At 46.0% G+C, this 72089-nt stretch overlaps 1 protein-coding gene, 1 long non-coding RNA gene and 3 pseudogenes across 3 annotated transcripts; 2 read left to right on the top strand and 3 right to left on the bottom strand.

Annotated features, from left to right (window-relative positions):
• Window positions 1-19033: 19033 nt before the first annotated feature.
• On the top strand, window positions 19034-29244 carry LOC149355881 (uncharacterized). Its single transcript, XM_089576212.1, has 9 exons — window positions 19034-19171; window positions 19485-19556; window positions 21552-21659; window positions 21894-22001; window positions 23721-23813; window positions 24740-24832; window positions 25572-25625; window positions 27723-27778; window positions 29014-29244. Exons 1-9 carry the CDS (start codon window positions 19147-19149, stop codon window positions 29242-29244), a joined length of 840 nt encoding a protein of 279 aa, XP_089432338.1. The 5' UTR covers window positions 19034-19146.
• A 9399-nt stretch (window positions 29245-38643) lies between these two features.
• LOC149355880 (uncharacterized) lies at window positions 38644-39599 on the bottom strand (annotated as a pseudogene).
• A 1678-nt stretch (window positions 39600-41277) lies between these two features.
• On the top strand, window positions 41278-48152 carry LOC149355879 (uncharacterized; annotated as a pseudogene).
• A 5371-nt stretch (window positions 48153-53523) lies between these two features.
• On the bottom strand, window positions 53524-61628 carry LOC149355877 (uncharacterized). Of its 2 annotated transcripts, XR_016289767.1 has the most exons (4): window positions 61466-61628; window positions 60848-60908; window positions 54084-54213; window positions 53524-53984 (listed from the first exon to the last, which is right to left on the bottom strand). It is a non-coding gene; the product is annotated as an uncharacterized LOC149355877 (long non-coding RNA). The 2 variants fall into 2 exon arrangements; XR_016289766.1 differs by having other exon boundaries at window positions 53524-54213.
• LOC149355878 (uncharacterized) lies at window positions 56636-58816 on the bottom strand (annotated as a pseudogene).
• Window positions 61629-72089: the final 10461 nt, after the last annotated feature.

Genomic DNA, 72089 nt, shown 5'->3' with positions numbered 1-72089 from the left:
ACAACACTTGCATACGCTTCAGTAAATCAAAACAGCTTGCAGATTATATACACGGTACACAAGAAGACGTGAATACAACTGTACAGCTATGTGACAGGTGGATGTCAGCCTCAAAGTTCGATGGTACGGCCCAGTGGGCCGGTCGGCGACTCACCGCTCGCAGACTTCAAGTTGAACGGGTTGGGAGGGCCGACGACTGATGGTGTTCTTTCCGTTGATGACGACGGGGCCGCGGCAGAGCACTAACATCGCGCCCTTGGACACGACGTCATGTTCGGCACAAGACAGTTAGTGCACCCCTTTCACGCCGGCTGAAACGGGCGAGGACGTTCGGCGGCGTCTGGATGTGTAAACTTGGCAGCAGCGAGGGGTCCTTCTCATCCCTGCGCACACGCAGACGCACACAACGGCACAACTCACAGGCGTCGCCTTGGCTCATGGTTACGCGCGCACACAGCCACAGCCACCAACACACATACACCGGCACCTGCGCGGACGCTGGTCGGCGACAACGATCCCCTCATCAGAAGCGTCCAGAGGCGCCGCGGCGAGGGTCAAAGGGTGCACTTTCCGTCCCCCATCGCCCCAAACGCCCCGCCAACTTCCCCTCCATATGGGCCACACAAAACTCGCACCGCGACACACGGCTCCTTAACGAGCCAACCACCCACAGTCGGGCCGGAAATGAGAAAAGGCGCGCCGTACAAACGACACCCATCTTTTGCTTCTAGAAGATAAAAGCAAGCACGAGCGGGCTGAAGTTTGCCTATGTACAAGTCTGGTAAAAAAACTGAACGCCACCACAAACGCATGTTACCTATGTACATCTCGGTACGTTAGAACAAAACCAGACGAACAAGCAGGAAACGAAAGTGGCTAGAAACTGACTCAAGCAAACAAATAAATAAACTGATAAACACACAAGGCTGGAACTGAGCATGCTGCAAAAACAACAAAAAAATAACACACCGTGCTTCACCTGGGTAGGGCCTGACGAGAAAGCTCGCCAGCTAGCTGAGGCTGCGTGCCTTCGGTTGCGGAAAAGTCCGCCGTCCGGCATCAATCACACCGGTGACCGTCGCCTCAGATTGTACCGGTGCTCCGTACGCTTGCGTTCCACAGCACCAGTTGTGCCTTTGCGCTTGCATTTGATACCACCCGATCGAAAAAGACGACAAGAATTTTTGTAGTGACAACAAGAATTTTTGTAGTAACTACAAGAAATTTTGCCGTAACGACAAACGTTTTTGTAGCACAACAAAATGTCTTTTCGTTACTACAAAAATTTCTGTTGTCACAACAACAGTTTTTTCTTGTCGTGACAAGAAGTTTGTTGTTACTACAAGATCGATCTTGTAGTTTTTTGTTGTCCTCGTGTCTGTTGTTGAAGTTCTTGTTGTGACAACAAATAATTTTGTAGTCGCAACAAACAGTCTTTTTAGCGACAAAAAAAACTTTGTCGTAGCGACAGACGCTTTTTTTCGCAACAAAATATGCCGATGAGAGAACCACAACAAGATCGTCACAGCACATTCTGAACGCGCGGAAGCGCGCTGAAGCAAAGTGAGAGAAATAGAAATAGTTTGATTGTGAAGGCACTGTCACCTATGCTATGCTGTAAGCACTATCAACTGAAGTGCATTCTGCACACGATGTTTGTTTTGCATGCGGGGTGTTCTCGATCGCAGCGAACGTAGCCTTGATCGTTTTGCGTGAAGTCCACACCGCAGCTCCATGCATGAAAGCGTCTCTGAAGATTTCGTATACTTGCTGTCAATGTTTTGGTGGTGCAGCGTAATATCGATGGTGTTGCGCAGCAAGGCATATCGGTACGTATATGCATGCCCGTAGTTTAATAATTTAAAGGCCCGCCGCGGTGGCTCAGTGACGCTTGGCTACTGACACGAAAGACGCGGGTTCGATCCCGGCCGCGGCGGCCGAATTTCGATGGGGGCGAAATTCTAGAGGCCCGTGTACTGTGCGATGTCAGTGCACGTTAAAGAACCCCAGGTGGTCGAAATTTTGGGAGTCCTTCTCTCCGGCGTCCCTCATAGCCTGAGTCGCTTTGGGACGTTAAACCCCATAAACCAACCTAAACGTAATTGTAGCCGCTCATATCTCACGAACTGTGCGCAGCGCGTAATCGCGTTGTAGTACCGTAGTACTTTACACGCAACAGCGGGGCGATCGATCGCCGAACGCGCACGCTCTTCGTCAGTGCATGAAGCTTGAAGTGTACTTTCGTGTGTGTACGTGCCATATGCATGGAAATTCACTGCCGCACTGCGATTTCGGTTGAAAGCGTTCTCACAGCGATAGCGCATTTTGTGTACTGTTGTTTTAATTGAGCGCGCCGGCTCGGAGGCATTGCGGCTGTTCTAAAATTTCGTAACTGCAATTAATTCAAGCCCTATTGCGCCACCAATAAATTTTGCAGTCATAATACCAGTTAACCAACAATTTTATCTTAGTCGTGCAGCAGGTATGTGCACTTTCGTTTCATGCACTGGGGAGCTTTTATGAATGCACTCGAGCTTTGAACTGTCTTGCAGAAAACTTGCAGCCTGTCATATATGGAAAGAAAAACGTACAATGTCATATTTAAGGGATTACTGAAAACGTAATTAAATGTTAGGAATTTGTTACAGGCAGCCAGCTAACCTGAAATGTGTTCTAAACAGCACAGCTGCCACAGCTTAGGCACCGCTTTCACAATTACTGTAATGTTTTCATTAGGACCTGGGCGTATGTTGTGACACTGAATAATAAAGTAAAAACTGTTCACAAAGAAATCTTGCATCACTCAAGTGAATTTATTATATGTCATAACATACGACACACAATCCACACAAAACATGATACGTACAACAAAGTGTATGCATTTTATTGATTACATGATAACTATAGCAAGACAAAAATCTCAAACTAAATAGAAATTTGTCATGCATAAATCATGTAGCAGCTAATTAAGGCATGAAAATATGCTACGATGGAATGATAAACCATAAAAAAAGTTATAAAAAGCTAGAGCACAAAACTGTACAACCCATATTGTACATATGACAAAGCTATAAAGCAGGTATGGTCCCTGCAAAACAATAGAGGGGCCTCCATAAGTGGTTGTCACAGGCATATGAACTAGGTTTGAAGCAAGGGAATGTTACTGCTATGCAAGCCAGGAGCAATACAAAATAGTGCATACAATATGCAGTGGAATGAGTACTCATGTTCATTTGAGTCATAGAAACAAAATGATGCTTTACGTGGCACAAATTGACACTTGCAGAGCTCGGCTTCCTTTTTTCCAGTTCAACATTGACGCTGAGAATGTGTCATAAATTATCTGTAAAATTGTTCGTCACACTGTTGGTCTTTATCACTCATGACAGCCCATTAGTAGTTTGTTTCATTACGAAAGCTGCTAAACCATCCAACTCAAAAAAGCTGCTTCCACCACTTTTTTTTGTTGTCAATTCAACTTTTCCACCTAGAAAATGTTTTCTATTGAAATCGCCGAAATTACAGCGAAAGCAGAGGAATACGCTACACAGCTGGCAAAACAAAATTGGCAACAATTCAGCGATTCTCTTAGTGGGACGCTAAGCACGACACGGACTTGGCGTATCCTTAGAGCGCTCCTCGATCCGACTAAGACAAAAGCTGAAAACAATAAATCCATATACCGGTTCATTCACCAGTTCGAGGGCACTGACTCGGAACTCCTCGACAGATTGCGCGCCAAATGCTTTGGCAGCACGAACCCGCCGACCTATACAGGGGAGTACCGGGGAGACGATAACGCTAATCTGGACAGACCCATCACACGAGAAGAGGTCTACGCGGCCATGCGAAACACCACCAGAAATACGGCCGCGGGAGCGGATAAAATAAACAACGCACTCATCCGCAACCTCAGCGATGCGCTGGTCGCTGAACTGACAGACTTCCTCAACAAACATTGGGAAGCTGAAACTGTCCCCGAGGAGTGGAAACATGCTGAAGTGGTGATGATACCCAAGCCAGGCAAGAAACTGCAGATAGAAAACCTCAGGCCGATCTCGCTTACGTCATGCCTGGGAAAACTATACGAGCGAGTGGTAACGCAGAGACTTCAAAACTACATGGAAGACAACGAACTGATCCCTCACAGCATGTTTGGCTTTAGAGCAAAATTATCAGCTCAAGACGTACTCCTTCAATTATATGAAGGTGTACTTCGGAACGTTCCTCGAGACGGAGAAAACGTGATAATGGCCCTAGACATCAGAGGGGCTTTTGACAATGTGAGCCACGAAGCAATCCTTACGGGCCTGGACAACCTGAACTGCGGGCGCAGGATTCACAGCTTTGTCAAAGCATTTCTATCCAACAGAACTGCAACCATCGGTATAGGAGAACTTCGGTCCGAGAAGTTTCGAACGCCTAACAAGGGAACACCTCAAGGGTCGGTCATTTCACCCACGCTATTCAACGTGGCCATGATCAGACTGGCGAAGCAACTAAAAGAAATTGACGACATCCACCATGCCATTTATGCCGACGACATCACAATATGGACTAACACTGGCTCACTCGGCGAGAAAGAGGATAGGCTACAAGAAGCGGCCACCTGCGTTCAAAACTACGTCAAAGCAAGAGGGCTAGCATGCTCGACCGAAAAATCTGAGCTCTTACGGGTTTGGAGAGGAAAACGGAACCGAACAGTCCCTACCAGTAAAGAACTTCGACTACAAGTTTACCTCGAAGGAGAACCAATACCAGAGAAGACACTCATACGGGTACTAGGGATGTGGATACAGTCAAATCAACGCTGTACTCACACCCTTGCGCTATTAAAGGCATCTACACTCCAAGTGGCCCGCATGATTACGCGCGTCTCACACAGATGTCATGGCATGCGAGAAGAAGACACACTCAAGCTGGTCAGGAGCCTAGTGGTCAGCCGGGCGACATACAGTCTCCTGTACTACAATCATATCAAAAGTGAAATACAACAGGCGGACGCGATTTTACACAAAGCGTATAAAACCACGCTTCGACTACCCCATAACACCTCAACTGAAAAGCTCTTAGCCTTGGGACTGCACAACACGTTCGAGGAATTACGGGAAGCGCAGCATGTTGCCCAAATGCGCAGACTACAGCAGACCCCCACAGGCAGAGTTCTTTTAAAGAAACTGGGCTACACCGAACAAATTCGAGAAATATTGAGAACTAAAACGATCCCCGATGAGTACCGCAGCATGCTCAGGGTGGCACCAATACCAATAAACATGGACCCGAACCTCCACAAAGACCGAAGAGAGGCAAGGGCCGACCGCTTACAGAAAACAAACACATCCCAGGATACAACAGTGTATGTAGACGCTGCCACATATGCCATGACTAGGGGACAAGGCACCAACAACGCAGTGGCAACTGTAGTCAACTCGGAATTACACGAGATTACCAGCGCCTCCCTGCAAGACTGCACGATAGCTGAGGCTGAAGAAGCGGCCGTCGCTCTAGCGGCAGCGGAGGGCTATCGGACTGGGCGGTCACCGACAATTCTTACTGATTCACAAGCAGCCTGCCGCAACTATCTTTGCGGCAGAGTCGGTCACAGAGCGCTCCGCATACTCCGTTCTGTAGACTGCAAGACGACACAAACACATGCAAAACCACACAAGCCGATCAAACATAAGATCATCTGGGTACCGGGGCACACGGGGGTGGCAGGAAACCAAGAGGCAGACAGGATAGCTCGAGGATATACTAACTACCGAGCATCCAACGTCAACGACCTTGAGGAATCCCTGCCAGTACCTCAGGAATACTCGGCCATACTCAACAACTACAAAGGCAGCAGGATGCGGTACCCACCACCGCACAAATCTTTAAACAAAGAAGAGGCTGTCACATGGAGACAACTTCAAACGGGGTCATATCCAAATCTAAACACACTAAGTAAAATTCACCCCACACTTTACGCACACAATTGTCCGTGGTGCCATGAAAAACCTACACTGTATCACATCACATGGGCATGTCAAAAAGTCGACATCGTCCCAGTTATACAAAACCCAAGAGTGGAGCAATGGGAGGGTCTGCTCTCCAGCGACTGCCGCGATGACCAGATCGGTTTGATACGGCGAGCTCAGCTGACGGCAGCATCCAGCGGAGCCCTGGAATAGGGGCAACCGACCGTTGCGGATGGACTCATCTGACCACATAAAAAACAAAAAGCACTTGTGCTAGAGCCAAATAAAGTTATCCTATCCTATCCTATCTATTCATCTCCTTGCGAAAAAGCATAGTAATGACGCTTTCAGGAGCCACAGGTGGCCAAATTCCTTTGTGATGTGCAGAAAGTATGCCATATCTGTTCGATCCACAGTGCAGTGCAGAATCCATTGTGATATAAAGAAGTTCCTCCCAAATTTTTCACGGTAAATTGCTTATTCATGCTAAATCCTAGCAACATGCTTCCATGTCCTTGGCTCAGAACGAACAATGATTTGCCCCTCCATAGCTCTCTGTATGAAGAACTTAAATTCAGGAGCTTATAATCAATCGTTTAGCAGAGGCAGATTCTGCTAGAACCCCTAATGACGTAATGCCACCACTTCCAGACTGACCAATCTAAGTTTGCTGTTTCTAGCACAGTTTGAAAAATCATTGGCTAACCCTGGGAGTCTGTTTACATTATTGCTTACAGGGTGTCACCAGGTCAAGTATCCATACTCGCTCTGCTCAATTCGGATAGTGACTGAAGTAGCTTGGAGGGCAGCAGCAGCAACGATGATGAAACCTAAGTATCCCACGAGACATTTATTAAAGAAACATTTCCTGAATCGTCTCACAAATGGCCAACAATCACTAGCTACTTTGACGACAGACCGCAAAAATATTCTTGCAAACACATATGAATATATATGCGCACGTGCATTCACTCCCAGGGTTGAGTTACTCGGTAGTGGATTCAGTCACTGTGGCACAGATTCAACATCTTGCTTGGATCCAGCAGTGCAATTCTCCACAACATATGCCTTTCTACACACATGCCCAGACACAAAAAGAAATGGTGGATGCGGATATTTTTTCACGGCTGCTTCAACAATCTGTAAAGACCCATGTGGACGACTTCCACTACAAAATCTGGCCAATGCCCGTTAAAGGTGTATATATACCTTCGATTTACCTTGCCCTATGCCAGGTGCGGCTGCCTTATCCCTGCAAACGTTTTAATCTCATTCGGCCAGCTGACTTTCTACTACCCCAGCTATGCTTGCCTTCTCTTTGAATCCATTCTGTTACTGTAAACAACCATTCGTTATCTCGCTTTCGCATTACATGTCCTGTCCACACCCATTTCATTTTTTCTCCTTGAATTAGCTAAGATATCATGAACTCAAATTTGTTTCCTGATCCTCCTGCTCTATTCCTGTCTCTCAGTGTTACACCTATGATTAGGGAAAAAAATGATGCACCCTTGAATGCACTATAAATTCAAGGGTTCCACGAACCCAACGGACCCACAGAAAATGCCAGGACTTTCAAGACCCTTGAAGCGTTTTCATATTCAAGGGTTTTCAAAGTTCTCAAGGACCTGCATGAACCTTGACACATCAATGTCCATTCCAATGAGCACCAACTACATACACACAACATGCCGCAACAAGTGACTAGAGTTTCTTTTAACCTGCATCACGTACTATATAGAGACATGCAGGGTTAAAGGCAAAAGTGGAAAGTAGAAAATGACAGTGTAGCAGTGTAGCAACAAAATAAGTAATTCAAGAACACTATACACTGTTGGCCAAGAAGCTTAAACAATAGTTACAGGCATTTAAAACACAAACAACAATTTTCAGTAAAAAAAAACTTCTTGAATTTACCATAACAAAAAGCAGAAAAAGCAAAATCAGCTTAAAGGGACACTGAGGAGAAATTGATGTTGGCTTGTATCGACAGAATGCCAGCTCCTGATTACAAAAACGCCACTCATACTGACAACAAAGCTCTTGTAACGTAGAAAAGAGCAAGAACCAAAATACAGGTATCGCCGCCACAGGCCAAACTCGCAAGTACAAGCGTGATGAGGTCATAGGACAAAACAGTGTTGCTAGAACCAATGGTTCTAGAAACACCAGAACACGAGGAGCCACAAATCACTGAGGCGCAGCCAATGCATGCGCAAATCTCCTTGACGGCGCCAGATGGCGCCACGTGCCCGGCAGCTACACGCGCCTGAAGCATCGGGACCAATCACCGCCTGCTCATCCGCAGTAGGCTGGCTCCCGGTATTCCGCTAGCGGTAACAAGGTACACGGCCATGGTACACGGTATGCTAAAGCTGTCTATTTGCGAGAACTTCGTTGGCGACTTCGAGAACGATATCCATCGTAACGCTGGCAAAACGCCAGTGCAAACGTAAGCGAAGCGACTGTAGCGACGGCCGCAATAGATGCCTTCAACGTGTGGCCGGCGGTAGCTTTCTTTTCGGCTGCTGCTAGGCCGCACTACTGGCCGCCAGAAATCACGGAGTCTGCGTTACGTCATGTGCACGTCATGTTCACGTCACTTAGTCCTGTGTCGTCATAGGAGAATCCCAAGTTTGAATCAGAGCGGCGGGAAAAACTTTTTCAACTTCGAATCCAAGTTTCTTAGAAATAAATGCATCTTTCGATGCCGGCCAAGTGGCAACAGCCATGACATGCCGAACTATCGAATTTTGCTATAAAAGAAATATTCATAGTGCTCTCCTCACTGTCCCTTTAATTTAGGACTAACTCAAAGTACAAAAGTACACAGTAAAAACCTGCTCTGAGCCACTACCACAGCGATCAGTTCAGTTTAGTTCAGTCATGTCCGGCTCTTCGTGATCCTATAAACCATATTACGGACAGCTTTCTGGTCTCCCACTATCTTTCGGATATCACATAGATTCATCTGCAATGCCACACATTCAATATTGCTGCGTGATATATCTCCACATGATTTGAGCATCCACCTCACAAGTGAGATGCGTGGGATTCAATCTCCAGTGCTACTGGACACCACCAGTAATACAATGGAAGCTTTCCCCTGGCCTAGTGCTCGGCTCTTCTGAGGTGGAATGCTTGGCAAATGCTAACTTCTCAAAGTATCTGAGACTACAGCAGAACTTTAGCTTTTAGCACGGTTGTTCAGTGGGCATGGCGCTTGGCCGCTGACCTGAAAGACGTGGGTTCGATCCCGGCCGCAGCGGTGAAATTTCGATGAAGGTGAAATTATAGAGACCCATGTACTGTGTGATGTCAGTGCACATTGAAGAACCTCAGGTAGCCTAATTTCCAGAAGCTTCACTACACGTCTCCACAGCCTGAGTCGCTTTGAGGCATTAAGCCCCGCATTAAGCCCCCTAAAAAGCGACTAGAATTTTCAGCTTCTGAGCTCACTTCTGAAGTAAACACTGTGATGCAATTAGTCTATTCTGTAGTTATTTGGCACATCAGATACATAGCTAACATCAACACCATCAATAAAAACACACTGGGCTGAAACATCATCACTTGAGTAAAGGCACAGATTTCTCCCCTGTGGAGGGCAGTAGCACTTGTGCATGTAAGTCACTGCTCTGAAATTGCTGTCAACTGTCATTCGCTCTTGACAAACTAACACTATCTTCCTTGTATCTAGCAATACCGAGCATATGTCAGTCACAAGGCAGTAGATACCATCACTCATTCTCACACAGGAAGAACAAGTCTTCATTGCCCGGGTGTATGAGGTGGTAGTAATTGTTAAATTATTAAGCTGAAAGCGTGAATAATGGGTCATGCTCGGTACTTCTCCATACTTCTGAATGAAAAGTTCTTCTACTGTGCTGTCTAGCTGCGCAGTCCGCAGTGGAGCTCCAAGAACAGAAACGTTCGACTTCACAAAATGGTGCTTGTTCATTAGCTTATTGCGCTTACTCTCTAGAAAAGTGGTGAGGCTGACATATTTGCTCGCTGTCCTTAACCAGTTCTTCATGGCACAGCGTTCTGCAATCTGGAGTGGGACTCCCTGTGCTGCTTTTACATGTTTAATAAGCTGGCCATTACCATTTTCGAATGGGAATGTAGATGTGCCCCAAAGTGGGCCCTGCATCTCAACGCTTTTGGAAAGATGGAGCAGTTGGTGCACATTAAATGTTGTGGCAGAGGCCCCATATAATGTATACACCCTGCTCACAAAAGATGACAAGAGATTATCCGCTTCCTGCAAATCAGCATCGCTAACAGAAGCTTGAAGGAGGAGGAACACACCCTGGCACAGCGTACTGAAGTGGTTGAGATATATAGATGGCAGTATGTCTCTCAAGCAGGGCAGTGAGTAATACAACAGCCAATAAAGCCACTCAGTGGCCTTCCAGTGCATTCGTTCAGAGACAAGCCGAGGGAGTCGACAAAATGCACTGGGAGGCTTCATTTCTCGAATACGGCTGTCAAGCTCCCTGATGCGCCGTCCAAGATAGTAGGCTTCTCCAGTTGCAGAGAGCCACAGGTCTAGCAGCTGTTTTGTGACACCTTCGAGGACACAGTGCATGACATCGGGCGGCATGCACCACACAAGATTAAAACCCTGCAACTGAATGAGAGGCGACGGCCCCTTCATTCCATGTACTGGCTCCTTGCGCAGGTGGGCTTCACGCATATCCTCAAGCATGCCGGTGTGTGTGCGTTCTGGCACTGCGGTTCGGCCGGGAACATAGCGAAGGACACCTGAGAAAACAAAATTGAGATTAGGTTTCTGCCCCAAACTGTTGCTGCTCTTCTGGTGAATCAGCTGGCAAAAACTGTGCAGCACCACAGATCCAAATTTTGCCACAAAGTGCATCAAGGCCTTGTTAAAAGCTAAGGCCTTCATTTTCAGGTATTATAGGTTTTGGTCACATGACAATGGGTAGCCAGATGACCAGTACACATGCACAAAAGACACAATAATCTACAAAACCAAAACAAAGAAGACATCTACATTCTTCTTTGCAAGTCAAAGCTGTGCAGTTGTCCAAACACTTATCCAGAGCGGCCAGACAGCGCAAATCACGTTCAGCACATATATGACAACAACCACTGGCTGGCACACCTGATACAGCTTTAAAAGGCAACATAATTTAAACACAATCCATGGGAATGTGCATGCATGATGCGGCCTGGTTTCGAGCCCTAGGTCATTCGAAAAGGCTACATATATTTTTTGGTGCACCATTCCAGTGCTCCAGACAGGTGTGTGGATGACTGTACATGAAAATGAAAAAAAATCATGTAAACAAATAAGCAGGATTATATACATAGTCAAACCTCATTAAAAAAACACAGATATAGCAAATTATAGGATAAAATGAAGTAACATCTCTTTCATTGATCTACGCTTTATTTCAATGGGAGTTCTATCTGCATAACGAAGGAAAAATACAAAATTTGACCCTCAATCGTTTAAAATGAAGTAGGATATTTGTATTCACATGGCTCAATATATGTAAACCAGCCGAAAAAAACTCCCAAGAAAAGCGAAATTAGATCATCTAAATTGCCCACAGCAAAAGTTGTGTTTGAATCGCCCGTGCATTCACACGCTGTGCTGCACTCTATTGATTTTGTCGAGAAGTTTATCCTGTCAAATATTGTGAAGTGACGCCAAATAGAGATCACATCACTGTTTAAATAAATATGTTCATGTCTATGACTAGAATCCCTAGCTGCATGCTCATTTCTGCTCTCTAGCATGAAATGAAAGGTTAGGTTTCACATGTTCAGATTCGCGGTCCTGATTTAACTTAAAAAGTTGTTGCATTCTTGCAATTTTGCGCTTTCCATCTTAGAGCGCCTCTTGCTTAGGTTTACTGGCGCAATTTTTTTGCTGGAGTTTCTGTGTGCACGTTTAAGAAGGATATCAGATATAATAAATGAATTTCTGCTCAAAATCCAACTTTGTTATAATGAGGTTTGACTTGGATTACGTCCTTACTTGACGTCCTTACCCACAGACAATTAACACCTGAAATAAAAGTACTGTGCGAATGGACAGAAGAAAGCACTACAGCTAGCTGCATCTGCTTTCAGTGATGGAAGTTTTAATTTCCATTAACCTCATAATATGAACTAGGATAAGAGGTACGCTGGGGTTATAGCTACACAGAGCTTAGATGATCCTATTTCTTCGGCTGACAGTATAATCAATATTTTCATTCCAGAGATACTCACTGAACAACAGTTTTACGAACTGCTGCTTCCAGGTTGGTAGCAGTGCACCATAATGAAGAAAAATTATGTGCCATATACTTACCATCTATAATGGTTCCTTCTTCAAGGCACCAGGGGCATCCAAAATAGCCATTAAATTGCTTCATGTTGAGCAAGGCCGCCCTTGCGGGCGAGTCCACACAGCAGCACGTTGCGTACACCCTTGATGTTATTGTTTCCTCGGCGTACTTCCAGGTGATTGCTCCCACTTTATTGAAAGCATCAACAAATGCTTTCATAAACAGCAGGGCTGGTGGGTGCCGTTTGGCGAACCATAAGGCTCCAATCAGGACATCCTGAAATCAAGTTGAAAGGGATCTCATTGATGAGGAGCTGAATGGGCCACACATTGGACCTATTGGATTTAAAAACCGGTGACCCATCAGTGTTCAGGCAAACTGTGATGTCACACCACTTCATCTTCAACTGGCGCCTGATGCTCCTGTACATGCGACCATGTATCATGTCACCATAGCTCCCATACGCTGCCGAAGAAAGTCTTTTCAAATTGCTGTACAGTTGCTCAGAATGAAGCATTATTCGGTTGTACAGCTCTCTCCGCAGATCAAAGATCAGGAAAAAGCTCCCTCTTCTTATGAGTTCTTGAACGCTGCAAGAACATCTGCATGATGAGCACACGAAATCTTGTGGGCTACCATTGGCATTTTTTAGGCCAAGGTACACAAGGCATGTGGTGCAATAAAAATGCATATTCACTGATTTCGTTCTTTCTTCCCACAGTTTGCGAAGCATGTACTTGCTCTTCGGCAAAACGTCAGTGCCACAGAGTGTGTTGATCAGAACCAGCAAGCCCTCCACTTGAGTCCACGACAGCCCGGAATGAACAACATAGGTGAGGACAAGTACCAATGCCTGTGCCTTCGTTAACGTTTGGTTGGGCAACGTTTCTGAGGAGCACTTCTCAAAATACGCCTTCACATCGTCCTCTTCGAGACCAGCGCTGTCTTCCGTCTCTGCCTCACTGTGCTCAGGGCTCTCGTCGCAGTCCAAGTACTCATCGTGGTCACTCTGCGGGCGATGAGGTGGCATTTGCTGATGAGGTCAGATGAGCTGGGTCGTGAAGATCTCGGTCGTGAAGAGCTCGGTCCTGAGGATCTCGCTCCTGAAAATCTCGCTCCTGAAAATCTCGCTCCGGAAGATCTCGCTCCTGAAGATCTCGGTCCTGAAAGTCCTGAAGATCGCAGTCCTGAAGAGCTGGTTCGTGAACAGCATTGGAGGTACTGTTTGGTGCGCTTTCGATTCCATTTCCTGATGAATCAGCGCTCCCGTCGCCTTCATCACGCTCTTGCCTCATGCGTTGATTGTGCGCAGTCTGCTTCGGGATGCGGCAATGCTCTCCCGGCTCCAGATAGCGACGGTACCTTTTTTTTGGTGGCATGCTGGAATCGTTGTAACGGTTGCAAGTCTGGAAAGCGGCGCGCACAAACTTCCCTGAAAACGCAGATAATAGGCGTAGGACGCAAGTCTGGAGAGCTAGCAAACCAACGACTTGCGCGAAAACATCGAAAGAGCAAAAAGGCCAAAATTCAGACCACGTTCAGACACGCACGCGCTAGGTACCTTGGGAACGCTGCCTGGTATTTGTGGATCGCAGTGATTATAGCGTGAGCTGACAGAATGCCGCTTACAAAATATATATATTACAGGTCTTTAAGGACCACTGTAGCACTTGTGGTTGCAAACATAATAAAATAAACAGTACGAGAACACCAGTGCATTGATTATATAACATTTATATACAATCTCGAGACCGTCGTTCTGTCGTGGACGAGCGGAACAATACTCGGTTACAAGTAGAACGGCCGCGGTTCAATTTCTGCGGTGGTGTTTTGATTTCGTTTTCTTTTTTGCTTTTTCTGTACTTTTTTTTTGTTTGCTGCGTACTGTACAGAAATGCCTCACACATTTGGAATATTTCGTTCTTTTTGGTGCTTTGTATCGATTCACGAAGATGTACGTATAACATCAGTAATCAATAATTTAAGTTAGAGAATATATATGCATGTACACAGGGTCCGCTGCTCGAAGTGCACGCCGACATGCATTGGCGAAACCATACACCTCGCGCAAAGAATGATAAAGCCCAAAGCGGATGTCAAGCAAATCAACAAGGACCGGAGAAGGGTGGCGGAGGTGTCTGACCACAGGATTGACTTCGAGGGTACAATATTGGTACCATATGTATATATAAATGGTACCATGTGCTGGACACCCCACCGTACCCGCGCAGAAGGCTTTGAGTCATGGCCCATTCAGCTGACGCGGGGCATCATTAACCGCTCGATCCCTAGCTTGGTACCCCAGCTCCCCCCTCTATGCATGCACGGTATACATTCGTGACCCGGTGGATGCATATGAACGAAGACTGCATGCCACACCTGATTAAAGAACTGAGCAGGTTCTGAAACATCGTGTTGTCCAGTTCTTGCATGGTTGGCGCCCAGGTGAAAAAAAAAGGAAGAGTTGGGGCGAAGGAAAGACATGATATTATCTATAGCGTTGGTTGCAGCCAGATCTGCGTTGAATCGAGATGATCGATGGCTGAGAAGAAAATCACGTACTCGATCCTGTGTCCCTCGATCTCCTAAGTTCGAGCAATTAACTAATTGGCTGCTGCGTAAAGGCCCGCCCCCATTGCGTGACACGCGAAAAGCCAAATGTTCGAGAACGTCTGTTTATAGGTAGGTATACGTACTAACACATTAATCGTCTACCTGCAAATCTGACTTTAGGAAATGTGTACGGTGCACTTGTTTTCCTTAGGTTACAGCTAGTTCCTTGATGTCATACGTACTGCTATTGAGTAAATTCGCGAAGAAGCAAACGGATCAGTATGTCTATATTTTTTTTTCTTGTGGCTACTGCACATGCATATTTTATACCGAACGTACGTTCGGTATAATCTGCCCACGTTGGGTTTACTTTACAAGGTATGGCTTTATTTAAGCCCATCCCATATGGTAATAAAAGTCTGCTTTCTGGGCGCAAATCGTGCATTCAGCTGAAAATGAATCTGGGCTAATTGCGTGCAGTCTAGCTGGGCTATTGTAGGACAGTGTTTGTAACCTCCTGAGGTTGCACTGCTCTGATTTTTCTAGTCATTTAGCGGGTCGGGAATATTTGTCTCGCTAAGCGGGTGTGTTGGAGTATATCGCGGTATGTGGTGATAGGATGGGGGTGGTCATCTAAAGGGATTAATTGATGAGGGATCCCGGGAGAGCAATGCTCAATTGGACTGCGGTGTGCATGCATGTACACTCGTTTCCCTATACCCCTTGATGACCAGGTACCCATATTAATTCTTTGTCTGAAGCCTAGCTGGTGTCTGGCTCGCATACAGTTTCTGTAGGAAGTTTACGAGTCGGGTAACATGGAGTCATGTGTGTGCGGCTAATATGCGGTCGCTGCCACCCCCATTTGTGCGACGTCTGAATTTCTAGCCGTCAAACCTGCTGTTGTATGGCCTAGGCGAGTGATGGCTGCTGATGGTGCCTGCACATCTCGCTGAATCTGAAAAAGCGCAGTTGACGTCTACGGCCTCAGAGCTTTGCATACAGCTTAGCTCTTTGGGCGGGATACATCCCTGCCACACATACACTTCTGTTTGAAGCTTTGTGCTCAAAATCAGAGGTCATTGATAGGTGATGAAATCGTTAAATGCTTGTTCAACAATGGAAACCTCTGGCCTGTCTACTGCTGCAGGGGGTGTTGCACAGCCAAAATCAAATGTGCAGTATGCAAGAAGGCATGGGCTCAATGCGTTGCTATTCTTTCATGAATATTAGTTCACTTTCAGCTGCATAATTCGAGCATCGTGCGATCATTTCACAACGCTTATCCTGCTTATTTTTTTAGCGCGTCAAAACATTCATTTTCTTTTAAATTAAAGTGCCCTCTACATTGTTTAGAAACCAGCGAGGCAGCTATCAGTGCTATCGGCCATGCCTAGTCAGTGCAGGACCGTACCATGCCTAGAATATACTACCTAGTGCGCTGACCGAGAGCGCCGAAGTGGTATAGGTAGCAATAGCTGCTGGCGGCTGCCGCATAGGGACGCTGCCGACGGTGAGTATGCTAAAGCCGATGCGCGCTGCGCCTTCCTCGCAAAAATACGTGGTCGCGGAGTTGTTTTATTTCTTTTTTTTAGTGCAAAACATAAATATCTTTAACTTACATTATGTACCCACAGCAATCAAACCGCAATATCCCAAGTGACGCGCAGTGCATAGAGAGAATATAGTGGCTCAGTGTAATGACTCATGGCCGTTCATTACAAGGCCGCTTTTCCTTGATTATTCTTGCAATGCGACAATCGGATTACGTCCGTAGCAAACAAATTGGACTAAAGAAATTACTGCTGCACACGTCAATGGCGTCTGCGCAAAGCGATATGGTCTGCTGAGCCGGCTAAGCCCACTTTCTGTGGGCAGCGCCCTCAATCGACGACTGTTGGTATTCGCTAAAAATGATACCTCCCCACTTCTCGTGGCGAGCTACGACCACTACTACCACGACTCTCTGTTGTGGGTTTGCTGCGAGCACGGTTGTGAGCGAGCACTGTCCGCAGATTTTTTTCTTTTGTGACCTGAAACGTTTTTTTATTGTCGTCATGTTTCTTCTCATAAGATATGAGAACGAAATAGAGAAACACATTGTGCGGCACGAAAGCGTTACAAACTTCAAGCCCAAAGACGTCGCCGATTTCGAGAAAGGCAAGTTGTACGAGGCCTTTTGGGAAGGCGACGACTCCACCCGCGCCGGGTACTACAACGCGCATATTCTTCACATGACAGGTGAGGAGTTTGGATGTCGGCGCTGTTCTTTTGCGCGGCAGCAGTGTTGTGATTGTCGTGATGTGCAAAAATTTCAGAAACCGAAGAAGAGATGGTGGAGTGGCGGAGGAGCCGCTGCAAGCGGCCCCGCAGGCGCGAAGACGAAGCGCCGTCGAAAAAGGTTAGCTGCTGGTCCTCGCAGTCAGTAGGCAGTGGTTGCATCTGCGAAATCGCATGTTGAATTGTTGCTGACCGCTTCGTGTCAGCTGTGTGTGAAGGGCTGTGTACATGTTTTGCGACCGTGCGTACGCGGAGTTAAGTGGTGTGCTGCGGATCGAAGAAAATGAAATATTATGCTGTACCTAGGTGAGCGCGCTTAACACGAGCGCTCGACAGAGTAGCTTGGACTGACGCCAATGCCACGAACCGTTGGCCGCTGTTGCCGATGTATGTTTTTCTCCGTATGCTTGCGGCGAATGACAATATCTGGAGCGAGAGTCCGATTTGAGTTGTCTTTCGCTTGAGTATTGTGTCTACATGGTTGTTTTTATTTCCAAGATTATGTTAGGTGAGTGGAACATTACAGTTGCTGATAGCTCTTTATGGCAACCCAGCTATTTTTTACAAGCATGAGGATGCAAATATGAGTGCCAGTCTCTGCTTTCATAGCATGTATGCAGCTCAAATGATCAATAATTCCTAGTATCCAAACAGGTGATAGTGACGATTTCCACCTGTTTGTTCAAAATAGATGTTACCTGTTGTTCGCTTCCAATACAGATAATGGTCTTAAAAATTGAAGTAATAGCCACGTGATGTGTAAATTAGGCACAAGAAGTGCATGCCACTGCTACATTTCCTGCACTTTTGGAAGCAAAAATTGAATGCGTGCACTTTGTTGCTTCAGGCATATGGTTGTCTGGCCCCGAGCAGCAAAGGGTTGCTTGCAACAGTCGGCTTTTTTATTCTCTGCAAGCTGTCTCAGCGGCTTAGTGTTTATGATGCTCGGATACTGGCCTGAAAAGCATGGGCATCGAAATTCTAGAGGCCCTTGTGTTATGTGATGTCAGTGCTTGATAAAGAACCCCGCTTGGCTAAAATTATCTGTAATCCTCCATTACAGCGTCCCTCATAACCAAAGTCGTTTTGGGAGTTTAAGCTCCATAAACTATTTTGTACTCTGTTCGACAGCATAAGGTGAGCTGACACCTGTAGCTTTGCGTTAACATATTCAGCACGAGCTGTTTCACACAGTGTGGCAAAACATTCGTGCTAACCTGTGGAGGAAGGAAAGAACCTGGAAGGGGCGGTTACGTTACGTATTTTGATTCCGGATGTGAAGGCTCTCTCCCCCCTTTACTTTGGCCACCATCTCAGCATGCTTGCGCATGCACAGCAGGCAGTGCAGCAGATGACGCTGCTGCAGCAAGCGTTACTAGTGGCTGTGCCGTCGGCCAAAGGCTCCCAGTAGTGCTTGCGAAAGCATGTGACTTCCTCCATATTTTTGGCATATAGCTAGGACAGAGAGGGCCTCTCCTGAGCTTTGCTTTTTATCATATCAAAAGAGCTACTTTAGGGGCTAGTTGGTGCATCACTGCGAAGTTTTGGGAAGCGCTAGCAACCACCAGAACAAGACGACACACATCATGCGCTTCATTGTGCGTGTGTCATCTTGTTGTGGTGTTTCCTAGCGCTTCCCAAAACTTTGCAGTTTTTTCTGTGTTAACCTGTTCGAGATATATAGATGAAACGGATGTTTAATGCTCATCTCTAAAGGCACTTACTTGGCTTCCTTTGGGAGATTTCAGATGATGCTTTTGGGTATTGTAATATGCACTGAACACTGTGATGTCCTGTTTCTATGTGGAGTGAAAAATGTGTGTCTGGTTGTGGTTTAGGCAAAGGCAGACAAGCAGGCTGCAGGCTTTGCTCATCGAGCGGTCGAGGAAGAGCTCCTCTTCCCTAAAGTCTCTCCTCAAGTCAGGGACCTAGAAGAAAAGGTTCGGCTTTTGGAGAGCAAGATCAAGTCCCTTGAGGAGAAACTTCGGCGGCAGAAAGTGGAGACGGACTCAGTTATGAAACTGAACCGGCAGCTGTAGGAAGCAATGCTGGTGAAAATATTCAGAGCTGGTATGCTTAACCATTTTTTTATTCTGGACTATCATTTGCCATTTGTTTGCATAGTCATCTTAGTGGTTGTGCTTTCTAAATAAATTAGCTCAGTAGCATGTCTTTCAAGGGTGTTGCTTGTTTTGTTATATTTTACCACTTGTAAACCAGTGTGTAATTTTAAGATGACACAGCACAATCAAAATGTGCATGCTGCCCAAATGATGTGACAGTAAGAACAAAAGCTGGAACCACTTTACTAATTGCCTAAGCAACTTCATTGGCACCTTTTGCTACTTCATTGTATGCAATAAATCTGTTGTTCTGTTTGCAGAAACGGTGCCTGCCACTGTAGAGGCGGCTGGTGTTGAAATCCAAGATCCCATGGGAACTGACTCGTTACTCTGTAAGACGACTGACTGCTTTTCAGTAATTTATACAGGCTGCTTATTCATCCGTCTGCTTAAACACGCAATGAAACAAGTCTTAAACGTAAACTTAGCATATTGAAACTTGGCTTACTGAACAGAACGTGCATTGTTCTTGTCATTGTTCTGTGTTAGAAAAGGCCAGTGTGATAGGATTGCTTATTTTGTTTTCACTGCTGCTGCATGATGTGGAATTCTTTTGTATTGTTTCTTAGATGCTAGGAGCCCATACTCCATTTCATATATAGCAGTCAAAGCTTCCAAAGGTGTGGAAGTAGTCTGCTGCAAAGAAAGAAAGGCAATGTATCACTCCACCTTGCGCCGTGGCTCAATGGTACGAAGCGCGGGCCTGTTTGTTCATTTTATGAGAGTGAGGTTTCACTCAGCCTGGCAGTTTTTTTTTCTTTTTTGTGTAAAGAATCACAAGATGGAAAGTCTAACTGCAAGCTATACATAACTGCCTGTTTTTCATCAAGCTGGAATGACTGCATTGAAAAACACAGTGCTGTTCACTTGTTTCTAAGTGTGTTGACAACAGAAGTGACTGAGAAGTGCGGTTCTTGAACAGTAACTTTTTTGCATGCTGCACATGATGGGTCATTAATTCTAGGGTGATAGATTTCAGTGTGGTGTTGATTATTTGGAGGAGCCACGGCTGGCACCTACGCGGCATTGATTGGGGTGTGTATGAGCTGATTGGCTTTGAAGTCAGGGGAGTCTGATTCGGGAAGTGATATTTTATTCCGCCAGAGACCTTTTTTGAACCTCGGAATTGTACGAGCGCTCAGTCATTTCACCCCACAATTGTGAGAACTTCACACACAGTCTTCTCAGGGAAGCGCTCCCCTGTGCTAGCGTGCACGTTGACAGTTACCAGCTCGCACATTTTCTAAATGTTTGGAGACTTCAGCTTGGAAAAGAGGTGGGCAGAAAATGTTTTTGGAGTGACTGTGGGCAAAGAAAACAAGTGAGTAAGAGTTAGCGCCACCAATTCAAGACTCAAAAACCAAAGCAAACAACTGACCGTCTGGCCTAGCTGCAAAAACCTAATACAGGAGGAGCCGAAGAAAACCAGGAAAATAAGGCGCTCGTTGTAGAGAACATGAAGGAAAAAGCAATCTTTTTGCAAAAGAAAACTAATGTCGGTCTACTACAATGCTGAAAAATCGTTCAATTTTCAATTGATTACTGTTTTTTTAGTGCACTACGTTACAATGTGGACAAGGAGCGCAAACAGGCACCGCAGCCATGGCTGCATTGACAGCTGTGTATGAAATGGAGTGCAGTGTGTGCAAAGCTATATTTCCTCAAAATATTTGGCTTCCTGTCAACACTTGTCATTGTGGTGCAAAGCTGCACTTTACGTTGTGTGAAAATATCAAGACTAGCAGTGCAAGTTATCACAAAAATGTTAACTTTCACTATTCTGCAGGGATGCATTTGTGCGTCAGAGGCCTTTATATCCAATTCAAATTGATGTTTATGAGACATTAAACATAAATGGCATGAACAACGAAATATGCATATGAGTGAGTGTAATCTTCCTGTGCACTCCGTCCTGTCTATTTTGTGTCATTTTCGTTTCTTCGTGTTCCATGTATTGCAACTGTGAGTTAGAACTAGATATGAGGTACAAACACCAGTTTGGGCGTAGCTTAAATCCAATTGCTCTTTTGGCTGTTGAGGCCGTTCATTCACAAATTTTTCAGGTGTAACAAAAAGCTTACTATTGTGTATATATGCTTATTTTGGTTTTATGGGCTTTAGACTGGCCGAAAAAATGAGGTCATTTTCGCATCTTGAGGTCTGAGTGAGGTTGGTAAAATTTGGCACTATAATCATGGTTTGTAAAAGAGCAAATATTAAAATTATGTCGTAGCACATGCCTCGCAAAGTTGTGAGCATTTTTAATGGCTCCAGGCTCCTGCAAGAGCTACTCTCACCCCTCCGTAAAAATGTTTCATGTCGATCAGTGGACACCAGCCCAGCCATTGCAAGCTTCCACCTGCCTGGTGAAATAAGCCTGGTGTCCAAGCAAGCAGTGTCCTTGGCCACGCCTGCGAACAGTGAGCCTCTGCACGGTGAGCCTGCTCAACTGCCATGCGTTGTCACAATTGTGTGTGGCATGTGGAGAGAATGATCCTTTATACGACTAAGCGGCAGTAGAAGCCGATTCGCAAGTTTAAAGCTGCCCGTTGGTATTTATGTCTGATGGGACTCCGACGAAGAATACCAAGTTAGGCTAGCCTGTACCATCTTGGGAATATTACCAATGCTTTTCTTGCATGTCAACGTTGCTGCTTCATGTCGATCAGTGGACACCAGCCCAGCCATTGCAAGCTTCCACCTGCCTGGTGAAATAAGCCTGGTGTCCAAGCAAGCAGTGTCCTTGGCCACGCCTGCGAACAGTGAGCCTCTGCACGGTGAGCCTGCTCAACTGCCATGCGTTGTCACAATTGTGTGTGGCATGTGGAGAGAATGATCCTTTATACGACTAAGTGGCAGTAGAAGCCGATTCGCAAGTTTAAAGCTGCCCGTTGGTATTTATGTCTGATGGGACTCCGACGAAGAATACCAAGTTAGGCTAGCCTGTACCATCTTGGGAATATTACCAATGCTTTTCTTGCATGTCAACGTTGCTGCTTTGCGAAGAGAATTGTTAATGAAATATTTCCACATTGAGTGACCCTTTAAATGATGTAGCTTGCCAACCGGAAATATACTTGTCACGTCGTCTTGAGTACAGGAATTCATCAGAACTCTTTGGCTAGTTGGAGATGCTGCTTCTGAAGGCCAGAAGTACCATTGCAGAGGTAGGAAAAAATGAAAAGAATGCGCTTTGTAAGCAAATGCTCTGCAACTCCATCACCAACTGAGGTGCTTTAGCGAAGGATTCCTCGCTCAAATGCATGGTGCAAGTATGACCAAAGAAATTGGTTTAGGCTTCACCGTTTTGAGTCTTACTGAATGCGAGATGCTTCTGAGAGCTCGTGCCATTGGTGTTGCTGTGTATGACAACGGCCTTCAGCTGACAGCCAGTAGGGTGTTGAGTTTGGCGCAGCCTGAATCTGGCCTCTGTTGCTGGCCCGTTTGCATGTTTACATTCAGTGAATGGAGAAAAAGCTTAATGGCATTGCAGACAAAGTTAGGAGTTGGCGCCCTGCTACTTAGCTTGTTTGTAACCGCATCTGCCGTGATCACACAGTCGACTCATTTACAATGTCTCTAAAGTCTGTGAGTCCCTTGTTCCTAATATGATGCACGAAGGGTGCATGCCTTGCAGCAGAGTCGAATTACCGTACCTCGAGGAAATCTTGGTGAAAATGTGTATTGGTGGGGAGCATTGCCTGCTAGGTCAGATTGTGTATTCCTTCAGGTGCATACATGCGTGTGAGTGGTTCACATAAATTCATAGTGCATTTCCTAACAAACGAGTATGCAACATGAGAGACAAGCAAAATTTGTTGTGTGTGTGGTTTCAGAAAGTACTGCAGATGACAACAGCCTTACACAGAAATTAGTGTCATGATGACAAGATGCCATCCATTGCTGAAACGGCACATGATCTGCAGAAGGCAGAGAAAGTACATGGCTGCAGCATGGCAAGAAAACCTCCTTTGACGTGGCTTCACCTGCTATATCGAGCAGGAACCTGAGTACACGATCATATATGTACTCAGGTTATGTACTCTAGGCACGATTTATGTGCACAAGAACAGATATATGCAAGACACTAATTTATCAGTTTAGCCGAACTTAGTATTTTCTTTTAGGGTCACTTTAAATGATCTTTCATTGAGCCTGTGGTGCTGGTGGCCAAATTTATTGCTGTTCACACGAAGGTTATGTCTGCTTAGCGTGCTTGTTAGCCACTTGTGTTCTGCTCGAGCTCTGGAGGCTTCCCCTTCGTGCATGCTGAAGCAGTGGCTCTGCAGCCATGTAGTTGTGGAGAAAGAGGTCATTCTCACTTCTGAAGACCTAGAATGTTCGCAATGTCTGACAGTATAACCATGACCTGTCAAAGAACATATATTAAAAGGAGGTCATAGCACATTCCTTGCAAAGTCATGAGCGGCTTTAGTGGCCACAGACCCTTGCAAGAGCTGGTCTCACCGCCTGCAAATATGCTTCTGCTCCATCAGTGGACACTGCCACTGCTGTGACAAGCTGCCATCTGCCAGTGGAAACAAGCCTAGGGACCAGCGAAGTCATGGCTCTGGATGCACCTGCACACGGTGAGCCTACTTGACTGCCATGTGCTGCCACACTTGTGTCTAGCCCTTGTGTTTAACATGTGCACTGCATGATGCTTTTACAGCACTACAAGCCTAGAAACCTTGGTAAAAATTTATAAGCTGCATGGTTGGCACCAGATATGACATACTGTAATTTCTCGTTAAAGGGGTGGAGACAGCAAATTTTTGGCTTGCGTGTTCTTTGTTGCAAACGATTCTTATTGCTCTCGGAAGCATCATACGTGCTCGAAGATTCACATACTATTCACAGTAAATAATTTATCACATTTAAACATTAACCATTTTCGGTTTCGGTTTCTGGGCACCAAGTAGGAATGTGACGTCGCAGGCACCCCTGTGTGGCTTTGTTAGGATAGCTGAGGTCCCACAGCATGTTCTAACACTGTCCAGCAAAATCCTGCACTTCGCAAATGGCCACACCATGAAATTTCTCAAGGCCAGCACCAAGAGGAGTGCGACGGCATGTTTCTGAGCCCTCAGTGGCACAGCGCAGCAACGCAGCTGCGCGAAATAGCATTGTAAACATTGCACGTGTACTGTTTTATCTTGCAGGATTCCTTGCTGATGTACCTTGTCTCAGATTTAATGGCTGGAGCAGCGTAGCGAAAATGCAAGCATTCTGTAGCATCCCTGGTTTCTCGTTTGTCGCCTTTATTTATTGTGCCATGCTTTGGTTCTGATTGTAAGTTGACCCCCTTCCCCCTTCCACTTTGTATTTTCAAATACTAGGTCGACCTACAATTGTGTAAATATGGTAGTCAGCAGTGTAGGTGGGGGGGGGGGGGAGGTTTATTTGCAAATATGGAAAAATGGGTGTTTGTGTTTAGACAACTTTTGAATTAGTAGTAATCTTTCCTTGCCTTTTCGCTACTGTAAGTGCTGCTCACTTATTTCTTTTCACCCAGTGGCCACAGCCACACCCGTGACAGGCTGTAGCATACCAGTGGTCTCAAACCTGCTGGTCAACCCAGTGATTGCTGCGGGCACTACTGCAGAAGGTAAGTCCATTTGACCATTGTTTTGCCAACACGTGTGTGTGTGCATGCATGTTGTTTACACTGATTGTGGACAAAGGATCCAGAGAGGCTAAATTCCCAGAAGCTGAATTGTGTACAGCCACAAATGCATTGCAAAGCAAGGTATTATCCCCATTTTTGGCACATTTTACCGGGGTTTGATAATTATGAGCACATTTTAAAGCCACAAGAAAATCCTGCGGCTTGTGTTAGTACATGTACTCACAGATTGTACAGAAAATCACTCGGACATTGGTGGGTTTAGTAGTAGTAGTAGTAGTAGTAGTAGTAGTAGTAGTAGTAGTAGTAGTAGTTGCAGTAGTAGCAGTAGTAGTAGTAGTAGTAGTAGTAGTAGTAGTAGTAGTAGTAGTTTATTTGGCCTGATTAGATACAATATGCCCTCGAGGTGAGGCTAAAGGAGGTAGTCAGTGCATACCTCCTGACAAGGCCCACACCCCGATTATCACAGCAGGGAGCGGTGGCCAAATGTAGTTTGTCTAATCAGCGTTGTTGGGAAACGCATCTCTCTTTCATTTCTGAGTGTGTTGGAGTCGAATGCTCATGATAACACACTGCTTTCACTTTCACTGCATGTGAGCACTCCTGAGGGCCCTTTGGTATTTTTTTTACAAGTTCTGCTTAGCTAGCCGATCAGCTAGACTATTCTGCTAGCTGCTATTGCTGCTTCTAAAGTTCTCATGGAAATACTTCTTTTTTCCAGCCCAACGTGTAGAAAGGAGGACACAAAAAAAGCCTGCTGCTCGTGTGTCTAAAAGTACGTACACCTTGAGCGCCTGAACAATGTCCCTGTTCAGTAGCTGAATCCTGCACGTAGCATTTGGCGGCAGTAGTCTTTCTGTTAACGCTGCCTCTGTCCCCGGGCACCGCACTGTCTACTTCCATTTGAGATGCCTTTGCCCAGCTTGCACACAGCTTACACTAATTGTCCTTGTAGGCCTGTAAGCTTCATTGGCACTGATGTAAAGTTTAAGTGCTGGATTTTTTATAATAGGGAAAACAACCGCACAGGGCAATAATTTGAACTGTCTAACAATGCTCGGAGTATGTAGATCGACTTCACAAGGTGAAAGGATGAGCTCAGAATCTTCTGAGTACACCTCACCTCTAAAGGGATACTGAATAAAAATTGGAAATATTGAAAAAGTGCTAAATTTTTATTAGGTATGATTACCCAAGTATGCTGTCAACATTCCAGTTATTTTGGAGTGGATGGCTCATTTTGGGTGTTTTTGTTGTGGAAGCAACACTATGCTAGTCAAGTCATTTTGCGTCGCACAGCGTGAGCCAAGCTGCGCATGCGCGAGGAGCCCGTGTGACATCAGAGGCAGCAGCTGGTGTGTCAGAGCTGCTGTTGCGGCTGCGCTCCGCTGGTGCCAGAGAAATGAAGTCATAACCATAGCCGGCGGCAGCTGCGCATCACTCTCTCCGTTGGTTGTGCGGAGAAAGGTGTGTGTGTGTGTGGTCTATATATAGTAGCTAGGAGCGCACAAACAGAATTGACCGACTATGGAGAAGGAGAGCCTTGCCGCTGCTCAGCGGCGCAGAAGGGCGGAGAAATTAAAACACCAAGCTAACAATATCCAATCACAATATCCAACAATCGTAAGCGTAGCCCATGCAGCTGTTGCTTTCGCAACATAACTAGGTTTAGCCGGAGCTAAACCATTGCCAATTTTTTGAGTGATCAGGCCACACCCGAGCACCGGCTTGCGATCTGGCGGACATGACGTCACACCTACCCTCAGCACTGCTGTAGGGAAGCTGGGTTGGCAGTTTGCACTTCAGGCAACCCCACCTGCTCGTTCCTCTGGTGGGCGTGAGATGGCGCAACTGGTACTCTCTGTAGTGCAGGTGAAAGCCTGCAGCGGGTAAATCTGAGGTCACATCCTGTATTGTGAGAGTTTTCCCAGGTTGCCACTGGGTGCATCTGTTTGAGAAATATTCATTTAAATAACTACATTCTGCTCATTTCTATTTCAAAAGAGTTGTTTTGGTTGCTGTCAGTGCCACAGCTATGATTTGGAACAGAAATTGCTGCGGTAGATTGTTTTTAAGTAAATTTTAAGTAAATGGGTATTGCATACAACTGGTTGTTTTAAGTGTTTTTGACTGCTTAAGTGTTCAAAACCTCGGTAGTGACAACTATTAATGATGGCAATGTGGTCAGGAAGGTCTGGAACAATGCTAAATGAGCAATTAATAATATAATAAATATGAATTATAGTGTGCTGCGAGGCAGGTGGGAGGAAGCTGTGGCAAGTGCTTACTAGGAGTAGCAGGGGAAAACTATTAGTTAGATTTGCTGGCAGGAATATTCAAAGAGTTGTTAAATCCTTTCATTGAGATGCAAAAATGAGAATATCATTACAAAATCTAGGATGAGACTTTATATAGTGCACTTATTCCAACAGTGTGCTGTAGAATTTTGAGCTGCGAGGCAAGGTGTGGTGTAGTGACAATATAATGGTGAGCTCTTACACAGATTTGGAAAGGCAGGACAGAGGAGCACATTTGAGAGGTAATGCACTGCTTTCACAAAGGAAGATGGATAGTATAGTGGCAGTGAATAGCAGTCTTAGCCATGATATCCCGTGGAAGGGTACCAAGTCGTTACGTATTAAGAAACAAAGGATGTTGCTTAGGAAACACAAATCTTGTCTTAAACCCTTCAAGATTGGCACTCAGAGCTGCAAGTTTCTGGCATCATAAAAGCAACACGAGTAAGCATAATATGGAGGAGCGGTCATGAGAGGACTGTTGACAGTTGTGTATGGGGCTTGCACTGTTTGCTTATGTTTGGTTGCCGTAAAATACCTTGTGTAAAGCAGGAATTTAACATTCTTTTCCTCAGCTCTTGGAGTACCTGTACTGGAAAGCAGCTTTGGGACCCCTGGTGAAGATGGTCAGGCTAGTGTGCAATTTTGTTTGCCACGTACTCTTATGTATAAGCCGATTCCAAATGTAAGCCAACCCCTGACGTGTATTGAGTATAACAGGTAGGAGGCAGTAATTGGGCAGCGTGGCTAGCAAACACTTCAGAAAAAATTACGTTTGAAGATGTGGTATTGAAGGGGGGCATGCAAGTTTGAATTGTTTTTATAGTGGAGCATGATATGCGTGCAGCTAATGCTTAAGGGGAGGACCCTGGTCTTAAACAAATTTTTTTATTTTCTGCAGGATTATGGTGAAAACTGCCTTGTTTGTGTAGTTTTTTTTGTGCTGATTTCAAATATGCATATATTTTCCATAAACCATCAATTTTTTAAGATATTCGGTATTTCATGTTCTTTGCTTGGAGGTGACTTTTCTCTCAAACTACAAGTGCTATACTGACAATTTATATATTACAATATTATAGAACAAACTGTGCAATCAGCAAAAATGAATGTTCTTGACTAATTTTAACTAAGTTACAGCAATTCATACTGTTGACAAAATTTTTTTGTGGTGTGTCCGAGTGACTGAAATTTTTTCTCCATAGTATGAACTGCTCTAACTTTAGTTAAAATTAGTCGAGAAAATTCATTTTTGCTGATTGGACTCTCTGTTCTAGGATATTGTAATAAATCTTCAGTATAGCACTTGTAGTTTGACAGAAAAATCACCTCCAAACAAAGAACGTGAAATCCCCAGTATTCTAAAAAAATTAATTGTTTACGGAAAATATAAACGCATATTTGAAATGAGCACAAAAAGCTACACAAACAAGGAAATTTTCATCATAATCCTGCAGTAAATAAAAAAATTTAAGACCAGGGTCCCTCCAAAAAGGTATGCTTCCTAACAAAATGTCGAATAGTATTTATGGTAAATTCTTAGTGAGATGGCAGATTGAGGTGGGGTATATCCGATTATGATTTTTAAAAATTGGTAACGTGCGAGTAACTCAAGCATTTCAATCCTCTGGCCTTGTTTTAACTCCCTCAAGCACATTAGCAAGGTGGATGGGATGTGTATTGTTGATGGGTATTCTAAATGAAACTGTGCAAGTAATTTTAAGCCTGTGATTTTGAATATTGTATGGTATGCAACAGTACTTGTGGCTTCTATAAAATTACTTCGACCAACTAAGTGCCGTTAGTGTTTAAGCAAATGTTTATTTTGTCCTTTTCGTTTTTGGTGTCATTTGAAACAATATGCAGGTGCAGCTTGGGAACGGCGTGCACGTAAATACAGATGTGTGGGCAGCACTCATGATGCAGACCACAGACGCTGCATTTTGCAAGCGCCTTGCTGTTGCCTTGTGGGGCGCAGAGGTGCTTGCAAAACGCAGCGTTTTTGGAAGGCAGAGCAATAGAGACATTTCCCAGGGCAAGACGACAGTGTTCCCGCCTCTTTCGCCCATGAAGCTGATGGGAATGTCGTGTGAGTAGATGCAGCAGTCTTTTATGCTTCTTTGTTTTTGTTACAATGCTGTAACGTGATGAACATTTTAGGCATAAAATGTGTAGCACAAAAGCAGTCAGTGTCAAACAACTCAAAACAGGAGTGCTGAGACTGGAGCAGTGAAATGATCACATTTCAGTTCATACCGCTGGGATACTAGTGCACTTTATTGTCACTTCTTTGGTATAATGACTGCTACGTGAAATTATTTCACCTCGTCTGTATTTTTTTTCCTTTTAGCTAATATTTCTATGATATCCTGCTCGCTTTTAATTTGTTGGCTGGTGTACATAATTATATTGAAGCTCAATTTTCTAGCCTATCAGGTGTAACAAATTTATTGCAGGTACTCTGGTTTGAACTTTTGTTTCACGTACATTCCTGGTCATTCTAAGTATGGAATATAAATGTATGTTTATTTCCACTCGTGGTGCAGCCACTACTGTCTAAATAACAAGTAGGCTAAATGCTGCCATAAATACTATGCCCATAGGCTGGAATGTGTCTTCAGCATTGAGGTTTGTCATTTACTTGCATTTTTTTTGTTTAGCTGCCTTTACTCACTTCCTCAAGGAAAAAGGGTGCCCAGACGAGGAAGTTGGGAAACGCCACAAGCAGCTTGTGAGATACTTGGCACAAAAGTGTGCTGATCTGCGGCGCTAATGAGGTAAGATTCATACCAGGGGTTTTCCAACTAGCTTCTGCAGTATTCCTCGGGCTCCAGAGCCCCTGTTGTTCCTGAAGAGGACAACAGGGGCTCTGTCCTGGTTGGTTTCCTCTCGTGTTTTCTGGTTTTGGCTGTTTCTGACCTTTACTATGTCCTTGGAGTGCTCTGTGGGGTTCTCCAAACATCTACGTCAATGCATACCTCACCCACCACCTTTTCATTACCCACTTAATATTGGAGCTGAACATACTGCGACTACTTTTGCCAACGCTTTTACTATACAACCCGATATTAATTGGTTTTAGCCATCTTTTTGGAGGCCTGCAGTGTGCACTGCATACCCCCTTTTTTTGTGGGCTTTGCGATGTCGCTCAGGTCAGGTACATATACTCCTGATTAATTCACATTTCAGAAGGCGTTTTATATGTGCCAGCATAAGCTGTCCCTGAATAAGTTGGGTTTGGTGTTAACCCTGACATGCTCAAAGGTAATGCAGTGGTCCAGCTCCTCAGAATGCTCTACGATTGCATTCGCTATCAGTCTTAGTTGCGAAAATTGTTTCTATGCTGATGTAGCTGGTAGGAGAGTCAGCACAGGGTTTTTTTTTTGTAGACGATGCCAGATGATTGTTCGGTGCACGGTCTTTTGGTTGAGGCATGAAACGCCTAAGGGTTGGCAATATGCGGTAAACCTGTATTTCTTGCTTGAGAAACAGGCGGGCCAGCATTTTACTTGTATCTTTGACATATAGGCTGGTGATTTGGGCTGTTTTGATAGCGTGCATGCTCTCCTGTGGTTTTTGTTTTATCTCTCAATTCACTATACACAACGTGGTTACAACGCGGTTTGACTTCACTTGCACCAGTATAGTATATATCTAGTAGCAATAGTTCTTATGTGTACTCAGAAACTGTATTTACTTATCAAATCTTATGCTCTGTGCAGGCTAAGTACACATAACAACTGTTGCTACTAGATATATACTATACTGGTGCAAGTGAAGTCAAACCGCGTTGTAACCACGTTGTGTATGGTGAATTGACAGATAAAACGAAAACCACATGGAAGTAAATACAGTTTTTTATGTGTACTCAGAAACTGTATTTACTTATCAAATCTTATGCTCTGTGCAGGCTGAGTCTTGTTCATGCCACCGACGGGTGCACACGTCGGCGGCCGGCGTCTCTCAACAGGCCCTTTGTCTGCGCTGACGGCGACGATGGAGGCCCTATTTCTACGACGCGCGCCCAACAGCGGCCCGCCACCCAGGATTACTCAACAGTCTTCCTTGGATATCATGGCTGCGCCTCCTTATCGGTGGTGTTTCAGCAGCAACAACTCTCTCCCCTGCTCAGCAGTGGTCTTCCTAGCAGACTTTCTCACCGCCCTCGAACGGATTACCTGTGTGTGTTGTTCGCGTGTGTCTGCTGCTCGGAAGGCGCGCCCTGGACTCTGGACGAACGGTGAACTCTCCCGCACGCACTTTGTGTGCCTGCTATACTCTTTCGCCCAATGGCCTCTCTTCACGATGCCGTCTTCCGCTTTCTCTCAGCGCGCCACCCTGGCCCGCTTCTATACCTCATGCCTTCCTGGCTTTCCTCGCGCTCGCGGCGCCCGTTCCGGCGCACCCTCCGCGTTGCTCTTGGGCTGCGCGCATGTCGCGGAGTTGGCCGCAGTCGTAGGTCCACATGGTGCGGGTCGGGCTCGTACATCGCTATCTGAGAGTGGTAGTCTGCGCTGTCATGTCCGTCGGGGTGGCCGCCCCGGACTCTTCCTCTTCTGCCGCCACCGCTTGCTCCGTCGTCACCGCACTGCCCCTGCGCCTCCCGGTCCTTGCGCCGGACCGCGCCGCCGCCCGCGCTCTTCTCACTCAGCGCGTCTATCGCTCCCGTGCGCTCTCTTCCTTTGGCTCGCCTTCTTGGCAGCCTAACTCCACTGTGCTCAATTCCATTGCCCGCTAACCGCACACGCGGTAAACCACATGCGAGGTCTCTACCCGCATGACTACCCTATTTGCGTGCCTCAGTGCTCGCTAACTACGCAGCGCGCTCTTATAGCCCGCTCATCTCTCCGGCCTCTCCAAAATTTTGAACGAGCCACCCCCTTCCTTTTTGACTCTCTTCGTCTGCGGGCGCTGCGCGTTTTGGCGATTCTGTGGGTGTCCTCGTGGCGGTGGGTGCACTCTGGGGTTGGCCGCAGTTGTCGGCAAACAGGGGGTAGGTTGGACACGTGCTTCGCTATCTAAGGGCGGTAGTCTGCGTTGTCGTGTTCACAGCGGGGCTGCCCCGGACTCCTCCGGCACTGCCGCCACCACCACACTCCGGCTTGTGTCTCGCTGCCCCTGCTATCCCACCCTGTCGCTGTGCCGCGCTAGCGCCCCACCACTCTTTTAGCGCGCATTTCGTGCCCGCAGCCGCTTCGCGGCATACCTCTGATCATCAAATAAACCATCAAATGCTAAGTAGCTCCTTCTATGCGTGTCGTGCTTTTCGCTCTAAGGCAATCTTGATGCTGCCTTTCGCATGCTTTTCACTAAAACATATGCCTGCTACAGCATAATGCACAAGCTGGAAGGTTCCACATAAATCTAGGGGGTTTTCTAATCACATTGTTATCAAAGAAAATGCGGTAGCGTTTAGGTTGCCTGCAACGGCGTCCTCATTATGTTTTTGCGATATTTCTGGGGGCTAAGCACCTGGTTGGAATCAGTTCCATTGCCCTTATATAGTATACATGAGTTGTCACTTTCTAGAATGTACAGCCCGCCGCGGTGGCTCAGTGGTTATGGTACTTGGCTGCTGACCCGAAAGACGCGGGTTCGATCCCGGCCGCGGCGGTTGAATTTCTTTGGAGGAGAAATTCTAGAGGCCCGTGTGCTGTGCGATGTCAGTGCACGTTAAAGAACCCCAGGTGGTCGAAATTTTCGGAGCCCTCCACTACGGCGTCTCTCATAGCCTTAGTTGCTTTGGGAAGTTAAAACCCCATAAACCAATAAACCAACCAATCTAGAATGTACGAATATCTGGATTACATGTGATTGTACTAATCCGATCCGCTTATCCACCATAATTCATTTTCTGGGCTGTGCCTACTTCCTAAATTTTGGAGTTTGAAAGTTTTAGTGGTCCTCAGATCTTCAAATCTTGGCAGTGTTCTATGATTAGTCAACTGGTGGTCACAAGGTGTTGATGACATCACAACCCTCCCAGTCGCATTCATAGATCCCTGGAGGTTCTCATACCACTGCTGGCACAGTGGTGCAGTGGTTGAGCGATACACCAGTGCCTAGGTAGGTAGCTCGGCCACCAGTGCAGCTTGCAGGACCCAGGTTGCTCTTGCCGAGCTCCTCTAAAGTTCATGTGTAACCCCGTGATGGATTAAAGTGGGAAATGCATTCCATTTATTTGAATCAGTTTCATTGCTAAGTAGCATGGGGGGCAGGTAGCTCACAACCCATGGTGGCCAGGTTGTGACGATGTCACAGTGTCATGTTACCTCTCGACCAGTCGAGGAATTTTGTGACAGAAACCGAAAATTTTTTCTGGGACAACCTAAATGCTACCGTATAAATATGCATGGCATAACAGCACTGGACACAAAGTGACAGACGAGTAAGAGCGTTAGCGAGTGTGTAACCGGATTTTGTGGGCTACATACTGCTACAAACGACACAATACTACAAACGACACATTACTACAAATGACACATTACTACAACAAACGACACAAGACTGCAGACGACAAGACTGCAGATGACAAGACTGCAGACGACAAGACTGCAGACGACAAGACTACAGACGACAAGACTACAGACGACAAGATACTACAAACTACAGAGCATTACAAGACGACAAGGTCCCATTATACGACAGGCTTGTTTCTTGTTGTATTTTTCTGTTGTTTTTTTCGACAGGGCAATGGGGACCGGCGCAAGCTCGTCAGACCGTGACGCATAGGCCTTCAGGTCTGCGATGTGGGCACGGCTGGTTTTCCCCGTAAGGGGATCCTCCAGCAGGTACGCGAGTGGCGACCAGACTCTGACCACTCGGTACGGACCAAGCCACTTAGGAGCGAGCGAGGCTGAGAACCCCTTGCTCGCATCGCTAAGGACGTGGTTGCGCTTCAGGACAAGATCACCCACCTGAAAAGTCAGGCGGCGGTGCTTGCGGTCATACTGAGCCTTCTATTGGGCTCTGGCTGCCGCCAAACTCTGCCTTGCTCTGTTGAGAGCCCGACCAAGCCGGTCCCGAAGCGTCGACGCATAAGCAGAGCAGTGTGCCCGCGTCTGCTCATCCCCGAGCTGGCTCTGCACGACGTTTGACATTGGATTCGACAGCTCCCTCCCGAAATTGAGGAAGGCGGGAGAGAAACCAGTTGAGCGATTCTCAGCTGTTCGGATGGCGAACGCAAACTCGCTCAAATGGTCTGCCCAATCCTTTTGGCACTCGGCAAAGGCTGCAAGCATTGGCTTGAGCGTTCGGTTGATTCGCTCGGTCAAATTGGACTGGGGGTGGTAGGGTGAAGTGGTGTAGTGCTCGATTCCGAGGGAACGGCACGTGTTACCGAACACCCGAGCGGTGAAATAGGACGCATTGTCCGTGATCAGTCTTTCCGGAAAGCCGCACTGACAGAACACTTCCTGGAGTTTATCCAGCACCGCTCGTGCTGACACTTTCCCAAGGGGGTACAACTCAACCCATTTGGAAAAGTGGTCAGCGACTACCATCAGGTAAATGAACCCCTGCTTGCTCCTGGGGAAAGGCCCCATCAAATCGCAGGTGGCCATCTGCCACGGACGCACACTGTCAATCGGTTTCATCATTCCAGGCGGCTTGCCGCCCCGAGACTTCACCGCTTGACAGACATGGCAGGAACGGCAATAGCGGAAAATGTCACGCTTCATGCCGGGCCACGTCACCGATTGACTCAGTTTTGCAAAAACTTTGGAGCCACTCAGATGACCGGCCAGTGGTTCGTCATGAGAGAATCTCAACAGTGCGCCTCTCAGACTTTTGGGGATAACCACTCGTCATCGGTGGCTATGTACTTCAGCACGAGCCCGTCATTGTCCAGCAAATATGAATCCCCGGGGTTCGCCGCGACACACGCTAGCTTCTGCCCCACTGCGCCCGCTACAATACCAGTAGCGTCACGGCGCTCCGTCTCCCTGAGACCGTCGCTCACCTCGCGACAAAAGGGGTCATTTTGCTGGGCTTTCAGTAGCTCTTTACGGCTGAAAACGATTCCAGTCATCCCAGAGGGGAGCCTGGTCTCGTCCCCACTCAGGTTTGCAGCCAAAATTGCCTCTCGTCCGCTTTGCGAAGCGCTGCTTGCCTGGTTAGCGGACTGGGTTAACCCGTTTGCGGGCTCCCCCTCCTTGCCGCCCGGCGGCTCGTCCGCTGTTTCGCCCCCTCCGCCTACAGGCGTCAAAGCGCCGCTGGCGAGTGGGGCACGGGATAGCGCGTCAGCTACCACGTTTGTGCTCCCCTTTCGATACTGCACGGAAAAATCGTAATGCTGTATCAGGAGAGCCCAGCGCGCCAGCCGACCCGCAGGCTCGCGGAGCCGCATCAGCCAACTGAGCGCACTGTGGTCTGTCTGCACCACGAATTGCGTTCCATCAAGGTAGACGTCGAATTTGCGCAGTGCAAACACGATGGCGAGGCACTCCTTCTCGGTCACGGAATAATTGCTCTCCGAGGGCAGCAAGGAGCGGCTGGCAAAGGCCAGCGGTTGCAACACGCCATCGAATTCCTGTAGGAGAACTGCTCCTAAACCCAGATCGCTCGCGTCAGTCTGGACTACGAACTGTCTGGTCAGGTCGGGTAGCCTGAGCTGCGCTGTCTCGGCAATGGCACTAGACAGGAGGCGAAAGGATCGCTCTTGCTCGGGCCCCCATCGCCACGCTGCAGTTTTTCCCAAGAGCTTGGTCAAGGGTGCCTGCACGCGGGCACAGGACGGGATGAACGACCGATAAAAATTGGCCATTCCCAGAAAACGGCAGAGGCCGCGTACGTCCTTGGGCGCGGGAAATTCGAGTATGGCTCGAAGTTTCTCCGCATCAGGCTCAATGGAGCCCTCACCCAGCGTGAACCCTAGTAACTGAACCCGGGTCCGCGCTATTTGGGCTTTCGCAGGATTCAAAGTCATCCCAGCAGCCCGTACCCTCTCGAGCACGTCGGCAATGTGGCCTAAGTGCTCATCGAAGGTTCGTGAATAAATCACGATATCGTCCAGGTAGCACATGGCGTGGGGCCATTTCGCTTCCCCCAGGACGCGGTCCATGAGCCTCTAAAAAGTCGCAGGACCATTGCAGAGACCAAAGGGCATACGAGTGAACTCAAACAGCCCTCTGTGGCACGTGAACGCAGTCTTAGACCGGTCAGTGTCAGCCATCTGGATCTGTAGGTAACCTTTGGAGGCATCTAGCGTGGAAAAGTACCGCGCACTGCCCAGGTTTCCTACGATTGAGCTGATCGTCGGGAGCGGATAGGCATCCTTGCGAGTCAGCGCATTTAGACGGCGATAATCCACACACAAACGGTGGCTGCCATCTTTCTTAGGCACCAACACCACCGGAGACGCCCAGGCGCTGGACGAGCGGCGAATAATGTCCGCCGACAGCATCTCATCCAGCAACCCATCAATCACCTGCCTTTTCGCAAGGCTGACGGGTCTAGGGTTGCACTTCAAAGGAAGCGCGTCTCCAGTGTGGATCTTGTGGCTCACTAAAGTGGTACACAGCCAGGCTGATCCGTGAAGAGCTTATCGTACTGACGCAATAGCGCTGTCAAACGAGCCTTCTGTGTGTCATCCAATGTTACCGCACAGGCGGCCAGCGGATGTGGTGCCTGGTCGTGCCGCGCCGCTCGGTCCCAAAGGGGAGGCTGAACGACGGAACGCTCGACACAAGGGCGTGGCCCTGTCCGCTGAGCGTGGCACTCCCCGAACGCCTTCACTGCGCAGGCAGATACTGACGCCGGTGGGCTAATGAACGGCTTAAGCTGGGAAAATGGTCCGTCGCGATAGCCGCCATTCGCAATGTCCACCCCGATCCCGGTTTTCAGGAGAAAGTCCCGTCCGAGAATCATGGGCACACTGAGCCCTGGGAGATGGATGAAACGCGTGCGTCTCGTCCGCTCTCCCCACCTGACAGTCAGCCTCGCGGCACCAGCCGAATGGGCCACGCCTTTCGCAAGGTTGAATGCCGTACGGCAGTCCCGCAAGCGCACAGAGTGCTTTTGCAAGTGGGACAACACCTCTTCACCGAACAATGAAGCGCTGGCTCCCGTATCCAGTAACGCCGAAAATTCGCGGCCAGCAATGGTGACCGGAATAAATGGCGCGTGCGCATTAGCAAGGCAGCTTGCTCTGTACGCAGAGGGAATTAGCAGAGATTGGGCCGGTGGTCCCTTTACAACCGACCCCCGCCGCCGTTTCCCTGCCTCGCAGGAGGCCTGGCTACGGTGCATTCTCTTGCTAAGTGGCCCCTCTCTTGGCAGCGGAAACAGCGCACACCGCCGCGAGCTTGGTCGCGGGACAATGGCGCCTCTTCCTGCCTGGGTCCGCCCGCTGCACGACCAAAGGGTCGGTCGAGTCGGGTTTCCCTCTCCGCTGTGCGTTGGAGTGCTTGGCGCCCATCAGCACGCGCTTCAGAAAACGGTGCAGCGCAGGCTGCCCGTCTCCCGTACGAGTAGGGATCGAGAGCTCTGTCGCTCAACTCCCATGCATCGTTTTGCCCGCTAACAGCTGCAAAGGCAGGTTGTGCGGGTGGTCGCCGGTTGGGTAAGGGCAAGGCCCCTCTCCATGCACAGCATGGCTCAAGGGCCTCGCTTGCCGGCGGTGGCGGACGATAGGCGCGCGCGGCGAGAATGTCGCCTTGAATGTGCTTTGCCTCGGTGGCCAGCTCCTCCAAATCTCGGAATCGGCCGCCGCGCAGGTAAGCCGAAAAGGTCGTATATGCCTGCCTGATCGTCCTTTCGACACGCTCCTTGTTCGAGGCTCTGGGCTCGGCGATTGAGAAAAGGTCTTCCATCACACGAACATACTCTTGCAGCGACTCATCCGGAGCCTGAGTACGGAGCTCCAGCTCTCGCCGCATCCTACGCTCGTAGTCAGCGGGCAGGAATTCGCGCAGGAATGCTGCACGGAACTCCTCGAGAGTCGCTGCCCGGTGGCCGGAAAGCCGATGCCACCGAGCTGCCGTGTCAGTCAGCGCTGCGGGGATGATGTGTGCAAGCACCACCTGCTCAGTGAGACCCATAGTTCTCTGATAATGGGTGAGGGACTCAAGGAAATCCCGGGCACTGAGTAGGTCATCATACCCGCGGTATGTTGGCATGGGCAACTTGACCGCAGGGTGAGACAACTTCGGCGTGGCCAAAAGTGTCCTTAGGTCTAGCAGGCAGACGTGATCGGAGATGTCTCAGCTGCTGCTGCCACATGAACTCGGTGGTTTGGTCTGCAAGGCGAAGGTATTGTGAAGTTGTCGTCTGGCTGTATCCGGTGGGGCTGCTTCTTGTATCTGTACTTCTAGTTGTTTCCGGTAGAACCGTGCTTGTCAATGGAAATCAGATTTCTGTATCTTGCAGACCCTTTTTCCATGACCGGCAGAAGACAAGAAGCCGCCAAAGAGGAGCTTGACGTCCTCCGGAACTACAACCAAACGTATGCAGAACGACAAGGATCTTGCTCTGCACAATGCTGTTGTGATGAGCGACACAGTGCGAATAGGACTGGTGGGAAAACACACAATTGGGCCCGATGAACTAGAAATGAACTTGATCAGGGTGGATGTTTTGGCAAGTGTCGCACACCACCAATTTCACAAGAGGATAAACAAAAATCGTTTAATGCATGTGGCCTGCAAAGCACTAACCATGAGCATGAGATGAGCCTTGCATAAAGTCTTGATGCTGAGCACCTTAAAACTTTGCTATATGGATCTATTTTGTAGCAGTTATGTTCCTAGCCTGTGAAAAACATGACATGGCAAAATACCAAACCAGAAGTTTTTCAGCAATGTTGTGTACTTGCCAGGAATGCTGAAGAGGCCTCGATACGGGCTCTTGTTGATGTGCTCCATGAGCTTCTCGTCTGTTTCAAACTGGCAGATCTGCCTTGTCGGCCTTGGCTATTCGATGTCTTCGTCGACAATCGACCTTTTCAACCTAAACTTCATATCTTTCAGTAAAGCCGGCTCTACATTTCGCTTGGTTCCTCTGTTCCACAGAGCTGATTTGTCAGTGCACGTGGTTCCAGTCAGCCCATGGTTTGATGCCATTTCTACCTTCCAAAGTATGGCGCCAACGTGGCTACACACTCCGGCTTGGACAGCCATACATGAACAGGCAGCCGTGACAACTTGCCCAGTTTGCCGCACACAGGCCCATGTTGTCCAGGGCTTTTTGTTCATAGCCTGCGATGGCTGCACCTCTGTCTTTATGTAGAGAAGTTCCTCATTCACTCTGGAAGTAAGGACCTTTCTGACCCACCCACTCTGGAGAAAGTTATACGACTCGAGGCTCTTACATGCTTCAGCTTCCTGTAAGTCACAGGCCTTTGATTTTAACAAGTAGCACACAATATGTGCGCTACTAATCTCGGGCCAGTGCTTGGCATTGTCTGTCCACTCGACGACTTGGTCGGGATGTTTGTATGTTGACCCATGTGGAAAATGAGAAATAACGGTTTATGCAAGTCAGAGACCAAGTTGTCTTAAGGCAGTACACACCAATGCTCCAAATCTGGCTTCCAAACCCAACATAACTTTTTGCCTCAGCTAAATGTCCGTTAAATGAGGAATTTGCTGTTGTAGCCACTCTGTACAAGGTCGCAACTTGAATTGTTATGGGATAGATAATTGGCTATCTAACTGCCTATCTGGAAAGGAAAGGGACACTATCGGTCACTATTCGCGGACATATGAACAGTGCCGTTGAGAAACAATTGCAGAAGGGAATGAAAGACGCGAGTGGAAACAAGGAATCGTAGCAAATGCATTGCTCAGCATCGTAATGAGTGGTTCACTCGTTTTCACGCATTAATTCATTATCTCACACTCATGACTACTCACTCGTTTTCAAAGTGAAGCAAAATCAGTGCACATATAAGTGAGTGTGCCGAGCTATGAGCGCAGGGCTCCTTTGCCTCCGTCGAAATGCAACCGCCATGGCCGGGATAGACACGCACGCTTTCGGGATCAGCAGAGCGAGGTGCAAAAGTGCGCATCAATGCACGTTCAATACCCCATGATGGGCCAAGCTAAACTGCGCCTCACTGCAATGTAATTCATCAGAGCGTAGGAGGTTAAAGCCCGACGTGGGGTTTCACGTACATGCTTTCAGAAGACGTGCCTTACAATGGTACACGATCCTCCACTTGTAGCGTGCCGCCTAATTGTAAAATAAAATTGTCCTGTGATGTAACGACAACACACTAATAAACCGTAGCATACATAACCGGGAGACAATACACTACATGAAATGGACCGCGTTGGGCCGTTTTCGGAGCGGCAACCGGAGACGCATCCCGCAGCACGCTGCAGCAAGATGTGATCGCATTTAGTAAAGCTGAGATCTGGGCGAGTTGGTATGCATTCATACTGGTGAACAGCGGAAAAAGGCGGGACAACGCTTGTCTTGTCGTTGTCCCGCCTTTTTCCGCTGTTCACCAGTATGAATTCGATTGCATGCAGCTATTCTGCTGTGTGCTCATGCCCAGTTACAATTCATAACTTCAAGTATATGCTCCTCAATAATAAAGCATTAACGTCTTAATAACAAACAACGACACTCACTGATAACCAGAGTTTGGCCAGTGGACACGGCGCGCAGCCCTTGGGCGTCGTGCTGGCGGCTACTGCTATTTGGAACTGCTTCCGCCATGCAGAACTGACGATTCGGATTGTTAACGCTGCAGGTGCAATCACTCAAGAGCAGTGCACAACCACAAACGCACAGAAACATAACACACCAGTCTGGTCTGCCCTTAGCTGCTGCTCTCCTACACCAGAAGTATGTACCACAAGCGTGATGACGACGGAACGCACAGCTCAGTATGGCGCACGGCAGTGCCGATGCGAGCTTTTCGCTTCCGCTCATACGGGGCGCCATCTTCATATCAAAATGGTGGTGCCCAGGTAACGAAACTAAAATTGTGTACAACAAGAGACACATTATTTGCAAGGATTAAAATTTTGGGCAGAAAAATGCGACATAAAATGTGTTTACACTTTGTCATTGAATACAGACTGTTTAACTGAACACTTACGTAAACTTTTGTACTTGGTTGTGGAGTTTTGGTTTTGGCGGTTTTCCTCACTAGCTTTTCTCCCGCGCTTTTCCCCACTCGAAATGGAGTGGCAACAGAAAATCGCAGCTCTGCAGTTGCTCTTGATTTTAAAAAGAAAGAAGGCTCTTGCCTGCAAGTGGTGGGTGCGACTAGTCTGGGAGTGGCACGCTGAGGAAAGCGAATTCTTCACAGCGGTAAGTTGTTCTTGGCGAAGAAATGAAAGCAGCGCAAGTGCATATGCTTCAATGCATTCTTGCAGATGAAGGTGATGCAAGAAGGTGATCCATCGCTTTTCTACCAGTTTTACAGGATGTCACCAGACATTTCACTTTCTGCATTCAATGGTTGAAAGACGCCTTACAAAAGAGTGGCTGAGCAGAGAGCCCATATCATCTGGCGAGCGCCTCACCCTGACGCTGCGGTAAGGACGTACTGTTTCTGAAGGGACGCTGTGTGGGTACTGCGGTTAACAATTTGGTGGCCAACGAGCGGCTCTGGGGACATTGTACAGGAGATTGCTTGGCTGTAATAATCCAGAGTAGCACACCGCGCAAGCGCGTGCGTTTTGGAACTTGATGAAATTCTTGTTATTGTCCATATTTTCAGGTACCTGCCATCAGGAATGCTGATTAATGATGCCGCAATGGCATTCAGGGTGGGGACCGAAACAGCCAGACGGGCAATCCATCTGACATGCGCGGTGCTCTGGGAGGTGCTCGCTCCAATTTATATGAAGGTGCGTCAGCTCTACCCTCTAGTACAGTACTGCTACGACATAGGCATTTCAGTTTTCATTAAGCACTAGCCCTCCGTATTGCAAGCTCCAACAGAGGATGAATGGAAGGAAATTGCTGCAGGCTTTTGGAGTCTGTGGCAATTCGCAAACTGCCTGGGTGTTCTGTATCAGCCAGTCGGTCTGATAAGATTGTACCAGCAATGACGTGTGCCTGACCGGCATGCAGCGTTATCTATAAAAGTACGCTGCTGCCTCGAATAAAGAGCTTTTTGCGTTGCTGCCACTGAAGCGTCTGTCTGCTGCTTAGAACAGAAGATCTGGCGACGAGGATGGGATCCGGCGCACAGTAAACTGCCGCCGGCCAGCAGCAGTCACGAGGCTGAACCGCCTACGGTGCAAGGCGACACGGAGCCCTTGCAGCCACGATTTCATCAGCGGCCAGGAGCAGCGCAAGAACGTCGCAAGGAAGCAAGGCATCACGGAGCCTTTGCATGGAATTCAGCTGCTGGCGGGAGCAAGCAAACAAGAACCGGCAACACGGACAAGGCACATCGAGGAAACCAGCTGGGCAGATAAGTGAAATTTGCTCATTATGGCAGAACCTGGACATGGTCCTAAGCTCGGCAGAATGCCCGAATTCAACCCGAAAATTGACAACATACGCTCGTATTTTGAACGCTTTGAGAATTTCGTAGACATAAATGATGTCTCTGCAGACAAGAAACCGAAGTTGTTTCTGAATGTACTCGGTGCGCAAGCATACGAAGAGCTAAAGAAGATAATTGTGCCTCATTTGCCTTCTCAGAAGACCTTCAAAGAAATTAAACAGCTTCTGGAAGCTCATTTCAGCCCAGTTCATTCAATTATCGCAGAGCGTTGTAAATTTAATCGCCGAATGCAGCAAGAAAATGAAAGCGTCAAAGATTTCATCACTAAACTGAAGCATCTTGCAAAAGATTGCAATTTCGGCACGTTTTTAAATGATGCCTTAAGGGACAGGCTTGTAGCTGGTTTGCGTGACGAGGAAACTCAACGGGCTCTTTTTGCACAGGCTGACTTGACGTTCGAGCTGGCGTGCAAAAAGGCGCTAGAAAAAGAGCTAGCGGCACAACAGGTGAAGCAAATGCATGAGTTTGACACAAAACCGTGCAGCGTCAACATCATTCAGGGCGAACGTCGCCGTGATAAGGAAAAGAAATCGAGGACGGTTGCATGGTCAGAAGATAAACGAGAGGAAGAGCGGCAAAGTGCTTGCAAGCATTGCGGAAAGCGTCATGCGGGAGAAAAATGTTGGTATCGCAACCACACCTGCAGAAATTGACAAAAAAGGACATTTGCAAGCCGTCTGCAAAAGCGAAGCCAAAGCAAAAACTGTCAGATACATCGACACCACGGACGACGAATCCGAAGACTTGAGTTGTCAAACTGTGTTCTTCTCGGGCAAAAGTTCAAGGGGCTACAGCGTCTACCTGAACATTGAAGGGAAGACTGTTTCGATGATAATTGACACGGGTGCAGCGGTCACGATCGTACCAGAGCAGTTCTATAAGCAGTATTTCCCGCATGTAAAATGTGGAATCCAATGTGTCGTTGCACACTTACACCGGAGAAAAGCTGAATGTACTTGAAAAAGCAAACGTCTTAGTCAAGCAGGACCCAAGCGAAATCTCTTTGCCCGTAGTGGTAGTGAAGGGAAACGGAACGCCGATGCCCGCTCTCATGGGAAGAGACTGACTGGAAAAACTGCAGATAAACTGGAAAGCAGTATACAGCCTGTCCACTTATAGGCCACTGGAGCAGAGGGTAGAAGCCTTACGGAAAAAGTATCCCGAGGTTTTCAAGAGCACCCTGGGAGTCGTCAAAAACTTCGAAGCTCGCATTTTTGTGAAGGAAGGGGCTCAACCAGTGTTCTCGAAAGCATGGCCAATACCATTTTCCATCAAAGAGGAAGTAGCAAATGAGCTGGAAAAGCTCGAGCAAGCCGGAATACTAAAGAGGGTCATGAAAAGTGACTGGGCAACGCATCTGCTAGTGGTCGCGAAGAAAGGCGACGCAGGATTAAGGTTATGCGGCGACTACAAAGTCACGGTTAATCCTGTTCTAAAAACTGACCATTACCCTTTGCCATTGCCGGAAGATTTGTATTCCATGCTCGCAGGAGGTAAAATCTTTTGCGTCCCGGATCTATCACAAGCCTATCAGCAAGTGCCGCTTGCTGAGGAAAGCAAAGCGCTGTTAACCGTAAACACTCATCTCGGATTATTCCAGTTTCAGCGCCTACCATTCGGCATCTCTAGCGCACCCACTATCTTTCAGTCGTTAATGGATGAAGTCTTAGAAGGGATTCCAAAAGTGGGTTGCTATATCGACGACGAGGTCGTAGGCAACAATATAGACGACTGTCAAGAAACTGTGGAAAAGGTACTTCAACAACTGACAAAGCACAATATCACTGTAAAAGAACACACGTGTGAATTTTTCAAGCAGTCCGTCGTTTATCTTGGACACAAAGTGACAGCTGATGGCATTTTTCCAACTTCAACAAAGATAAAAGCCATCACGGAAGCACCTCAGCCAAGCAACGTAACTGAGCTACGAGCCTTCTTGGGTCTGCTGAATTTCTACGCCAAATTCATCAAAGATTTAGCCACAGTAGCTGCACCAATGTATAATCTGCTAAAAAAAAGACATACGTTGGGCATGGACGGACGAATGTTCAAGATCATTCGTGGAAGCCAAGCAGCGCCTCATCGACAGCCAAGTCCTGACTTTTTACGACATGAAAAAGCCAATCGGTTTAAGCTGCGACGCGTCGGCCTACGGTCTTGGGGCAGTAATTTTTCACGTCATGCCTGATGGTTCAGAAAGACCCATTTCATCTGCCTCCAGAACATTAAGTGCAGTGGAGTGCAACTATGCGCAAGGCGAGAAGGAAGCCCTAGCCTTAATTTTTGGTCTGAGCAGGTTTCATAGATACCTGTACGGGCGCAAATTCATGCTGCATACAGACCACCAACCACTGTTGGGGATCTTGGCATCAGATAAACCAATTCCTTCTTTGGCTGCAGCTAGGATTCAGCGTTGGGCTATCACCTTAGCAGCTTATCAGTACACACTGCGCTACAGGAACGGCAAAAACATGGAAGTTGCCGACGCTCTTTCAAGGCTTCCACTTCTGGTCAAGCATAAAGACGACACTGAAGAATGTCTTGCAGTGTTTGAGTCAACGCCTCTCACTGCGAGCCAGGTTGCTGCTGCGACTAAAAGTGATCGCCTTCTTTCCAAAGTCGTGCAGTTCACCTTATCTGGCTGGCCCGCGCACCACGATGATAAATTTCAGCCCTTTTACGTTTGTCGAAACGAACTATCGTATGAGCAAGGCTGCATCACGTGGGGCCAGCGAGTGATCATTCCGGACGAACATAGAGAAGCAGTATTAACATTGCTACATGAAGAACACCCTGGAATGCAAAGAATGAAAATGCTTGCTAGGTCGTTTTTTTGGTGGCCGTTGATTGACAAGAACATTGAAGACACTGTCCGTCAATGTACAGTGTGCCAAACGACCATGCCTGCGAAGGCACCAGGGCCATTGCATCCATGGACTTATCCAAATCATGTTTGACAGAGTCCATGTCAATTTCGCCATGAAGGATGGCTCGAACTTGTTCCTTCTAGTAGACTCTTACTAAAAGTGGATAGAAGTAAAATGCCTCCGCACTACGGCGACGTCGAAACAATCGACTGTCTCAAGGAGATATTTGCAGCGTATGGCTACCCGGAGGAATTGATCAGTGATAATGGACCTCAGTTAACTCCGCAGGAGTTCTACAATTTCACCTCTTCTCACGGGATTCACCACACGCGTACGCCACCCTACCAAGCTTCATCGAACGGGGCAGCAGAAACGCTAGTTCAGACGACAAAGGCCACTCTACTCAAGCAAGTGCTTCACGATAACCTAACAGGGCAGAACAGAACTCTGCATCAACGACTTAACGACTTCTTGCTTGCTTACAGGAACACCCCGAACTCCGTAACAGGAAGAACGCCGGCCGAGCTGTTCCTGAAACGACAACCCCGAGTGAAGATTTCGCTCCTGAAGCCAAGTTTTGTGCAGGACATGTGCAGCCGCCAAGCCAGAGACACCACTCATCGCAACGAAGGCCGAGGAAGGAACCCGCAGATGGAAGCCAGTGATGCAGTTCTCGTCAAGACTACGAGAGGGGGAAACCCTGTCATGGGAGTAATGCAACGTGTAAGCGACTCTATGTTTGTAGTCAAAGTCGGTGACCAGTTTCGTTTTGTGCATATTGACCACCTGAGACCCAGCTGGATATCGGGTGCGAAGTCATCACTCTATCCGGACGTCGCAAAAGAAGTGCATCCGGAGTCCACTCCAAGTGCCGCTGTTCAGCGAGACTTGCCATCAGCTCCCTCGGAAAAAGATTCCCCTGCTGGCTCCATGATTAGCGGTCCCACTGCGGACAAGCTTGAGGATGTTCGCCTGGATGACGCCACTTCAAATGAGGAACTGGCATCGCAGCCTGAGGCAAGACACATGGCAGCGCAGCCTTCATTCCCACCGCATCAACCATGGCTACACCCAAAAAGGCCCATTTGCGAAGAAGTAATCACACAAGACGTCCTCCTGATCGCTATCAAGCCTCCAGTTATGAAAGCGGAAAGAAACGCGTGTAGCTTTGATTAAGGAGGAAGGAATGTTCTGTATCAGCCAGGCGGTCTGATAAGATTGTACCAGCAATTGTACCAGCATGCAGCGTTATCTATAAAAGTACGCTGCTGCCTCGAATAAAGAGCTTTTTGTGTTGCTGCCACTGAAGCATCTGTCTGCTGCTTAGAACAGAACACTGGGAGCGGTGGATAGGAAAAACATTGAAATAAAATGCCCAAAAAATACAAGCCTTTATTTCGACTATAAGGTATGAAAGCAAAGTATTTGTAAGTTGTGATGTAAAAAAGAGTAATCCATCTGTTGCACTGCTGTCAAGGCCCAACGAGCATTGTGGAAAGGGTCACAGTCACACTAAGCTAGTGCAAGAAAAAGCAGGACCTTAACAGCTAAGAAAACACCAGCATCAGTTATGGAAATGTGACATGAAGAATGTACTTGAACAGACAAGGGTAGGGAAATTAGGGGCTTGTTATGACATGCATTTTAAGGAAGCCTGCATAGCTGGAACCACGGATAGCATAAGCAAATAGCAGAATATTGAGCTGGGCGGGGTGATAAAGGTTCATAATGATTGAAGAGGACAAAAAAAAACTAGACACAAAGAAAGGTCGACACAGGACAAGTGCTCTTCTGTTTTCAATATATTTTCAATATGTGCTCTTGATAAGTGGGAAATTAGTAGTGTAATCATGTTATGGCACAAAGATAATTGTTTTGGAAGGGGTTGAAACCTTCAGGAGGGAAGGCAGTTGTGCTTTTTTTGTGTGTTTAGACGAGAAGCTTACAGCCCCTCAAACTGTTAAATAAAAGCTTTACAATCGAAATCAGTGTGTGAAAAAAGAAAAAAAAATAATTTTGTGCAGTAGTGTGAAACGCCAAATTCCACACTTAACATACAGTGTAAAGAATTTGTGAGTGGTCTGAACTGGTGTTTTGTGTGGCCTTTTGCAAAAACCACTAGATTACAATAATTGTAACACACTGCAAGAAACAAAGTTCATGACACTCCAGCAGTAAACTCACTACGGGGAGAGGGTTGTCAACTGCTTTGGGTGCAGAGTGAGCATCAGGACGTGGTAGAGGGTGGGATCACATGCCAGGTCATCGTACTGGGTACTGTTCACTCTAGTGACACCTGTGGACCCCAGCCTTCGGAGTTTGTATTCGCACTTATTTCCAGGGTACCCATTCCATTGTTCTGCTGGCCATAGTGTACAGCAGGTATCTTTTTTGGCTGGTGGACATGGGTGCACCTGTGAGACTCAGTGATGGGGCATTTTTAAGGATTCCCCCATTGGTCAACGTCTGCATCAGGGCAAGCTCACTCTGCCTCATGCAGCTCGACTGCCAAAGTCAGAGAAGGTGTGCCCTCATGCTTTCGTTGGCGATAAGGCCTTCCAGTTGCACCCGATTTCATGCGGCCACTGCTAGCGAGCCGCACAGATGCCAAAGAGGTGGTCTTCAACTACCGCCTCAGCCGTGCATGGTATGTATCACTCAAGTGAGAACCTAACAGTAAATTTAACTGTTTCTGGCCTCACGCATTTGGCAGTTAGCATTATAGACTAGCAGGCGTGCGATATATTATAAGTGCTAGAACCAGTGTATTGAGTCACAAAAGGGCTTTGCTTGTTGTGAAAAAAGTGAGACACATATCAGTTTTGCAAGCAAAATTGTGATTGTTTCTTTTACAGAAGATGTGCTGAAAATGCTTTTGGCATCTTGGCATCACGGTGGCACATCTTTGAGAGGTGTATCAACCGTGAGCCAAAAAATGTGGACAAATGTAGTGAAGGCAACATGCGTGCTGCATAATTTTCTTTGTAAGGAGAGCAGTTCAGCTAGCCACTACTGCCCTCCTGCCTAGGCTGACTGCACCGACACATTTGGAAATGTTCGTAAGGGCTCCTGGCGAGAGGCAGCATCTAGCTCTGCAATGTTTCAGCTGCAGAGGGTGAGGGCACGCAACTGTGCACAGGGTGCCACTGTTATGCGAAGCACATTTTTGGAATTTTTTAGTGCTGAAGGCCAAGTCCACTGGCAGTGGAGCCTGCCTGACGTCAGCATGCCATAAGGTTCGAGTAGCGGCTCAACCATGTGTGCGTAGAGTACAGACCACTAATTGTAGTTGCATGTTTCATTCTCATCCATTATATTAGATGACAGCCTATCATCATCTTGCATTAGGTTTTATGGTTTTATTGGGGTTTAACATCCCAAAGCAACTCACAGGCTATAAGGGATGCCGTAATGAAGGGCTGCAGATAATTTCGACCACCTGGGGTTCTTTAACGTGCACTGACATTGCACAGCACACGGGCCTCTAGAATTTCGTCTTCATCGAAATTCAGCCGCCGCAGCCGGAATCAAACTCGCGTCTTTCGGGTCAGCAGCCGAGTGCCATAACCACTGAGCAACCACGGCAGCCTTTCTTGCATCAGGTGATGATGAGGATTACAATGTTAGATTATAATATTTTGCACTAATTGTAGGAATGTATTGGTTTTTCAGGTTCACTAATGTGTTTGTAAACAAATCCCTGTTGCCATTAACCATGCGAAAAAAATAAGAACCTTGGAAACTTGCGAAAAATTGTGCAAGTTTGCCATTAATGCTTGAAAATTTGAAAATTGGTTTTCAGAAAAAGAAATGATGCAGTAACTATCTCATAAGTCTCAGTGGAGATCCGAACTGTGCTGTAAGGGAAGGGATAAAGGAGGGAGCAGAAGAAGAAAGGAAGGAAGAGGTGCAGTAGTGGAGGTCTCCGGAATAAATTCCACCACCTGGGGATCTTTAATGTGCACCGACATCACACGGGCGCCTTTTACATTTTGCCTCCATTGAAACACAGCTGCTGAGGTCAGGTTTGAACCCGGGTACTCCGGCTCAGTAGATGAATACCTTAACCACTAAGCCACTGCGAAGGGTATCACTAGTACTTTCAGTGTTTGATCTGCCATAATCTGCAATTATTTTTGTAGAGGGTGGTCTGCTTTTCATTGATAATGAAATAGTGATGTGGAGGAGGTCGTGATCGCTGATGCCAGTTATCAGATTTATACTTATTACATTATCAGGGGTTGATGTCAACAGGACGGCCATATCATTATTCCTCAAAGGTAGTGATCCTGTACTAGGCTCAGAAATTGCCTGGATTCCAAATCCAAATCCACTTTATTTCCAACCTACAAGTTGGGGGTCCCCCAGGCAAAAAGCTGCCACAGACAGCTTGACTGGGCCCTGGGGGCCTACAGGCAGCATCACGCAGTGGACCTCACAGCACTATAAAAAAGAATATGAACATGAAACTACAGTGCTTACATTTCCTAAAGAATTACACACACAACAGATATCAAGATGGATATGAACATGAAACTTACGAACAGCAAATGCAGTGTTTACACTTCCTGAAGAGGTATACACTAATATTTCAATATAATATATTTGGTTTCAATACATTTAAAAAGAAACAAACTAATACATGCTAGCACGTTATGATGCAAACAAAAGTTAATCGATCAAGAACCAATCAGTTTTCCGTCGGTCGAGTAGTGGTGTCAGTTCTTATTGGTCAGTGTCATTTATTTGGATTGCATTAATATTCATTGCCTCATCAGAAAAATTTGTTAATTCGTATCTAAATGAGCTAAGTGGGGCAGTAAAAGCAATGTGGGTTTTAAGTTTATTATAAAGTGATGGTATGCGGAAGTCAAGTGTGGACCGGCCAAAATTCGTTCGTGTATGCGGCACTGGTTTTAGTTCCCTACGTAAGCTGTAAGCATGCATGGGACGGTGTGCATCGTTTGGAAGGTTATGCTTATGCATATATAGAGACAGTTTGTAGTCATATAACTTAGCTGCTTTAAGCATAGTGTGTTTAGTAAACAAGGGATCAGTAGATAGCTGGCTAGGGTTTCCATAAAAGTTCTCAAGAATTCATAGCACCTTTTTTTGTAGTCGCTCCAGTTTCTTGTAATTATGGATGGTTGTAACTCCCCAAACTAAGATGCAATATGAAAGACGAGAGTAGAAGTTAGCAAAATATATTGCTTTTTTGAGCCTCAGTGGAAGTAGTTCTCTCAGCTTATAGAGACAGCCAACTGTTTTGCTTAGTTCTATCACCAGCTTGCTAACATGCGTGTTCCACGACATGGTTTCTTCGAACCACACACCTGAAAATTTTTCTGACGTCACGCGCTGCAAAGTTGTATCTTGAAAATTTAGGACTAGCTCAGTGTCACAGGCTTTGTTATGTGGCTTAAAAATAATATACTTAGTCTTTTAAACCTTCAAGGTTAATCTGTTTTTATGCAACCACTCTTCAAGTTTGACCAAATAACTATTTATGACAGTGTTCAATTGGGTTACGGTTTGTGTGGAGAAAAAAATATTTGTGTCATCAGCGTACATGACCAGTTTCGGTGAAAGAGGCAAATTGCACATGTCATTAATATACAAGATGAACAACAAAGGCCCCAGGATCGACCCCTGAGGTACACCATGTTTTACTGTTGTAATCGAAGACGTCAGGTCACCAACTTTTACACACTGTTTTCTGTCTGAAAGATAACTTCTAATAAGGTCAAGGGGAACGCCACGTATGCCATAATCTTGCAACTTTGAGAGTAATATATTATGGTTTACACAGTCAAATGCTTTCCTCAGGTCAATGAATAAGCCTACAGTGAATTGTTTGTTATCCATGTTTTTAAGTATTTCATCCTTGATTTGTAGTAAGGCCATTTCAACTGTTTTTCCTTTCTGGACGCCGTACTGCGAATCACTGATAACACGGTATTTAGTAAGAAAATTTGTAAGTTGAGCATTCATAACGTTCTCAAAAACCTTAGAGAATATGGGCAAAACGTGTATCGGGCAATAGTTTGATATATCACTAATACTTCCACCTTTGTGGACCGGGGTTATACGCGCTTGTTTAAGGCCAGAAGGAAAGATACCAGTTGCAATCATTTGATTGATTATAAATGCGAGTGGGATGGCTATAATCGGTGCTACATGTTTAATAGGGACACTGCTCAGGCCATCTAGTCCAGTGGCGACATTCTTTCGAATTCTGGCAATGAAGCTGATGACTTCTTCGGAAGTAACTGGGGAGAATATAACTGAATTTCCAAGCCTTGGGCGAAGCACAGAAAACGAATTAGCACAGTCTCTGTTTGGAGGAATGTATTCGCCAACGTTAGAAAAGAACTCATTCACTGCATCTAACGCCTCGATATCAGCTTTCCCATCAGCAAAAGCTGCAATAAAGAGGACACTTAGCTTTAAGGTTACCGGATAAATTATTAATTTCTTGCCATAGCTTTCTTGGGGTGTTGTATATTTCAGCAAATAGACATTGATAGTAGTACATTTTTGCCTTCCTTAAATGGGCATTTAATTTATTGCGAAATGCCTTGAATTGCTTTAGTAGAATAGTATCACGTGATTGGAGGAAAGTGTGGTACATTTTGTTTTTTACTTTTATTCTCTAGTGCAAGGTGGTCGTAATCCAAAGTTTGCGTATTTTTTTTTCGGTTAGAATTGTGCACCAAGAGAAAGTGTTTCTCATAGCAGGTCTTAAATTTGCTTAGGAAAAGACAATACGCTTGACTAGGATCGCATTCGGCGTAGATACTATCCCAGTGAATATTTTCCATCGCGGCATAAAATTTCTCGAGCGAAGCAGAACATACGTCACGATAAGAAGAGCTGTAAGTGACTTTCTGTTTGGCAATCGCCGTCGGCAAACATGTAAAAACCGGGAGGTGGTCACTGATATCAAGGGAAAGCACACCTGATAAGCACTGGTCAAAAGGTACATTGGTAATGCAGATATCTAGAAGTGTGGCACTGGTATCGGTAACACGGGTGGGCAAGGAAATTATATTTGAACAAGCGAAAGTTCGAAGTATAGTTTCTAGGTGCTCAGAAAATGAATCTTCGCCGAGCATATTGATGTTCACATCACCCATAACTAAGAAGGCTCCTTGCATTGAATGGAGGCTTGACAGTAAAGTTTCCATGAATTCAAAAAATTGGGACTTGTATCCTAATGGTGGCTTATAGACAGCTGCTATAAGAATATTTTTCAGACGTACCACAAGGCACTCAACACTGGTTGTAATGCATGTTAATTCGTTCACAACTTCACAAGTAATTGAGGCTTTGATGAACATAGCAATTCCACCGCCTCGATTTGCGGGCCGCACGATGACGTGATAAATATAATCTGGTATTGTCGGTGGACTATCAGTTACAGAAAGCCAGGATTCTGTGAATAATATAGCATCAAATTTATCCCGTAAGTCATCGAAGAACATGCGCAGATCATGCATTTTATTTTTAATGCTAAGAGCATTTAGGTGAAATGCCCTGAAGTAGTGAGACGGCGCTTTAAATGCTTAGTTGAAATTGTCAGGTTCATAGTATTTACACTCCGGTGTGGCAGCCATATCGCTGTTAGTGCGAAAGTTAGTTTGCAAAACCATTGCAAGTCCTACTATTGCATTTTGTTCAAGTCTTCTTGGCAGGTGATTCTTACCATATCTGATAAATCTGTCCTCCTAGCACAAATTTTTCTGCCCTGTGTCCAAACAAATTTCCATCCGACCTTTCGTTTCTGTGCTACTGCGGCTCCCAAAAGCTGTTTGACCTGCCTAGTCAGATGTTCATTGACAAATACAGAAGCATCTGTTTCGAAACCAATGTCGTTAGTGGAAATACGTGCCTTCCTGGCTTTATCCAAAACAGCATTTCGCTTGTCACGGCGCACAAAGCGTACGACAATGTTCTTTACATCAGACTTGCTGGTTGGCACTCTGTGGCAAATGTCAACATCGTCCTGAGTTACCGGCTCCCTACCTTTTCACAAATCTTCTGCACAGTGTCAAAAACATCTCCACTATCAGGCACACCCTTAATTTCAAGGTTATTGGCCCCTGAGTACTGTTCCAATTCTGTGATTCGCATGTGCAGTTTCTGATTTTCTGCAGCGAGTTCTTGGTTGCAGTTGCACGTTGCGGCCAGTTCATCACGTAGAGCCTTTATTTCTGCGAAGAGTGCGTTGACACTGTCACAAAATTCACTACAATATTCTACACTCTGTTTGAAGGAGCGAAGTTCAGCACGAATTTCCCGCTTGAAACCCTCAGGCGTCTTCTAAGCTCCTTCGTGTTTGACATGACAGATAACTGATTTTCTGAAAACACAAGGACTGTTCTTTGGCAGCAGTACGCGCAACAACAGCAAAGTAATAAAAATGAGGAAAACGGTCCTCACCTGTACGAGAAAGAACTTGAATGAGCGTTGTGAAATCCGCACGCACTGCTGCCAAACTGAGGAGAGCATGCGAAAGCGGCCCGTATATGTAGGCGTAGTCTGTGGCTTGGTAGGACACGGCGCAGGCGCGGCAACGTCGATGTTCACCAACTTACCCCAGAGAATAACGGCGCAGCAATGTTCGCCGCAATCGACGCCTTAGCTTGTCAGACACCTTCTTTCCCAGCGCAGCTTGTACCCACGCAGAATCCAACGGATCGTGCCGAAAAAGTATGCACTCCGCATCTGTACGAGAAAGAACTTGAATGAGCGTGGTGAAATCCGCACGCACTGCTGCCAAACTGCATTTTGCTCATGTACTGCACAGACAAAAGGGAGAAGGTAATAGGGTAACTGAAGTCACCAAAGAAGATGGGTACCAGCACCATGCACCAATGCACCTCCATTCTCTGTATTACACATCTTTCTTTTTTCCCTAGCGAACTTGTTGCATATCAATCACTTACAGCCTCAAGTGCGTGTTTCTGTAAAAGTCTCAAATTTATTTCGTTGCCTTTTTTTCAGCCAATTCTGCCAATTATCATCAGCCATTATGTTTTCCAACCTCTTCAGTAGTCAGGGGATTTGAAAGCAGTAACTTGCTAGACACCATGACTAGTCAAGCTGCTGTTGCAGCTTTTTGCTTCGCCCCGTATTTCTGATGGAAATAAATGAATTTGTAAGCATACTGTCCTCTTTGTGATTGTGACAGGTCACTGTATTCACAGACTAAAGTAAGAAACTTTAAAGACGCCTTCTATTTCACAAAAATGTAGACATGTAAGCATTGAAAACGATCACTGCAGCTGCAATGTGTACAGTGGCAAGGCTGACTGTAAATAAAAAAAGCATAAAAGAATGTAACCTTGATTATTGCACAAAAGTGTAAGAGCTGCTGCATTCAGAGTTATCACAGCAGTACTATAGTGGAATATCACTAATCACAGACTATAATGAGAAAACTTAGACACCTCTTATTTCACAAAAAAGCAGACACCTGAGTATTCACAACAAGCACTGCAGCTTCAATGTCAAAGTTGACTGTAAAATAAAAAATACATTCAGGAACATAACATTGATTATTGCACAAAATTGTAAAAGCTGCTGCATTCAGAGTTATCACAGCAGCACTATAGTGGGATATCACTAATCACAGACTATAATGAGAAAACTTAGACACCTCTTATTTCACAAAAAAGCAGACACCTGAGTATTCAAAACAATAACTGCAGCTGCAATGTTGACTGTAAAATAAAAAATGCAAGGATACAACTCAAGAATATAGCGGCAAATGCCTTTTGGCATCAGTGGCTGGGGAGGCCTCCTTTCAGCGGCACCTGCCGCTTAGTTTTTGAGTTGTATCTGACTATAATGTCAAAGATGACGAAATGGGAAACCTGAAACAATGAGTATTGCTCAGAAATGCAACAGCTTCATTGCAGAGTTATCACAATTGACGCACAAAGCACTGCTGGCTTCATTGTATAATGATGTGTTTGACTATAATGCCTTGTGAAAATACAAAATGACATCTTGATTACTGCACAAAATTTTGTGTGATAGTACAGGGTATACTAAGTAGTTCACAACGAGCGACGCCAATAGTCACCGAAAGCAAGGAAAGCATAGGGAGTTTGTATACATGTACATTTCTCCATTTCTTTGTATCGTGGTATTGCTCACTTGGAAATTAACACTTTAATCTTGTTATTTAGTAGAACGTTAAGTTGGGCGAGTTGGTATAGGTTCATGGTTAAAAAACAGCGCACAAAAGACTAGACACAAGAGTAAAGGCGACGACAGGACAAGCGCTGTCCTGTCAGCGCTTGTCCTGTCGTCGCCTTTACTCTTGTGTCTAGTCTTTTGTGCGCTGTTTTTTAACCATTAATCTTGTTATGTCTGAAAAAGTAATTGATTACAAATCGGAACAAAAACATGCATATGCCACCAATGGGAACCAAACTCGCGACCGTACACAACATGGAGGTTGTGGGTTCGGATTCCACTGGTGGCAATTGCTTGTCTTTGTTCCAATTTGTAATATCTTTCAGGCATAACAATATCACAGTAATAATTTCCGAATTAGCAATACCACACTATGAAGAAATGAAGAAATATATATGTACCAAGTTCCCCACGCTTTCCTTGTTTTCGGTGGCTATTGGCTTCCTTCATATGATATTCCATGCATGACGTACAGTCTTTGCCAAAAGTAACCAGGCTGTGTGCTTTGCTTCGCATTCGTATAGTAGAGCCCCCATCGCTTCCCTGAACATCAAAAAGTTTTCGGAGGGTGAGGACAGGGGTTCTTCTTACCACACAGACATTTTGAGCTTGAAGGCTGACATAATAGCTTCAACATACGACCGAGAAGCAAACCGTGCAGCCTGGTTACTTTTGGCAAAGACTGTACAGCTAGAAGCAATATAAGAGGGAACATGGGAGCATGCAGCCTCCTCACTTCGCAAAGAGCTGCCACGGACAGAAGACGAGAATCGTCAGTGTAAGGCGCATCAAAGTAAGCATGGCCGACTACTCTTCCTGAGCATGACCCTGATGCCACCTGTTCTCGTCTATTGGTGGCCGCACTTTGCGAAGCATGGAGACCCCACGCTCCTGTGTTCTCTCTCATATTGCTTCCAGCAGTTCACAGGATGTACCAAATAAATCACTTTTCTGGTATGAATGCTACAACAGTCTGCAGCACTTTCATTTGCATCTCATTTTGGAGCCTCTCTGGCACTTGCCTCATTTTGTCGACAAGGTATGCCCCAAAATGATCAACGCCATAAGGCCATCTGGTTTTTAAGGCGGAAGCCTTTAATGCCTCATCGTTGTAAGCAGAAGTTGTCGACAGAAATGTCACGCTTTTCAATTGGTCGAAATGGTCGTGACGTCACAGTGCTTTGGCTTGTAACCATGCAACCAATTAAAGGGATGATATAGTGATGCTCCAAATAAGTGGGACTGAGTTTAGTTAATTAACTGATGAGCCTAATTAACCTTTCAAGTGGGACCAGACAAATAAATAAAATCGAGTAAGAAATTGGTCGAGTTGGGGAATCAAACCTGGGTCGCCAGAGTGCAAAACGAGCACGCTACCACTCCGCCATGCCAGCTCGATGGTTTAGAATGAACAAAGGCACGTCTAGTGAATACGGTGTCTTCGTTCACTTCCATCTTCCTCCCTTCCCTTACAGCGAGGTTCAGGTGTCCACCGATATACGTGAGACAGATGCATTTCCTTTCTTCAAAAAACAATTTACCGACGAGCAAGGTGTACAGCCGAACGGGCGATGGCGTTCTGTGGACTCCCTGGCAGCGTTGCAAGACGCTGTCGCGTTCCACTCAGAGGCGCAGCTTAACACCTTAACCAAACATCAGTGACACAAGCAGCAACCCCACGCCTAACGCTTCCGCCTCACTGCAGTTTAGGTCAACAAAGTGCTCCCTTGAATTTTTTTTCTGGAGGATTTCTCCAAGCATGCCTATTTGATTGTCATATTTATCTATTTTACTTTTTTTTTATGTAAACCTCCGCTGGGCATTTCAGGCACAAGCTCAACTGTGCCATTTGGGGCTGGAGCTGAGCATGGCGCAGGACTGGACGGGAACGAGGCACACTCGTTGGTGTATATTTGCTCGACAATCTGCTCCGCACTTCCTCCTGGCGTGTCGCATTGTATTCGGGCACAATATACACAGGTTCCGCATGGTTGTGCGGCAGTGCTTCCATGTTGCCCGAAGTCCTACAGTAAGGTAAAAGATAAGTAAGTACGTCCAGTTTCAATCAGGGAAATGAGGCCTTTGAAAGTTTAAATGCTTTTGAAGACAATGGTCTGCTCAAATTATTTAAAACCCAGCAAATACAAATAATTTGCCACAATAATTTTCAACGCGGCAGACACGAAATAACATTGGGCCTTGGTTTTCTTGTTCTGTGAAAAAAATCTGTAAATCATGGAGGACTGCTGAAACCGCACATGGTTTGATTTATGGGGTTTAATATCCCAAAGTGACTCAGCTGCTATGAGGTACGCCATAATGAAGGGCTCCTGAAAGTTCGACCACCTGGGGTTTTAATGTGCGTGCACTGACATCACACAGTACACAGGCCTCTAGCATTTCGCTTCCAGCGACATGCAACCGCTGCGGCCGCAATCATCTCTTGCGGGTCAGCAGCCAAGGGCCATAACCACTGAGCCTCCGCAGCAGCGCGAAACTGCACGACAACATACATTTAGTGAAATGTAATAACCTCCAGATGGACTTACGGTCTACTGCGCATTGTGTCTCGCAGGAAGAGCAGCCTTTTGAAGAAAGGCCAGGTTGCTGTCTCTTCAACTTCGTCCGCCCCAGCCCCTCTATTTCGCCTGGATGCGCCCTTTAAAAACCCTCCTGAAGGTGTCGCATGGATTTTTCCACCGATTCTTCACATCAGGAAATGCGTAGGCATGAAAAGTGCAGTAAATTGGCTATCAGGTGAAAGCCTGTATCAAAATTAGTCGTGGATTTGGCATGCAAATCTGCTGCCCGGCGGAACACATATTGTAGTGAACGATAACGATTGCTCGACGTTGCATAGCTTGCCACGTCCTAAAACACAGCACTTGCGAAACACCGCACTCAGTGTACGGTAAGCATTTCGTATAGTCATTGGCACCAACTAAGTGCTTTGTTTACAAAACCACCCACCTATTGCACCGACGGCTGCGGCTACTAGGCATCACACCACTTCTGAAACATTGCGCGCCTTACAATCTTTTTGCTGCAGGTCCCAAAGAACCCGCTCACACTCCATGGCATTGATGAGCCTCTCATTGAAGCCTTGGGCTTGGGTGTGTGCCATGGTAGTGCAAGTGTAGTACCTACGGGCACTCAAAGAAACTTGCCAGCGCAAAATTACTGGCAGTGACGTAGGCTGCCGGATTGGCTGCTATTGGCTAATCACGTAAGCAACTTCCGGGCGATGAGCGAAATTTCCTGCGAATGCAGATCCCAGGGACACGGCAAGCGACACAGGCACTTCACTTCATGCGACGGCGTCGCTCGTTGCTTGCCGCCGTCACCTTCGTGTTGACGTGAGTTTTCGCGTACATAGAGTTCAGCCTTCACTGAACGCCGGTTTCGCTATGCCATTGATTGATTGATTACAAACATCTTTATTTGTTCAATATTCTCAGGACATGTGGGTGGGCCGCCTAGTCCGGTAGTCCACTGGCTGCTGCTCCTGCGCTGGCCCTCCCCACCAGCCAGTGCTGACGGTCAGGATCATCGCTGAGCAGAATAGCCTCCCACTGCTCCTCCGAGGGGTTTGGAATGGGGTCAACTAAGGGATTATATTGGCATGCCCACACCATATGGTAGAGGTTAGCTACCGCTCCACAATGTGGACACTCCGGAGAGTATAGTGTAGGGTACCACTAGTGTAATTTAGCTGGTGTTGGGTATGTGTTGGTTTGTAGTCTCCTAAGGGTGTTCTCTTCTAACTTGTTGAGGGATTTGTGTGGTGTTGGGTACTCCTTTCTGGCTGTTCTGTATGGCGCAAGATTGTCAGCATACACTGCTAAACCTATTAGGTCGCGGCACCCTTCATGGTCATCAGGGGGAGACGCCCGGTATAGAAGAGCTCGGGCATGCCTGTGGGCAGCTTCATTTCCTCCTGGTAGTTCCAGGTGACCGGGGAACCAGATGACTGAGACTTGGTTGGGTGGATGCTTAGTCAGCAATGACAACCCTGACTTGTGAATTAATCCGTTATTGAAGTTGCGACAGGCATTCTGGGAATCAGTGAGCACAACGGCGTTGGGGTTAGAGACTAAATGCAAACTTCCTACAGTGCTGCGCGCCGTCGGTGGCTCTCTTTGGAGCATGCGCAGAACAATCGCAGACACGTGCACCGATCGCCGACCAGCGGGCCGTCTGCACTACGCTCACACCTTTTTCTTCGCAGCCTTATCCGTTTCGCTGTATCCACGGCATCGTGGGAGACGCAGCATTTCCCCTGCAGCCTTACTTAATGTGCCCTTACCACGGCAGACAACTGAATGACACGAAAAGGATGTTTAACTATAGGCTGTCAAGGGCACACCGTTGCGTTCAGAATGTGTTTGGAATTTTGGTTTCCCGTTGGTGCTGCTTCCTAGGAACCGATGTGGAGTTGCTAACAGACATGGTTAGTGCAGCAGTGTGCCTGCATAATTTTCTGCTCTCTTACAGTGCCTATGGTCTTAACTGTTTATGGGGGTTTAACATCCCAAAGCGACTCGGCTATGAGGCTCGCCGTAGCGAAGGGCTCCGGAAATTTCGACAACCTGGGGTTCTTTAACGTGCACTGACATTGTGCACTGCACAGGCCTCTAGAAATTCGACTCCATCAAAATTCGATATTGCCCTAATGATTATAGTGACCAGGTCAGTGGTGACATAATCCAAGAAGGTGGCTGAAGGCAGACCATAGTGCACATACAATCAGAGTACTGGCAACGGCAGCCGCTCAGCTTCAGATGCCATGAGAATTCGAGACGCCACTGCAGAGAACTTCATGTCCCCAAAGGGTTCCTTGCCAGGGTAACTGAGGGTAATCACCTGTCTATGCTGCGAGACCCCACACAGCAGCTCGGTCTCTTCGAGGGCGCCTAATAAACGCACCCCTACACTTTATTTAGCAATCTTGTGACCACTCAGTTCCGGAGTTATACATTGATTGCACTAGTGACCTATCATATATGTGTTGCAATGGTTCTTGTAGCATTTGTGTTACACAACTTGTGGCATTCTCCAGCTACAAAAGGAAACGAGGGGAAAAAAACTGATAAAACATTACGGTGCATGCAGCAAGTGGTATGCTCAGGCCAAAAACAGCAGTCAAACAGCTCACCTGTGGAGAGGCCGCTGCCCTGCCGTTCTGTTCCCATGCACTCTCTTTGCGCTGTTGGTCCCTGAAAACGAGTCGCTTGGTGTCATACACACAGGGGTGTCGTTTTATGGCTTTGATAAACCCCTCAACCATGCTATCCGACACAAGTGCAACGTTTCAGCCGCCGGCGCCACTCATGTTCGCGCAGGCGTCAGCCATTTTTCTCGCCGCGATGCATTGTGGGTCGACGCAGGCGGATTGCGCCAGTGTGCGCGCTGACAGCCGGCCGTGAATTGACAAGAAGGACCGAATCGCAGATGTCGCGGAACGAATCAGTGACGTCACGTCATATCAGAGGGCCGTCCGCGCGCTAAAAGCATTCACATGACGGACGTGAAGAGCAGTTGAGAGAGCGGACGGAAACAGGAGCAGCCAAGCCCTCAACACACCAGGTTGGCGGCGAAAGGCAGCCGAGACATTGTTTCTCGAGTAGTCAAAATGGCGGTGCAGTGGAAGCGCCGGTTGACAGTGATCGCGACAGCGGCAAATCGAATTTGATCAGTTAGATGATGACTTTAACGATTACCACGCAAAACACAGTTGCTGGCAAAGGGACTGGATTGCCAGGAAGGAGCTTACCTTACAAAACTAGTTGAATGAGCAGCTTTTTGATGTAGATCCAGCTGTAGATCCGGAATACCACCGGCTGCTCCGCGTAAACGAAGAGCAATTCCTGCTGCTGTTGTGACGCGAGCAATGTCCCACAGTGATGGGAACTGCGCGACAAGATTAATTAAAAAAGCGCTGCGTCGTCACACAGTCATGTGAGGGCAGCAGTACGACAACGGCGAACGACCACAAGTACACGACCACGCATGCACACGCATGCACACGGTTCGCTAGTAAACAGTGATACTTACTGCCATGCAGCTGTCGCAAAAAATTGCACAAAAAGTAGCAGGGTGGCCAGACAATGCAGTGTTCAACACTGCACCCAACTCATAAAATCGGACTGTGAGGCAAACTAGCATTTCACCCTCAGCTTGGCAATGCATCTACTGAAGCGCAGAGTGAAACAAGATCTGCAGTTTCCTAAGGCTGCTTATTTATCGCGTGTTGCGTAAATCAGAGAAAATCGAAAAAAAACTTCTCTCGGCTTAACCGCGCGTTTGTTCGGGCTCAAATTTCGCGCAGAGCTTGCATTTGGTGATCAGTTTTGTTTTATACTACATTTAGGTAGGGTACTTGCCTGATCCAGCAGAATTATTTGGAAATCCCCATCGTATGTGGCGACGACGATCCAAAACTGAAAGATATCGCAGCAATGGTACCCGTGGCGCCATCTCGCACCCACCGGAGAAACCCAACTGCGCTAAGTTGGTGAGCAAATTATCTTTGCTTGGTGCTCTCTGCTGCGAAGCAGCGCGAGACATCCCCGAAAATGCGAGCGTACAGCGATCAACAGAAGGCCATGGCCGTGACTTGGCTATGCACATGGCTATGCGAGTCCAACTCCTCCCCACCGCCCTCCCCGGTGGAGAGCTCGTTTCTCCGATGGCGGCGAGATGGCGCCACGCGTACCATTGCTGTGAAGTCTTTCGATTTTGGTTCTCCGCGCCACAGACCATGGGGATTTCCAAATAATTCTGCCCGAATCAGGCAAGTACCCCACCTAAATGTAGTATAAAACAAAACTGACCACTAAATGCAACCTCTGTGCCAAATTTGAGCCCGAACAAACGCGCGGTTAAGCCGAGAGAATTTTTTTTCGATTTTCTCTGATTTGTGCAACAGTTGGTAGAAGGTGGCCAGCTTACCAGAAAAATTGTAATGCAAAGGACTTGGCTGCAGCTTTCCAAGCTCAGAGTAGTCACAGCATCAGCCAGGTGGCATTAAGAACGGAGAGCCTACAGCTGCTCCAAGTCATGAGTGAACAAGAGCACTATACGAGGCAGAGTGGCACAGTAATGCATCCAAATACCTTTCCATGGGCCACTGTTTCAGGAAGTCACACGCTTTTCAGAAAGATTCCTGCTCGCACGAGAGATGCATTTTGAAAGTTTTCATTACTGAAGCTGACGGACAGTTCACGCAGTCAGCATCTCGTCACAGAGCAAATGCACCAACCAACTTTACCAGCCACAAGTGCCACTCTATACAGCTCTGAGCTTTCTGTTAGCATAGTGCAGTTGCCAGTGGAAAGGGGGCGGGAGATGTCCGCCACCAGTGGCACTTACTCACAGGTCTTTCGGATAGAAGAGGACAGAGACGAGGCACCTGAAGAGTTCACCGCACCCGCAGAACAGAAAAGTTAGACAGCAAAAGAGAGGGTGCAAAGGAAGAGCACAGTGAAGACAACAGCCTAGAAAGAGCCAATGAAAACACAGTCCAGAGCTTGCACCGGCTGCTCAGTTTGACTGATGCCTCCAAAGGGCAATGAAGATTGCTCTAGTGACCCGGCTACCTAAACCTGTCCAATCAGCCCTTGATCACGTTGTTTGCATTTGCTGACAATTTAGAGCTAATGGATGCACAACACGTGTGTTGCTGTGTTGTGTTGGGTTTAATGGCTTATAGGCAGCTAAGGCGATCATGCACCAACACAAGGTATAGGAAAGGTTTTCAGAATTTTATAAAAATGTGAAAACCGATCGGTGGTGTAGAGGGCCTAAAACTAGTTCATACTTGTTAGTAATGAGAAAGGAAAGGAACTTTAAAAATGACTCTCAGTGGAAACTTTAAAGAGGGTCAGGTCACCTCAGCGACCATCTTTGCCATGGCGAGGATCTCGAGGCTCCCAACACATCAAATAAAACATCTCAGCCTTCTTCTCAGGAACGAGAACGTGGCTGAGGTGTATTGCCATATACAGCAAGGCGTAGGGTGAGGATTAGAGTTTTTCATGGAGACGTGCTTCCCTTAAAAAGCTAAAAACAGTTGGGATATCAATAAGTGCATCTTGACCTAAAATCAATGCTGGGTGAAGAGCAATTTGTTCTTTGTAGCATGTAGTAAAATACTTTTTCCTCGATGATTGAAATTCTGTGCATGAGAATAAGATGTGGTTTACTGTAATTTCATCTCCACATTTCCCACAAATAGGTTTGTCCTCTTTTGTTAGTCGGCAGTAGTGTGTAAGGTGTGTAAGTAAAAGACGGAGACGGCATAAAATTACCTCTATAAAATGTTCCTGGTGAGTGCAAGTTTTCCATTCACCCAGTAAAGGCCTTGCCAAATGGAGTTTGTTATTTACTTCCCTGTCCCAGGTTTCCTGCCATTTAGCCTTGAACTTACAGTATTAATTTCATGCAGTCTGTATGGGGTATGTTGACTTTCTTGACTTCATGCCTGCGAGCTTGTACACCACATTTGTCGGCTCTTTCATTACTGTATATTCCAACATGGCTCGGTATTCAGAAGAATTTTATTTTATGTCCCTGCGTTGTGCCTTTTTCTAGGTTGTGTAATATTTTTGTTACTAATTGTTTGACTGCATTTCTGCAATCTAATGCTGTGGGCACCCTAAGTAAATCTGCGTAGATTATGCTGTCTTGAATGCTGTTACTTATTATTCTGCCTACAGCTCTAGAGATTGCATAACATTTGGCAGCAAAAATGGATGCACAGTTAGGAATCCTTATTATTTTGTGACACTTTCATTGTACAACCGTGCTTCAGATATATTCAGCTCTTTTTGAGCCATCAGTGTAAAATTCTATGTAGTTCGCTCAGACATATTAAGCTCTTTTTGAGCCATCAGTGTAAAATTCTATGTAGTTCGCAATTTTTTTTTGAAGTCCCAGTATTTGTGTGCTAATATGTGCTGCTGTGTTTTTTTTTGTTTTTTTGGAAGTTTGTTAACATGAAGTCACACACAGTGGGAAGGCTGTACCACAGGGGCAGTGGGTTGTGTCTTTAGGAGACATCAGGAAGGCTGTCCAGTATTTCCAAAGTTCGGCAACTATCCTCAAACAAAGAAGCACAGGTCTGACCGATTGCGGTTTACTGTTGACTAGTGTTCGGCAGGTGCACTTCATAACAACTGGAAAACAAATATGTTTTAGTAGAGATATATTCAGTACAAAAGTGCTCATGAGCAGTGTTCTTCTGTCTCCTAGGGGTGGTTGATTTGTTTCTACATACAGGCTACTAATGGGAGATGTCCTCTATGCTTCGGTTGAAAGACGAAGACCAAAGTTGTGAACTGGGTCCAGTAGTTTCAAGTATGACGGCCTGACTGAACCATACACTACGGTTCCATAATCTATCTAAACAGGAGTGCACCAGACAGCGACAAATGTGCAAAAGGCAAGTTCTTTCGGAAACCCAGCGTTTTCGTGTAAGTACCTTGAGTACGTCGAAGCTTCGAGATGCTTTCTTCTTTAGTTGTTTATGTGACGTTGAAATGCAAGCTTTTTGTCAAATGATACGCCCAAGAACTTGTTTTCCTGTTTTACTGGTGACACGACTTTATTCAGGAATAGGTTGGGGTCCGTGTGTAAGCCTCGCTTGAGCGAGAACAGCACAGTTACCGGTTTTCGTGGGGAAAACAAATCCATTTCTATCTGCCCAATTAGCTAATTTATTTATGGTCATTTGTATCTGTATTTCACTTGTTGATACACTGAAGGACATACATGCTATTTACAGGTCATCTGCATAGACTGAATACATGATCGACTTTTCGATTGTTTTTGCTAAGGACTTCATTTTAACTATCAAAAGTGTATACTTAGAATACATCCCTGAGGTACACCGTTCTCATGGATGAAAGTAAGTGATAGGGTAGTACCTAGACGTACTTGGTATAAACAGCCTGCTAGAAAGTCGCTGAAACACTTCAGCATCCTGCCACGTGTGCCTAGACCTGCTAGATAGTGGTGTATGCCAAACCTCCAGGTAGTGTCGTATGCCTTCTCCATGTCAGAGAAGACCGCAAGACAATGTTGTTTGTGTATGAACGCCTCCCAAACTGTGTTTTCAAGATAGAAAAGATGATCTATGGTCAAGCACGTCTTTTTGAAACCATACTGATGTATGTCGAGAAGCTGATGAGATGGAAGGACAAAGATTAGGCGGATGTTCAAAACACTTTCAAATGATTTTGCTAGGTAGCTAGTAAGTGCTATAGGTCTATAACTACTGGGACTTGATGATGATTTTCCAGGTTCCAAGAAAGGTACTATGACTGCTTTTTTCCATGCTTTATGTATCTTCCCTGAAAGCCAGATTTTGTAAAAGAATTTTCGGCGAGCCCCTACGGCAGCCTAGGAAAGATGTACTAGCATAGTGTAGTGTATATTATCTGGGCCTGCAGCTGTCTGTTTACCTGCATAAAGTGCCCTATTTAGTTCTTGTTTTGTAATTTGTCTGCTACAGTCTTCATTCAAGTCTTCTTCTGTAGGAAGTTTTTGCTTTTCTGCTATGAGTTTGTATTTTTGGAATGTATCTGTGTAGTTGAAGGAACTAGAAAGAGCAGCGAAATATTCACCTAATATACATCGGCTTGTTCTTCTAAGGTTGTTTACGTACCTAGGGTTGACAGTGGTAGGAAACTGGAGGGCGAGTAGTCGCAATTAAATTTGCAAACCTGCTCCCACAACTTCTTTGAACAGACCGAGCTGTTGATTGAAGAAGCATACTTCTTCCATGAACTTTTCTCCATGTTTTGATGGATGCAGTGTGCTTTGACTCCAGCTTTCTTAAAATTGAGTAGGTTCTCTGTCGTGGGGTACCTACGAAAAACACCCCATGATTTGTTTTGTTTCTTTTTTGCAGCTGTACATTCCTGAGTCCACCATATCTTGTTTTATCCGTACCAGCCCTGAAGTTTGAGGAATAGATATTGCTGCGACAGAGATTATGTAAGAATCTTTATTCATTTCATCTGTGCTGAGTTCATCACAGAACTCTCCCTCTAAAGTGGCATGGGTCACAAACAGCGACCAGTCGGCTGGGTGGAATTTCCAGCGGTGTGGTCTGGTTGGGATGATACGTGCTGAGGATGATAACTTTATGACCACAGGCAGATGATCACTTCCCCAGGGGTCATCTAAATTATCCCATATAAAATCAGTAAAACTGAAAGTGATGTCAATGCTAAATCAAGACAGTTCATTTTTCACGAGCTTCGGTTACAGTAAGTGGCTTTCCCCGTGTTCAGTAAGCATGTGTTATTGGAAACTGTAAAATCTTATATTTTTTGTCCTCTGCTGTCAGTTCGCTCTCTTCGCAAGAATATGAGTGAGCATTGTGTTATGTTGTGTTGGGTTTAATGGCGTAAAAGCGGCTAAGGCTATCATGCGCTAAGCACAAGGTTTAGAAAAGTCTTCTGCAGAATCTTATAAGGAAGTGAAAAGCGATCGGTGGTGTAAAGGGCCTAAAATGTTACTTATTACTGCTCAGTGATGATGAAGGAAGGAAACTTTAAATGTATCCGCTAGTAAAAGCTTTAAAAGGGGTTGGGTAACCTCTGTGACCATCCTTGGTTGGGCAAGGATCTCGAGGCTCCCAGCCAATAAAGTAAAGACCTCAGCCTTTTTCTCAGGAGTGATAAATTGGCTGAGGTGTGTTGTAAAATCAAGTGGAGCACTCACAATTTCTTAAGAAAGCCTGTTTCTCTTAGAAAACTAAAAACATAAGATGCGTCAACAATTGAATTATCACTTAAGAGCAGGGCTGGATGAATAGGTATGTATTCATTGTAAAGTTTAATAAAATACTTTTTTCTTAGTTTTTCTACTTTTGATCATGTGAATAAAATATGGTTTAGTGTGAGTTCCTCTCCACATCTTTGACAAACTGGTTTTTCATGTTTTGTGAGTAAGCTGTGAGTCAAGTTTGTGTGTCCTATGCAAAGACGACACAAGATTACTTCAATGAAATGTTGCTGGTGTGTGCATTACTTCCATTCCCCCAAGGTGGCCTTTATGAAGTGTAGTTTGTTTTTAAGTTCATTATACCACTCTTTCTGCCATTTATTCTTAAATTTACTATGTATAAACTTCATGTAGTCTTTATAAGGCATGTTAACATTTTTTATTTCACCACTCTGAGCTCGTACAGCAGCTGAGTCGGCTCTCTCGTAACCCTTTATGCCGACGTGCCTCGGGACCCAGCAGAACCGTACCATATGTCTCCGCGTTGTGGCTTTTTTGATGCTGTGAGTGACGCTGACTACTAGGGGTTCAACTGCGTTTTCTGACTGTAGCGCTGTGAGTAGGCTGAGGAAGGATGCCAAACGCTCGGCGTCGGCTCAACCGCCAGGATCCCCTTTTCTCCAGACATGGTGATGCCATGTGCGGCCAGGTGCGGGTGCTCGGGTCCACGGTAACGCACTGCTCACCATCATCCCCCTGTGGGGATCTCCCTACAGATGCTCGGGAAACCCCGTGGTGTCGCCACTCACCAACGTCCACATGCTGCAGACGCCCCCCTGCGGGGTGAAGAGTGAGTATTAAAATCCCCAACTACCAGGTATAGTTCTGGTAGTTGTTCAAAGAGGTCTGCTAGATCTTGAATTTGTAATTTGTATTGTGATATTTGGTGGAATATACACAGATCATATTGTTATTGTTATGTGACTGATGACTCTGACTGCAACAGCCTCGAATTTTGTTTTTAGTTGTATTTCTTGCGCTGGGACATTGCTTTGTGTAATAACCCAGACAACACACCTACATCCTAAGGACGTCCTTGGGAAGTCCGCGGCAGGACTTTACGCACATCCCGCGGATGTCCCGAAAAAATCCTGAAAACATCCGAAGTGAAACGCCGAAAGAAGTCCTTCGGATGTCTGACGAGTACATTTTTAGGACCTTCGCAGGACTGCAATAGGACGTTACTATTTTTATTTTTTCCTTCGCCAGGACCCAATATAACCTCGTGTCCTTTTCAAAAGTGTCGCTACTGGTCACGCATGACTGACCAAAATACCAGAAGCAGAAGCAGTGCCTCATAACCGCAACAGAACCAGCTTCAGCTTCTGTCATTTCAGCCAGTTGCATATGGCCGAGAGCGATGCTATAGTATAATCAACACAGTTAGAACACAGGCCTGGATTATGCTGCACAGTGATTTAAAACACAAAGCTTTGGCTAAAATAGTTTTATTCAAATATATGGGGCATGCTGATGATCAGGCCGAATGCTGATTCACAGCTGAATTTTATTTTTTAATAACAGCACATGAAACAGAACAACTGACATAAAGGAAGCACTAACACAGCTTTAACAGCTCCTCTCAGGCATTTCTCGTTATTGAGAGCAAGGTCATGGATGGTGTGCACATAGACCTTCCTTCGCAATGTGTGTAATAGGCTTCATTAATTTTGTTTAGCTTGTCTGGTTAGTATAATCCAAAATTATCACGTTTTCAAACTTGAAGCAGTAGGATTCCAATACGATAAGTAACGAAGCGAACCCCAGATGCAGAGTTGCAAAATAGAGATCCAAAATAACTATACGGCTAAAACAGCAGGTATATACATATAAGTCATGTAAGGTCTAAACAGGCTTCGGGATGATTATCTTGGTCACAACAATAAATATTAATTGCACTGCAAAGGGCATGACATTGAAACAAACAGTAGCGGCATACTGTAAGGCATAAATATTCTATGACTGTCTTATAAATAATGAACGCAACAAAACACAAATATGCCACTCAGTGCCTCATTGGTCATATGGTGCTCGGCTGCTGACCCAAAAGACGCGGGTTCGATCCCAGCCATGGCAGTCCCATTTCGAAGGAGGCGAAAAGTTAAGAGGCCAGTGTACTGTGCGATGTCAGTGCACGCTAGAGAACCCCAGGTAGTCGAAATTATCTGGAGCCCTCCACTGTGGCATCCCTTATAGCCTGGGTCACTTTGGGATGTAAAACGCCAAAAAACAAAACTAAAAACACAAGCGCAACTTTTTTTTTACTGAAACAACAATACAAGCATACGCAGCAGAGGTGAAAAAATCTCGATCACACTGCACATAGACTAGCTAAAATGAGGCAAATTATGTGACTGCAATAAGGCATAGGAACTATTGTCTTATTTAGAATAATCAATGTTCTTCAAACACAAATGACCCTTTCTTGCTATAACAGCAATACAACCCAACTACACAGATTAGAGATAAAAATAATAACATAAGCACTATCTGTCAGGATCAAATTTCAGCAAGCATGCAACTAGAGATAAAAGCAGGTATATAGCTGTGCATAAGTAGTAGGTGGCCTTCAAGGCAATTAGCATGGTCAGAAGATAAACACTTCAGTCAAGCTGCATGTGGAATGACTAAAATAAGACAGGTTGTCTGACTGCTACAAGGTACAGGAACTGTGCTTGTCTCACTCAAAGCAATAAAGATTATTAAATCACAAATTAGCCCTTTTTTTGCTATAACAGCAATACATGCACACAGATCAGAGGTTAAAATATTGACGCAAGCACTAATACAGAATCACATTTCAGCAAGCACAGGACTAGAAATAAAAAGCACGTATAAGTGTGCATAAGGAGTAGAGGGGCTTTAAGGCAACTAGCACGGCCAGAAGATAAAAATCTAAAACATGCTGCATATAGTATGATATTAACATTAACAAGTTATAAGGCTGCTACAAGCCACAGGAACTATGGTCATCTCTTACATAGACCATAAAAGTCATTAAAATCCACATATCCTCTTTCTTTTGCTGGAACAGCAATACAAACGCACTATGGGGGTGAAAAATAACTTTAGTGGTAGCAGTCAGGAACAAACTTACACAAGCATAGTGGGACTAGAGACCAAAACAGCAAGTATAGTTCGATACAAGCAAATTTCAGATGGGCAACAAAATGCCCAGCTTGGTCAGAGAAAAAAAATTGTTCATGCACAAAGCATCGCATTTCTAGACACTTAAGTATATTACAACTGCTAGGTATCAATAAAGTGACACGTTTTCAAGATATTGCTTGGCTTCTCATTCTAGGCAGTCTTCTTTTCGGTTCTACTATAGTGTCATCGAAAAGAAGAGTCATGTATACATGTAAAGCAGAAATCCTGCCACCTGGGCCAATGCTGAAATAGGCTGCCCTGCTGGAAGGAAGACAAAAAAGACCCAATACATATAGACACTTCTTTCAGTTCACCTTTTTTTTTCAATCACTGACTGCATTTGAAAAAAAAAAAACTTGCAGCACAATATACAAACTGCAGCACCTACACATGGTGTTGGCACCAAATGGTACTTGCAGCAAAGAATTAATTCTTGCACAAGTAAATGTACATACTTCCAGGAGTAAAATCACCACAAACAGACAACCAAGTAGAGAGGTGCATGAGGACTTAGCAGGCTAAGAATACCCAAGTTAACTAAAAGATACATTTCATGATTCTACCTAACTACGCAGGCTGATGTGCAGAAGTTTTCACAGTATCTATTCAAATAACCTACTAAATTCTGTGCTCTCTCAAAATCAATCATCTCTCAGCACAGTTTCACAGGAAAAATATCAACAGTTTGGAATGAAAAATCCTCAACCCAAGATGTTATATCGACAAAAAAATGCAGCACACTAGCAACACACTCACCATTCAGTTTTGCTCAGGAGCAAAGCTTTCTTCGTCAGTTTTCTTGCGCATTACCCGTTCAGTTGCATGCCGAAACCATGACATGGCTACCTTTTCGATTTCTTTCAGCGTAGTTTGCTGTGCCTGAGTTGAGGTCTGCTGGTCGGTTAGGCAACCTGTATACAAATGAGTGGGTATATGTTATGTATTTTTATAGGAAAATATATCTCACCCCTAACAATTTTTGTAGCCAAACTTTACTGCATTTCCTTAATTTTGAACTAGCAGGCAAAGGGCATGGGCTTGAGTAACAAAGGATGGCATATTTCTACATATATTACCAATTCCATTGCTGGACCATGCCTTCTGTGCAGGCAGTATGAAAACAATACCAAATGCACACTATGAAAGCTGTAATTCTAGCTTGTTCTAACCTGTGGTAACATTCATGGCACTGCAGCAATGAGCCAATGAACCAGATGACAACAAAAATCCATGTGGCTAGTTGTGAAGTGCGTGAATGTGCAGACTGAAAATAAATGAAAATTTGGCATTTTTTTTTCGAAGCAAATATCAGTGGTCTTGACGCAGTCCTACGAAGACCTACAAATTCAATTATAAACACTTAATGTAGATATTGATTCTGTGATCTGATTTATATTCGAAGTCTTAAAGGGATACAGACACAGTGTTTTGGGGTGTTCATTTTTCTGCTTTTA

The sequence above is a fragment of the Amblyomma mixtum genome, chromosome 3 (genome assembly GCF_055824585.1).
Source record: "Amblyomma mixtum isolate Tamu chromosome 3, ASM5582458v1, whole genome shotgun sequence".
Lineage (NCBI taxonomy): Eukaryota > Metazoa > Arthropoda > Arachnida > Ixodida > Ixodidae > Amblyomma > Amblyomma mixtum.
This window is presented reverse-complemented; position numbering and strand designations above follow the sequence as displayed.

Bases quoted from the DNA above. Each gene is read 5' to 3' on its own strand.
- LOC149355881 (XM_089576212.1), top strand. From the start codon at position 19,147: ATGCTGGTGAAAATATTCAGAGCTG. The intron at 21,660-21,893 runs GTGAGCCTGCTC...CATGTCGATCAG, and splicing joins GAACAGTGAGCCTCTGCACG to TGGACACCAGCCCAGCCATT. The intron at 22,002-23,720 runs GTGAGCCTGCTC...CTGCTCCATCAG, and splicing joins GAACAGTGAGCCTCTGCACG to TGGACACTGCCACTGCTGTG.